General features: G+C 43.6%; 4 protein-coding genes across 4 annotated transcripts; 3 read left to right on the forward strand and 1 right to left on the reverse strand.

Moving 5' to 3' along the window:
* Positions 1–3,013: 3,013 nt before the first annotated feature.
* On the forward strand, positions 3,014–9,422 carry LMOD3 (leiomodin 3). Its single transcript, XM_084269414.1, has 3 exons — positions 3,014–3,460; positions 5,282–6,670; positions 8,892–9,422. Exons 1-3 carry the CDS (start codon positions 3,170–3,172, stop codon positions 8,916–8,918), a joined length of 1,707 nt encoding a protein of 568 aa, XP_084125540.1. The 5' UTR covers positions 3,014–3,169; the 3' UTR covers positions 8,919–9,422.
* Positions 9,423–11,248: 1,826 nt separating this feature from the next.
* On the reverse strand, positions 11,249–21,199 carry ARL6IP5 (ARF like GTPase 6 interacting protein 5). Its single transcript, XM_084269415.1, has 3 exons — positions 20,933–21,199; positions 13,261–13,478; positions 11,249–12,932 (listed from the first exon to the last, which is right to left on the reverse strand). Exons 1-3 carry the CDS (start codon positions 21,106–21,108, stop codon positions 12,760–12,762), a joined length of 567 nt encoding a protein of 188 aa, XP_084125541.1. The 5' UTR covers positions 21,109–21,199; the 3' UTR covers positions 11,249–12,759.
* A 1,171-nt stretch (positions 21,200–22,370) lies between these two features.
* UBA3 (ubiquitin like modifier activating enzyme 3) lies at positions 22,371–36,517 on the forward strand. Its single transcript, XM_084269490.1, has 18 exons — positions 22,371–22,381; positions 22,528–22,569; positions 25,451–25,571; positions 26,520–26,600; positions 28,957–29,039; positions 29,585–29,665; positions 30,308–30,351; positions 30,627–30,691; positions 31,523–31,678; positions 31,807–31,909; positions 32,379–32,492; positions 33,343–33,396; positions 33,814–33,850; positions 33,930–34,011; positions 34,494–34,594; positions 34,697–34,760; positions 34,855–34,909; positions 35,785–36,517. Exons 3-18 carry the CDS (start codon positions 25,452–25,454, stop codon positions 35,871–35,873), a joined length of 1,329 nt encoding a protein of 442 aa, XP_084125616.1. The 5' UTR covers positions 22,371–22,381; positions 22,528–22,569; position 25,451; the 3' UTR covers positions 35,874–36,517.
* Positions 36,518–36,929: 412 nt separating this feature from the next.
* On the forward strand, positions 36,930–53,093 carry TMF1 (TATA element modulatory factor 1). The gene is made up of 17 exons (XM_084269488.1): positions 36,930–37,140; positions 39,604–40,844; positions 42,672–42,775; positions 43,582–43,708; positions 44,682–44,787; positions 45,407–45,549; positions 46,124–46,290; positions 46,459–46,615; positions 47,090–47,182; positions 47,744–47,900; positions 48,434–48,626; positions 48,934–49,003; positions 49,091–49,183; positions 49,959–50,069; positions 51,219–51,365; positions 51,833–51,958; positions 52,692–53,093. Exons 1-17 carry the CDS (start codon positions 36,999–37,001, stop codon positions 52,833–52,835), a joined length of 3,321 nt encoding a protein of 1,106 aa, XP_084125614.1. The 5' UTR covers positions 36,930–36,998; the 3' UTR covers positions 52,836–53,093.
* Positions 53,094–58,063: the final 4,970 nt, after the last annotated feature.

The following is a 58,063-nucleotide window of genomic DNA, read 5'->3' on the forward strand; positions in this document are numbered from 1 at the left end:
AATTGCTCTCCAGCATTTGGCATCAGCATGTGTGTCCTATCAGTTAACTTAAAAATAGTAGACTGTTTAGGGGCTCGTAGCATGGTTTGATGGCCTGTGTTGCACCCAATGGTGACGCAGGGGGTCGGCCCCTCTTGGTGTGAGTTAAAACCTTGCTGGTCCTTCTGCTTTCAAGAGACACAGGCTGGAATTTTTGAAGAAAAAAGCACAAATGAGGAAAACCAAGGAGGTGAAACGATCCTGCATGAGAGCCTGCTGGGTTTCACGTGAGAGCCCATCCCTGTGTGAGTACCTGCCTTGGAGACAGCAAGCACCCAGTGTGAACTGTTCATTACCAGGGCAGAGCTTGTTTTCCATTGTTTTGCTCCTAATGTGCTTTTACTTGACACTTGTTAGGTACCTGCTTAGTATGAATTTTTGAGCTGCTGCCCATAGGGATTGCTGGGGGTGCCTCTTGTCTTCTGCTCCTGCTTTGAGTAGAGCTGCTGGCACCACTCTCTGCTGTCTGGTAACACACCGTGTAGCAGCTTATTAGTTGGGAGATTCCTGAGCAAGTGTCAAATTGGCATGAAAATAACAAGTGCTACTGATGGAAGTGGCTTTCCTGTCTTAATGAAGGTTGAGGAATGAGTGATTATGTTTTAAACCCTCAAGGGGAATATCCGCAAGCATTATCTGGAGGAAGGGAGTTTTTCCTTGGAAAAGACTTCTAGATTTGGCCATGAGTGAGTTCCCCAGCCTGGAGGGTGTCGTTTGTTGCCTTACCGTGCTGTTTCCAATGCACCAAAACACGAAGCAACGTGTTAGAAAAGGAAGTGAACCCTGTACTCGAGGTAATTTATGGAGGAGACCTAAAGTAGGCAAAATGTGATACCCATCTTAGAAAGCTGTGGGATTAGCACCCGTGTCACCAGGAGAGGTGTCACCAGGCAGCCCTTTGCTCTGCATGTGATGGAGAAGTCATTTAGCTCAGAAGTATAATGTTTCCTCATCACAGTACCTACAACTGATATATTTCTACTTAGAAGAAAACTTACTTTTCAAATACCTGCTGGTGTCCTCAGCATCCCTGTCTTCCTTCTTGAGAGGACTTTGTGGGTTTGACCCTACTTCACTTAGCAGATCTGACAAGACCATGGCCCAAGATGGCCTGGCTGAAGATCATGGAAATATAAGAAGGTGGCCAGGGGCTTTATTTACAGTCAAGAAATTAGCAAGCGATAAGTAACCACTGAATAGACAGCTTCTGTGACCCAAACAGCATCGTTTGGGAGAGTAACATACCAGCTACCCAAGAGCGGTGATTTATTTGATAACATCAGGAAACCATTTATGGTCTCTATTATGGACAGCACCCGCTTGGGGTTAAAACTGCTAGACCAGAGAGATTGATGTGTGGGTCTGCTGCTGTGCTTGCTGCTCTGTTATATAAAATAAGGGTGTTCCCTGAAATACTGAAGGGGCAAACGGAGCCGTTACGTTCCCGACTTGGATTTTTGAGTGGGGTTTTGGTTGGGGGTTTTTTTTAACCTTTACTGTTTATTATTTTATCTTCCCTGCTGTGTGGCAGCATCAATTAAATGAGGCCCTTGGGTTTATGGCTTTTTGATAGAGGTTACCAGGGCTTTGAACACCACGTTCCTTGGTACAAAACACAGCAGAGAGAGACCATCACCATGCAGAGACTATGTTGCTGCTGACAGACTCCAGCAGAGCATGGTTGAGATTGCAGTAAGAAATATGGTTTAAAAATTGGCAGGGCTTGTTATTGCAGCCCCTTTGCCTATGGTTTCTTTCTTATGAAAGACACATTCATGGTTGTAAGGTGAGGATTTGATTCTACACCCTCTGCCAAGAGCATCTGAGCCTCTGATGGGTAATTTTCCTGATCATAAGAACAGTCTGAACTGTGGTGTACTCATATTGGGCTGAAGTGGAAAAATCACTTGCCCATGCTACTCTGCCTTTACACAGCAGCCATGAGTGCTCTGATGCTGGCTTTTTGGTTTGCCACATGTGTTTAGAAGTCTGTAAAACACTCTAATCAAAGGAGGAGGTACTTCCTAGCTGGAGTGGACACAATGCAGAAAAGGACTTCAGGTAAGCTATGAAGTAAGAGCTGATGTAGCTCTTACTAAGTAAGAGAAGTAAGTTCTCATAGTAAGAGAAGTAAGTCTTTGTAGTTGCTTACTCATTCTATTTAAAAAAGAAGAAAAAAGGTAAAAAGTAGGAAAAGGCCGACCCTGAGTTGAACTGTAGGCCAAGATCTGTTGACAGTGCAAGGAAGGCCCATGGTCGTATCAGGCCAGTCAAGAAACAAGGTACCAGCACTGCCCTGGGCACCCTGGCTGGCTGGGAGCCTGGCATGGGTGTGCTCTGGGAAATGTGCTGGGGAGATCTCCCTGTGGGACCATTCAGGCTGCTTCACGGGGTTGTCCCCATCCCCGCATGGACCCCTGTCCCCAAGCACAGGGGGTGTGTTGTACTGGTTGCCTGGCTTTTTCCATCCTGGTGGATTTTACCTTAACCAGGATCTGGTGTTTGGGAGAGCTCATCAACAGTGTGATGACTGCACTCCCACCAACACCACCCACGATGTTCAGCCAGGCTTCAGACCTGGATAAAGGCAGCAAAGAGCCTGCAGTCACCAGCCATTTGGGATATCTGAGGCGTTACAGACACTGAAACCTCGTGCTGCTTCTTCCTGTGGTGCAGAACTTCACCCACACGCCTCGCAGGTACCATTCATGTCACTCCATCTCCCTGTAGCAGTTCACACTTGGGGTGCAGCACTGGAAGGGGTAGCGTCCCAGGAACCCTCTAGAAAATGGCCATCTCCTGCCTTACTCAATGGGGGATGCACCAGCTGCACTGAAATGTCAGAAGAGTTTGCACAGCTGACAGGTTGCTGAAAATGGACCATGGCAGCATTGCCATAAATTCTCTTTATCCAGCCAAGTGCAGCTTAATATAGACTTAGCTGCACAGTCTGTCTCCCACACTGAGACCCAGAGCTGCCACAGCTCATGACCAAAACATGAAGCTGTCTGTTTAACCGAATGAACTGCTGCTACTGGGAGGGGAAAAAAAACCCTACAACCCAACCCTTCAAACTTTATCTTTCTCTTTAGGCTTAGAAAGTAATTGAAGAAAGAGAGAAAGAAGGAACATGTCTGAACTCAGCCAAAACTCTGATGAAGAAGTGTGTCCTGAGGACATCGACGAAGATGAGATCCTGGCAAACTTGTCCCCTGAGGAGCTAAAGGAGCTGCAGAGTGAGATGGAAGTCATGGCCCCAGACCCCGAAGTCCCAACTGGGATGATCCAGAGGGATCAGACGGAGAAACCACCCACGGGGAGCTTTGACCACAGGTCCCTGGTTGACTACCTGTACTGGCAGAAGGCATCCAGGCGCATGCTCGAGGATGAGAGAGTCCCCGTCACCCTCTTGCCCTCTGAGGTAACAAGCAAAAAAATCACAGATATTTATTGTGCATCTGCTGTGGGATCTGTGTATAGCTTTAGTGCTTTAACCTACCTCTGCTCCCACCCCTTACGTGTGGTATGGTAGAACCAAATCTAAATTGATTCCTAAAAGCCTCAGCAATGGCAGGGTCCAGCTGGGACTGGTATCAGGGTTTGTAATTCTTTAATTGCTTTTCCTAAATATTTAGGGGTTTTTTTTTAATATAAGAGAAACCCTAATTCTATTTCAGTAAACTGATTCCCTAAGAAACTGACACAAGAGCAGTTTGGAGCATGTAACTCAAACCTGGTTTGTATGCGTACAGAACACCACTGTATCGCTTCCTCCGTACAAAGCTACCTTAATCATGTGTATTAGCTAATTAATTGACAGAATTTCATGTCATGCTGGGCAAAACCCCAAGCCACTGTATTTTAACAATGTGAAGCATTCGCTAACAACCCAGTGTGCAAGCTCCATGAGCCAGCCCAACCCTTTCCAGTACAACGCTTGAATCTATTCTACGATCTTTATGACTTTGAAATAAAGCAAAGGTCATACTTAGATATCTTTCAGGATGAGGGGCACACTTAAAAATAGGCTAATAGAATGGAAACTTGGCCAGATGAAACTCATCCATACCTGAACCCAAGTCCATTTGAGGTAACTGGGTTTTTTTAATTTATTTTCTGAAAACCACTAGTGTGTTTCTAATGTGCAGCAGCGTGGTGGATCGTGTGCTTCCCAGGGCAAGTTTCATGGGCTGCCTCTGGAGATGGGGGAGAAATCTGTTGGGTTTTTCCCTCATGCAACATTCCTACCCTCAAAATAAATCAGGAATCTGAGGGTAGAGGTACCTGCTGCAGTCACAAGTGGTCAAGCAAACCCTGTGCTTAAACCCTTTGCTACCACAGCAAATAGCAACCCCAGCCCCGAGGGCAGAAGTGACTTTGTGACCACGTTGTCTGACTGTGGGTGAAGCACAAGCCGTGCCCCTGCCCTGCCTGAGCTAGTGGAAATCTTTTAGCAAAATATCTTGATCTTTGTTAGTGCTTTCCAAGCGTTTCCCAGTGATGGAGTGTCCACTGCTAAAAAAAAACGATTCTTGAAAAAGAAACCTCAGCTAGGAGGGTCTCTGGAGGTGGTGGGAGTTTGCAAGTGATTCTATTTTGATGCTAGGAGCCCCGCTGCCTTGCAGCAGCTGTGTGCAGAGCCCATTTTCCTATCTCCAGACTCAAAATAAAATAGTGTTAATATTTTGCTTTATCTTCAGTGATGTGTTTCCCCAGCTGTGATGCTCTGGCAGGTACCAGAGCAGGCGGCTTTGTTGTGCTTTGTTGTCTCACATGCTGGGGCACTCCACTGTGCCCTCTTCATGCCCCTGGGGCCAGGCAAACAGCACTTAACACTGATTTCCGATGTTTTGTGGTGTAGGAAAGAAACTCCCTCTCGTCAAGGAAACAAAATTACACAAACTCCAGAGACAGACTCTGGATCAGAGACTGTTAGCCCCCAGAAGGGTTCAAGGACTACCTTAACCTCACATTAAATATGTACAGGATTTAATTGTCAGAATTTAATTTAACAGGGAAAGATGAGAAGCTGGTTTGCAGCCACTGTAAGAACAATCGTTCCTGTGTTCCCAAGAAAGCCAGCACAGCCCTGGCGTAGAGGCAGTGACACTTTTAAAGACTATTCTCTAATGTATGGGTGTGGAGGTACCTAAATCCAGCTGCTACGTGTTTACTTGAGCAGAAAGTTAATGTAACAAAGCTGCATTCAATTATTTCAGCTGTGGGGTTTTGTCTTCTTCAGAGGAATGCTGTGCAGGAGACGGAAGGAAAGGCCGGTGGCAGCGGCGAGGCAGCCGGTGGGAGAGTGCCAGGAGCAGAGGGAAAAGAGAGACATTACCAAAATGAGCATTTGTCCAACTCAGGAACACAATTCGGGGAGACAAAGAAAAACGGAAACATTAAAGGGGAAGAGGAAGACGAAGAAGAAACAGAGGAGGAAGAGGAAGATGATGATGATGATGATGATGAAGAGGAGGATGAAGAGGAAGATGAGGCTGAAGTAGAAACAAAGGAGGCTAACACCAGTGAGACCCGTCACAGTGATCAGACAAGTAAGAAACCAGGTACAGAGTCAGAAGAAATCACAGAGAAGCCAAATGAAAGTGAGAAGAAAATATCAAAACTAAACATCCCCAAAAAGTTAGCGCTGGATACCAGCTTCATGAAGCTAAGTGCCAGGCCCTCAGGAAATCAAACCAATTTAGAAGAGAGCTTGGAGAAAGTCCGGAAAAACAACCCAGACATGAAGGAGCTCAACCTGAACAACATCGAAAACGTCCCCAAAGAAATGCTGGTAGACTTTGTCAATGCCATGAAAAAGAACAAGAACATAAAAACCTTCAGCTTGGCCAACGTGGGGGCTGATGACAACGTGGCCTTCGCGCTGGCCAACATGCTGCGGGAGAACAGGAGCATCACCACGCTGAACATCGACTCCAACTTCATCTCTGGCAAAGGCATCGTTGCCATCATGAGGTGCCTGCAGTACAACGAGACGCTGACGGAGCTGCGCTTTCACAACCAGCGCAGCATGCTGGGCCAGCAGGCAGAAATGGAGATCGCCAGGCTGCTGAAAGCCAACGCCACTCTCCTGAAGTTGGGGTATCACTTCGAACTGCCGGGGCCCAGGATAGTGGTGACCAACCTGCTCAGCAGAAACCTGGACAAGCAGAGGCAAAAGAGGCAAGAGGAGCAAAGGCAGCAGCAAATGAAAGAGCAGAGGGAGTTGATAGCGATGCTGGAAAATGGACTTGGGTTGCCTCCTGGGATGTGGGAAATGCTGGGGGGACCCTTACCCCAGCCGAGGACGCATGAACCTCCACAAGCCCCAAAACCACCTGCCCCCGCAGCCATGTCTCTGAGCAAAAGGCAAGAGAGCACAAGGCAGCCATCCCCTGAGCAGTCATGCAGGGAGAAGCCCGTCAGCTTCAGGGTGATCAAGCTGAAGAAGACTCAGCGCAAACCTTCCGTGCCGGAGTATGTGGAACCCACTGAGAAAACTAACCTCAGAGATGTCATCAAAACACTTAAACCAGTTCCCAGGAGAAGGCCACCTCCCCTTGTTGAAATAACCCCAAGAGATCAGCTGCTTAACGACATCCGTCAGAGTAACGTCGCTTATCTTAAACCGGTAAGTACTTGGCGCGTTCACCCAGTGCGGTCCAGAGGCTGCTCGAGCATCCCTGTCTCCCTGCCTGCATCCATGCTGGTGGAAGAAAGGAAATTCACTCAGGAGGCAAAACAGCCTGCAGAAACTCCATGTTGGCATACTAGTAATAGCAGATTAGTGATGATAGGCAATTGCTGTTGTTAAATGCTTTGGGAGATCATAGAATCATAGAATGGTCTGGGTTGGAAGGGACCCCAAGGATCACAGAGCTCCAACCCCCCTGCCACAGGCAGGGACACCAACCTCCAGACCTGGATCTACACAAGGTTGCCCAGGGCCCCATCTAACCTGGCCTTGAGCACACCCAGGGACGGGGCATCCACCACCTCTCTGGGTAGCCTGTTCCAGCACCTCACCACTCTCTCTGTAAAGAGCTTCCCCCTAATATCTAATCTAAACCTTCCCTCCTTTAGCTTTAGTCCATCCCCCCTTGTCCTGCCATTATCTGCCCTTTTAAAAAGTTGATTCCCCTCCTCTTTGTCTGCTCTCTTCAGGGACTGGGAGGCTGCAATGAGGTCCCCCTGCAGCCTTCTCTTCTCTAGGCTGACCAAGCCCAGCTCCCTCAGTCTCTCTTTGTAGAGATATGATTTGTCCTCAGTGCCCCACAAACCCCACGCTTCTCTTTCCAGCAGCCCTGTTTTTCTTTAACTCTCACTTTAGCCAAGAAAGCGCTATCTCTTGGCCCGTTTGATGGTGGGTAAATGGAAACACTGGCCCAGGGTCGTGTAAGAAACAGCACCAAGGCAGGAACTGCCACACTCCCTTGTCCCTGTGATGGGTGCTTAAGCTCCCCCACAGTGAGTAACCATGATCCACCAGCGCTGGCGTAAACCTGCCGGAGAGGAGGGTCTGTGGTACAGCCGTGGTCTGGGACTGCCTTCGGCTTTCATGTGAGGGGGAAGTCCCAAGCTGCGATAACTGTCTCTTGGTGATGCTCTTACTTGGGTACTGAATTCACAGGCCACTTCTCAAATTGCTGGCTACCAGATTTAACCTTTTGCTGTGCTGAAATGTATTTCTTTGCATTGTATCATTTTTTCAAGAAACACTAAAAACTGAGTGATCTATTTGTAGCTGGTGATGTTGATGCATCTGTTTGTTTTGCTAAGGCTAGAGGGAGAGGACAGAAAATCCTTTGCAATTAAAAATAGTCAAGTAGTGTTTTGTAGTTCACATTTTGGTTTAATGTTGCTGTTTTTTACACAGTGGGGCACATCCTGCTTTCATTTATACCTGCCCAGAAATAATTATTCCCTCAGTAATTTCAGAAAAAGTAGTTTGTGCTGAAATTTTGGCAGGGGCAGGTCCTGCAGTGACTGTTCTGTGCCCAAAACCGAGTTCCAGGGCTGTGGTTTCCAGTGGCTGTGTGGCTGCAGCCAGACCCTCTCCTCGGGGCACTTCTGGCCTTTCTGGCCCTATCTAGGTTTTGCATTTCAGCCCCATGTCTAAGGCTCAAGATCTGCTCTTGTAAAAGTCACGGTTTGTGCCTGTGACAGCAGCTTGGTCTGTCACTGCCACCACATCTGCTTCCTCCCAGGAAGATGGAGGCTGATGGTGCTGATGCTCTGCCAGGCACAGCCCTCACTGTGCACAGTGGTGATTAAGAAACTCATGTGCTGCTGGGTTCCAGGGAGCAGTAGCGAAGTCCAGTCATTCTCCTCCCCCAAAATCCTTGGGAGATTTTTATAAATGAAGGCTGTGGGGTGATCAGCTCATGTTCCCGTGGTCAGAGCCCAGGGAAGGGTGGGACAATGGACACGTGTTGGTGTTATGGAGTTGTTTAGGGGGTTTTTTGGTCCTCTGTCATTGGGTCAAAGAGCTTGGATTTGGGGCATTAGGGTTTTATTCTCACTTGCCTATGTGATCATGGTAACTCCTTATTTGCCTCAATATCCTCAGCTTCATCCCTAAAATTGGGTGTTACTGCTGGAGCTGAGCTGCGTTTGTTCAGTGCGTGCTGGGACTCATTGCCTGCAAATGGATTTCCTGGGCATAAAGAATTGCAAACAGCAAGTGGGGAGTTAAAAAACAAAAGAAATTCCCAAGCAGAGCTCTTTATAGAGTCCCCAGCTGCTGTATGTTTGAGCTTTTTACTGTTTCTGAGGTTTTATATAAAACTAAAGGGGTTTGGGAAATAAGACTGAGACGTTTCCTCCTCCTAATACTTGCTGTCCTTGTCCAGGTGCCGTTGCCAAAGCAGCTGGAATGAGAGACCAGACTGACCTGAAGAAAACAACTAGGAATATAAAGACTGTTGAAGTTTTGCTTACAACTGTTTCAGCAGATGTTTTCTGCAGAACCCAGGTGGTACACACGACTCTTTGGGAACAAAGCCTGCGATGCACGCTTTCAAAGTGCGGTGACAACGGCTGGCATGGGAAAAGTCAGAGCGAAGTGTTTCCATCAGGTATCAAACAATCCCGGTGCCATCTGCCTGCCAAGTGGATTTTCAGGCACTGGGTTGTTGTGGGAGTATTTTCTCAGAGGCATACATAACCTTGCCTTTCTAGTTCGTCAGCAAACTATTTTGCTTCCACGTTGTCCTCCTGCTGCCAGATTCTGCAAGGAACATGCTGTGCTTTATCTTATCTTTCTTTTCAAACACACGGTCCTTTATTATTCTCTTGTCCATGAGAAATGTATTTGGTTTCCATGTACACAGCTTCATTTTTTAGGCTAAGGAAACAGAAATGAAATAAAGCTCTCTCCATCAGAGGTGTGCAGCGCTTCCCTGGCTAACGAGACGCTGACGGAACGGGACACAGTCTGGTTGGTGTTGTATCTGATCAGCATGTAAGAGATGATGCCACGTTCTGCCTTGAGAGCTGCAAAGCTTCACTCCCCATGGTTCAGCTCTGTCTATGGTGTAACCCTTAAGGACAGTCACCGTGGAGGGCCCTGAAATGCCTTTTCAGGTCTCTCGGCGCTGCTCTGCAGTGGTAGGAGGCTGAGTCTTACCCTCTTTTTGCCAAGAGTTTAAGAAACTCATCATTCCTCCTGGTATGGGGTGTGAATAGTGTGTCTCAGCCCTAGCAGGGGTGGATATGAAGGGGTTAAACCTGCCTATGTACAACTTAGTTGTCCCCTTTTTTAGTTTTTCCCTGTGACTTTTTATCTCCTCCCCTTTTTCAACCACATGAGATTTATTTTTGCCTTTCCTCATAAGGCAGCTCCAGGTAAGTAACACTCCTGTGGCAGACATCCACAGGAGACCAGTTGGTTCTGGCTGGTGTGTTTGACAGCAAGCCATGTAAAGGTCTAAGGCACAGAGAAAAACCACGGCCCTTCCTTTGCCAATACACAGCTCCTCATGCTCCTGTGGCTGCCCCACGTGCTCACAAGGCACAGCTTTGCAGCTCCTGGCAGGGTTTCCTTCAGGTGAGTCTCTCCTTGCTCCAGCTTCTAACTCTTAGCAGCCTTTCCCTGGCAGCTAAATCCCACTCCCACTCTGCTCCCCTCCCCACACTTTTTGTAACAGTAGCATCAGCAATGTCCAGGACCCCTCTGAGCCCAAGGTAGTCTCCACCATCCTTAGGTCAAGGTTTCATTTGTCCTTGCCCCTTTTTGTATTTATCACCTGCTGTCTTTTAAATTTCCATTTTCCAGACTTGTAAAGCTCATTCTCAGCTGTGTCTGCTACTGTACCACTGCAGACCTGGGAAACCTGGCTGAGGTACTGCCTAAGACAGAGCAAGCAGCTTTTGAGTATCATGTAAAGGGGAGGGGAAGAGCTGTTTCTGTAGGGTAGAGACAGAAAAAAAGGAAGTTGTGTTTTTCTGGCACACCTCTCTTTGTAAAGGGCAGGAAGGAGGAAAGAGGAGGAACTTGGGACTTTTAACTAAGTCCTCACATGGAGCATGGCAGCAAGTACAAAAAGCAGCTACCCCAGGAAGCTCTTGCAGCATGCTGCTCTGCCTCCAGGCTTCAAGGCCAGCCCTGTGCAGTGAAGCCTTCAGCAGTTAGGATAGGGACTGACAGAGGAAAATAGTGCTTTACACTCTACAAGTCAGGCAGCCAGGCACAAACTGGTGCCCTACATGTACTACCCAGGTCCAGCAGAGCCTGTGAAGCCCTGCTCTGATCCACGTCCTCCCCGAGCAGCCTCTTGAGAGATCACAGGAGGGAGGAGGCAGCCAGATACAGAGACCACAGTCTGACTGAAGCAGTCAGCTTCCTAGTGCTGCTGAAGGTACAGATACCAGTAATCTTAGAAGCAGAAATCCCTCCCAGGTAGTTAAAAGAAATTTAAAATCCTGGTTAAGAAGAGCAGAGTTATGTAAGAGGCTGAAACAGCATGAACAAATGCTTAATTACTCCACCTCTGCAGAGAAGCTTTTGTAAGGATGAAGAGCAAGGCTATACCATTTCTGCAGCTCAGCCATCACTCATCCATCAACAACACTGATACAGGTACAGAGAATTCAAAGCCAGCAGCCCATCACGAGCATGGCACAAGCTGCAGTGTGACAGGTGTCCCAACAGAGACAAGCTCAGTTTTCCAACCTCTTTTCCCACCCTGAAATAAATGCACTTTGGTAATCACCATTAGAATTTATTTTTCTTCATAACTGTGCAGTTTTTTAAAATTCTACAGTAATGATGAAGTCATAGGCTATCAGGTTCTTAAAGAGTGGAAACAGTTCAAAAAAACAAAGACCATGCACTACAGGTGAGGAACAGGCCATTGACTCTTCAGCTGGAATATACAGACGTTTTCAATAAATACTGATCACTTTAACACTTAAATGGAATGACGTGTTCAGATTCCTACACAGTTCACTATGAAACAGCATGGTAAGTTACATAAAAGCTTCAACTTTATGGATCATTGCTTGATTGTTATATTAATTACTTCATTAGAAAAGAGAAATGCAAGAATATTTGAAACGGAGTGTCACCTGGACAACTTTCCCCCCCTGCTATTGTTGGTAAGCTCCTGTTATCATGATAATTCCATCAGATCTGGCAGTTAAGTTAAAATATATATATAAAAGAACCCCCCCACACCATTTCTAGGAGTTGTTACAGGCAAATATTTTCATGAATTTGGAATGGGTTTTCAAAAACTCTATCTTGACGTTTATTGCTTCTACTTGTAAACCTGAAATCCAGTTTATTCTGTTGAAGAGTGTCAGAAGTACAGAGTAGGTGAGATACACGTGCTACTTCTGTCTTTGTGTTCTGGTTAAGAAGAAGGAAGATGAGCCACGTTTGAGAACACCCATATAGCTTCATCTACAGAACAGCCTCTACAGACTAAAGCAGAACAAGGCAAGTCCTAAAGTAGCAGTACTTTAAAACTTTTCTCCCCTCCCATGCTTGGCCATAGTTTAGCCAGTATGCAGTTAAGTCTGACTCTCCTGAGAGGAGTGGTTTCTACAGACCAAGGTTGCAAGTATGCATTTTAGTGGAACTGAGAGTCGCAGTGCCATATGTGTTCTCCATGATTAGATTTATTCAGACTGGTTCTTGGCTGCTAAAGAAGAAATGAGAGGTGAGAACAGGAACCCAGATTTGTTACAAGTATTGAAGTCCTTGCCTGTGAAGCAAGCAACGTGGTCTCAATATGGACCACTCAAGTGAGAGACTTGGACCTGCAAGAGAGACCTTCTTTTGATGCATTCCAGCTCACCTTGAACATTGCCAGCCTGAAGGTGCTACCCAGCAAACACCATGAAAATACCACCTTGCTGAACTCAAATGAAAGGGGTGTTAACTCTTACTAATAGACAAATTTGCTACAAGACAGTTTGACTGCATTTCATTGGTTTCCATCTCTTCCTCCTCTACCCCCCCAGAAGAAGAGACAAACGCTTTTAAGTTAGTATGTATTTGTGTAAACACCAGAACATTTTGCTATACAATAGAAAAAAAGTTGCTGCTCTTATGTTCTTAGAGGAGCCCCAAAGACCTTGGAACATCTGTCTCCTGCAACTATTACTCTGTACCACGTGCATTTCCTATTTTGAACACAAACTGAAAGCAAGCTTGAACAATAGTAAATAGCAACTACACTCCTGCAACAGGTAAAAACGCCACGTTGCAGCTGCTTACTCCTTCACTTTAGATATGTAGTCAGCCAGTTTGTTGATACTATCCTCTTGCTGTTCTAGAGCATCCAGTATGATGCCCATCGGGGTCTTCTTCAAGCCTATTCCTTCCATCTTGTTCTCCAGCTTGTTCTTTATGTTCCGGAGCCTCAGAGAAGCATGGATGAACATCACTGCATGACAAACACACTTATTAGTTGTTAATGCTCAAGGGATGCATAGTTCTTGCAGCATTCATCTTAAGACACGCTCCAAAGCCATGACATCACTGGAAGAAGATGAAGTCTCAGTGACCACTTAGGTAGCCACAGGTACTCATTTAGTAACATTAAATATGGTTTGTGCTGTTTTGAGTGACCTCCACCTCTATTTTGTTTCATGATCATTTGAAATAGAGACAGTACAGGCAACAGCCAACTTAGACTTTGCAGGCTTATTTGAGAAAGCTCAAGTCACACAGCACACTCCCCTAGCCCCCCAGACAAGGAGAAAAATACTTACAGAGGAGAGGCAGCGTGATCCCAAACATGAACACCATGACATCTCCCAGGTAGGAGATCAAGAAGTAGCTAGACAGCATGATGACCACTACAAATGTGGTTGGGTACTGCTTCTTCAGCCTGCGGAGTATATCCTTGTTGTGTGACACCCACACAAACCCCATGAAGACCAGCACCACCACAGTACCGCCAATCAGCATGTTCAGGGGACTCAGAAACCTGGAGAAAAGGGGGAGGAAAGGAAAGAAAGAAAATGTCCCACTTCAGTGCCTTCATCACTGATGTTCATATAGCAAATCTCTAGCTCACTGGTAACTCGGTACTAGGGAGGTAAGGCATAATAAATCAGTTATTTTTGTCTTGATGTTCTCTTTCTGAGCATAGCTCAGGTTAATGAGAGTTTCTGCAGCACCTCATCAATAGAAATACATCCTGGCAGGACCCCTCCTATCCGTGCTATCAACACAATCACTTGTTATCAGACCCAGAGTTAGCAAATCCTGAGAACAGAGAGAGCCAACAACCAGTTATCCAAGGGGTTGATCTCTTCCCTACCCCTGACTAAAGCCAGGCTCAGCCTAAGCCTTCAGATGAACAAGCTTTTCATATTATGCTGTCTAGATCTGCAGCATGGGAAAGGTAGGGCAACACTGAGTAAAGGAAGCTTTCTTATTCTTGAATAAACTATCTTACTGGTTTACTCCCAAAGTTTTACTAACTTGCAGAAGGAGCTTACTGCCACCAGTACAACAGATGGGAGTCCAGTCCCAAGCAAGCACACCTGAGAGTCAAAAGGAACTGGAATATGGGATAAAGGTCTTGCAGGAAGAAGAGCCAGGCCTGGCGAGAGGGTCACTTCCAGGTTTGTGTTCTATTATTGTTATTGGAGTTACCAAGCAAACCAAGCCATTGAGTAGATCGACTCTGGACTATAAACAGCAAGTCCCTTTTTGGGACCAGGGCAACAGCATCACCTGCTCAAACCACTTTCCCAAGCATTTAAAGCCTGCAGAGAGTCAAGCTTTCAGCAGTAACTTTGCTTTGCTTGTTTCTGTACTCGCATGAAGTCCAGGCTCTGTTATATGTCACTTAGATAGTAACAAGCTATAGGATTCTATGTGTCCTCTGGTTTACTTGTACGTGCACTGATCTAATTACACAGTAGCTGAGGGCTCAGAGGTGCTACAACCGTGACAGCAGAACAACACTGCCCCAGTAAAGCCAGATGTAATCAAGATTTCCTCTTCTAGACTTTGCAGTCGGTCTTCCTGTTCCAAAGCTAACAGGCATGATGACTCACCAGTCCACCCCACTGCTGAGGGGCACGCTATGGTTTGTGGTCTGTGTTTCAGATCCGGCACAGGCAGAAGAAATCTGTTGTTGGACTGGCATGCCAAGCCTCTACCTGCAGCACCAAGGAGCATTTTCCTAGAGAAGGAAGGACCCCCAAGGATTGTTTTAGAGCAGACTGGCTCTTAATTCTTTAAGTTCGTTGTGCCAATGGGAGGCAGGACAACTGGATGGAAAGAGATTAAAATTCAGACTAGTTCCCCACCTGCTTCTGCTACTCAGGCTGAAAAGCCAAGAGGGCTTTTTGGAAGTGGTGATAGGGCAGGCTTGCTTGTTGAATCTGAGTCACTCCCTGCAGCCAGACAGATTATTTTTAGCTCCAAATTGTCAATCTTAAGTTTCCAGGCTGGAAAAAGTGAATAGCATTGCTCTGGAAAGAAATCGTTTTCATCTGTGCTCCTTTGCAGCAGGAAAGGGGTGACTCATGACTGGACCACACCAGTGCCTGGTTTATATACATACTAGTGGACATACAAGATTCTTAAATTAGAAGTCACCTCCACATCACAGCTAGCTTGGAACAGAATTGAACAAGTTTACTCAGCTCACAGCAATCCATTTTTTTATTCCCCAAAATCTATGAATAAGGTCATCCTGGAAGCAAGCAAGGGCTAGGGAGAGTTCCCCTCTACGTTTTCCATGTGTCTGGTAAGTATTCTTAAAGCTTTACCTTGCCTACTCTTCCCTCTGCTCTCAGAAACCTGTGAAGAGCATTCGCTCCATATTTATAAGGAAGAGACCAAAGCCTTCCTTCCCTGCTCTCTACCGTGTTCTGATGTTACAGGGTTCTGTGTAACTGACTGGCTAAGAGGGATGTGAAGGAGAAAAGAAAAGAGGAAAGAAAGAATGCTTGAAAAGATCCCACTTTCCTGGGGAGAGTTATTTGAATTACATGTTTTCTCAAGTGGGCTGCATTCCAACGCGTACAAGGAAACAGTGAACATAAGTATCAAGTGAAGTCATTCAGAGCCTCAGAACAGATGGGGATAGCAGTTGCCACTAAAAACTGGTATTTGAATTATCAGCCATGTGTCCACAGACTTCAATAGCGTTGATTACAGTACCAGCTAGGGTGTCATTTGCCCAGCTCCCCTTTGCTGCTTGACTCGCCCACAGAGTAATTCATAGCACCAAGATTCTCCTAGAAAACTGCATATTGAAGCTTCTTCTCCAGCAATGGCATTGTTCAGCAGGGCAGCCCTCCATTATCTGGTTTTGCTCAGCTCTGTTAGCACACTGCTCTTGATAAGACAATAGCTGAAGAGTAAAAAGGAAGACACATGGACACATTTTAGAACACCAGTGTTTGAGCAGATGAGAACTGTGTAATGGTGCTGGGAGTCACCTTATAGTTGAACCACCACCATCTGTATTGGCCTTATTTATACAGGGATCAGAACACAATATGCCAAACTCCTGCTCAGGCCAAGGGGACTGGAAGTCTTTCAAAGCTGCAGAGACAAGGTAGGTGACCAGCCATTAAGTATGTTACAAGGTACTTTGTAAATATTATTCCCTTTAGGGCAGGTTTATGAGACCCCTCAAATACCTAAACATGTAATGCACACAAGTATTAGCATGGCAATGGTGTGGTAACTCGAGTTTACACTGCTCAGATGACTTATGGGAAGAAAAAAAATAATCTTTTGAGGTTGGAGAGGAAAACCACTCACTTTCACAACCCTGGAAGGAATCAGTATGACAGAACTAATGATCCCAGAGCACTCTAGCTTGATGATCTGCATTGGTCTCTGTGGCAGACAGGATACAACCCTGGTAAGATGCTGTGAACTCCAGGACATCTGGGACAAAGTGGCAAGGGAAAGCTGTCACCTAGATCCAGTTTTAACAGTGTTGCAGAGCCACTTGTAATTGCACCCCTCCTGTCCTTCAGAGACTGAGCTGCTCTCAGCTTCTGCTTCAGTACAAAGTAAAGAGGGAAATTAAAGGAAAAGAAACATCCCATCTGGCTGCAGAGACACAGGCACTGTCCTGTCCCAAGTAGCTCTGTGGGATGCTTTGTATTTGTGGAAGTAGTATCAGGAGACAGAAGAGACAGAGTAGCTGGGGGGTGCCCTTGTGTGGGAAGAAGTACTGGTAGCTTCCTTCAGCCAATAAAACCAGATTGAAATGATTTTTTCCCCCATGGATTCCTCTTTTTAAACTCCTCCCTGTAGACATTGCAAGACAGGTTAAGTTTCACATATAGATATAGGAAAGCCCAAAAAGCTCTGCTTTCAGCAACTTACATCATCTATTAGTGAGGTTATTTCACACCTGCACACTTGTGCAGAGACTTGTCAGGAGCAGTGAGCAGTTACATGGCTATAGCATAGGGGAAAAAATAGCTAGGCAAGAGGCATCCTTTGTATAAGACAAAAAGCCTCCAGCAGCATGAGCCCAGAAATAGGACAAGCCACATAAAAAGCAAAAGCAGCTAGCTTCATCCTTAAATCATCTCTATTTTAGATGATTGTCTGAGGGAGATTATTCAGCAGTTGCTGTTACATCTGTTTCTTTTACATGTGACCAAACAGGTCTGGATAGAGGCACAACATCATTTTACAGAGAGCAGGTCAGTTAGGCCATTACATCAAATAGGCATCAAAGGACTTTTAGCTCCACCATGTTCCAAGTGGTGGGCAGGTGAGAGCACTTAACTGCATCCTTCCCCATTTATATTAACTCAATATCAGAGTTCTGCTCCTTCTCTCCCAGTATGTCCAGCTTCAGGGAGGTTCTACAGCTCTAACTAGAGGTGGCATGTCTAACTACATATAGTATGCTGTCCCAGGGGACAGCCCTCAGCATCCACAGAGGCAGCACTGCTTCTCCACTTGCTGTTGCTCACTTGCATTGCTTTAAGAACAGGAGACAGATTCCTTTCTGCAGAACTGCCAGACTGTTACAAAGTGATGTACTAATATTATTATGCACCATATGTTTTAGAGCCATGTGTGTTGTTCACTCATTCTTAATCTTTCATTAGGCATTAGAGAAACTAAGCATTTTGCTGCTCTGGAGCCTTTGTTTTGGCAGGGAAATGACTGGAAGTATGTGAGATAAGGTAGAGGTCTGGGGTAGGCAAAGGAAAAAGGTACACACATGGATTGCTAGGGGTTGTGCAGATGGACAGTGGAAGTTTTAGAGAAGAAGTGGCAAAGGAAAGAGACATCAAACCTCAGGCTGCTGGGAAGACATTATGTCAGAAGAGGATGCAGATTCTTAGAAGCAGCACTCTGAAATCTTCAGCCAGATTTAGAAACTGATTTTTAACAAGTACATGGCAACAAAAGCCTAGAAGAAATTACTTCAATTTAAGTAGTTAAGTTTGAGCTGCAAGACAGAGAAGCCTTGTTGGAGTAGGTGAAACCACAGACAAATGCCACTTATTAACCAGACTGATTGTTTGAGGGAGAGTTGCAAGCTGTTGTGGGAGGCACTGATTTTAATAAATATCTGTACAGCATTCACAATGACAGGGCCCTGGCTCAGGGTAAGGACAGGCAGGGCAGTTCCCATACAACTGGGAGAAAGGGCACAATCTGATTTAGCAAAGATCATGGGCCTTACCAGCAGTGCATTGCAACTGTGTCGTAGGAAAAGAGCACACCACCACACACAAACCCTACTCCTGGTTAATTCTTAAGTGAATTTACAGGACAGGTGGAAGAGACAAGGCTGCTATCACCAGCCTGTATTACCAGAGTAGCATAATTCAGTAGGCTTAGTTTCTTCTTCATGAATATATTAATTTCTAACTTAGTTCTATAGGCTGTAAGTAAAGTTTACATGATTGCAAAGCACAGAGCATTATTTACATGTAACAGTAGCTATCAGAGAAGGCAAATGAAGGGGGAAATGCAGGGAAGTGATGCAGTAGAGTGCTGGGTTTAGGAATCCCACTATACTCACAGGAAGGTTGTTCCCCAACTTGCAGGGAAATGGTAAAAGACTGGAGAGGTCAACTTTGTTGTATGAGAGCTGAAGCTGTGGCAATAAGCACTGTGCTTTCAATATCAAGAAAGCTCTAGGCTACAATTTCCACATCAGCTCAGCACCCCACAGCTACCAAGTACTACAGCAGCTGAAAAGCTCATCTCTGCATTACAAGTCTGTCTATATAATTAGATGGTTTGGAACAGGTAGAGTTGGTCGTGGGCTATGTTTAGCTTTGATCACAGAAGACCACTGCATCGGTCAGCAGTTTCAGTAATCCTGCCCCCAGGCCTGAAGTTCCTAAAAAGCCGTGATTCATCTTGTATCACTCAGGGCTTCCCACCCATTACAAAAGGGAGCGCAAGACAACAGCTTAGTCATCAATTTAAGTCTATCAGGAGAACTTTCTTTACACTGATTCCAAAGAGGCAGTCTGGCCAAGCAAAAAACCTTTTTACTGTAAGAAAGGGATAGTTTTTAATCTAATGAGTATTGTCCTGTTTCTTATAGACTGCTTTTCCCATCCCTGTTACTTCAGTGTTAAAAGGGTCAGATTTGCCATATACAAAAGGCTTTAAGACATGTCATTATAAAAAAAATAATTCAACATCAATATCCCACTCCAAGTATTCTTCATCTATAAGTTTTCAACTCAGAGGGTTACCAGTCAATATTAAGATCAGAAGTGCAATTCTGATATGCATCTCCATCTCACGTGGCTCTATTCCTCCAACACTGCTAAGTGGAAGATACATCACCCTTGGTCTGAAGAAGAAATCAAAGTTTAAAAAGAGGAAGGAATTTAGGCAACTAACTAAAGGTGCTGCCATCCCAGATTTATACACTGGGATATCAAAACTGTTTACGTTTTCCCCTTTACATTTTACCCACCTGTTTGGAGAAAAGAGCTGTCTCCTCCCCATTTTCAGGGCCCCTGCGATTTACTTGTTATTTAGAGCTGGCTACAGTGTTGCACTGCTAAACAAGGGTAGATGAACACAGTTTACACCAGGCTAATGTAAGAACAGCAAGGCCATAGAAGTCCCATTTTGCCAGTCAACTAGTCCACAAAACTGACTGCAACATATCCCTACCAAAATGAAGGAGGAAGGCTATGCTACTATGCCAAACATTTAACCTTCATATGTATCAAGGAAAAGCAAGGTTCTCAGCCCCTCCTTTTACAGAGAGCAGGCCAAAACTCCCTGCAACCCAGAGACTCTTCACCAAGTTGGACACTGGTCCAACAGATTCAGAAGCCCTAATAAGATGCAGGCTGCTTAGCAAAAAGAAAAGTTAGGGGAAGAATTTTAAGCCTCTGCAACGCACAAGATAAGATATATACATGTCAGCCAGAACCACTCTGGCCTTGTGGCTGGGCTATTCTCCAATTTAAGCATTTGCACATTGTTTGTTGTGAAGAGTGGAGTGTTCCAGTTTCCATATTAAAAGCTTAATCATCAGCCTCCGCTGTGCATCTTGCTTAAGAGCTTGCTGACCAAAGACCTTAGAGCAATACTTGAAGAGTCACATAAGCTTTGACTCAAAAAGATTATTATAAGGCTATTTCCCAACTCGCTTCAGGACAGGTGGGGCTGACAGAACATTGTACCAGTAGATGGTCCTGCTTTGGAGGTCTCAATCCCACCCAGAAAAAACAAATCCAATGAACGGGTACCTTATTTATTTTATATTAAAGCTTTTCAGTATGAGCTAGCTCACAAATAAGGCTTGCTCTTCTCCCTGAACATTGGCTTAAAACTGTAACAGAGAGCAGAATGAATCTCTTTTTTCATGAAAGTGAAGTTTATGTCAGTTTGAGCAGTCACAGTGGACAGATTTAGCAAGGAGGAGCAGCTCCTTGCACAGGATGCAGCTCAGTTTTTCAGGGAGCAGCAACATCCGTCAGACAAACCCACGGCTGCTTTCTGCCAGGCATGTAGTGCCCTGCAACGAGCTGGGTGCCAGAAGCCCTCTCCCTTGGGCAAAGGGAAAGATCAGAGGGAGCCCTCAGATCTGTCAGACCCCCACCAATCAAATAATAAATCCTAAACCCGACGCGCCCAACCTAACGAGAGCCTCTCGGCAAGGGAGGCTGTGACAAGGCCTTAATTTTGTAAAGTATCATCGGTGAGAGCAGGGGAAGCAGAGGAAGGGAAGGCAGATCCCCTGCTGCTGCTGCTGCTACCCGACGTCTCACAGCACCCGGATGCCGGGACCGAGCCCGCCAGCCCGTGGCACCGGGCCGAGGCGCAGGGCGGGCCGGCCGGAGAAGGGGGGGGGTCACTCCCGAGCCCGCCAGCCCGGAGCCCGCCGCTCCCACCCTCCCGGCCCCTTCCCCGGCCGCCGCCGCCGCCGGGAGGGAGCGAGGCCCACGCACTGACCCCACGATGGAGACGACGGCAGCGGCCACCATCAGGTAGTTGGTCTGGTAGTAGAGCAGGTTGCTGACCACCCGGTTGTTCCATTTCGAGATGTCCTTGAAGTCGGGCCGGGCGAAGCGGTCCGAGCCGGGGAAGAAATCGTCCCAGGCCCGCAGCGGCGCCACCTGCACCTCCATGGCTGCCGCCCCCCACCCCGCAGCCGCGCAGGCCTAAGAGCGCCGCGGCACCGCCCCGGGGCGGCTCCGGCAGAGCCCGGCCCCGGCCGCTTCTCGACGTGGGGATCAGACGCTGCTGGAAGAGCGCAGAGCCGAGCGGCCGCGGAAGCGGTGGGCGCGTCACACCGCACCGCTCTCCGCAGGCCCGGGCAATGGCGCCTCGCTGCTGCTGTCAGCGGTGTAATGGCTCTTCAGCCAAACATGACGTGCCACATGCAGGTGGAGAACCCAGTTCGCGGCCGCTGTGGCACAGGCAGCTGGGGGCTGAGCGTGAAGGGGGCCACAAAGCGGCTGCCCCAGCCCAGGAGGCAGCAGAGGGGCGTCAAGCCGTTGTGGGGAGGCCCTGCTAACCAGGGTGGCTTTGGAGGGGAAGGCCAGGGCCAGCAGCCATGGTGGTTCGGGCCCCAGCAGTCCCCGGGACTGCGGTTGCTCTTTCAGTGCTTCCACGAGCAAACACTGCCCATGTGAGCACTGCGCAATGCCTGGGTCTGCTGTGCTGTCACGCCAGGAGGTCAAGTCCTTCTCAAAATGGGAGCCGGCAGCAAGCCAAGGGCGACAACAGTGATGGGGGCTGGCAGCCACTTTGCACGGCTCCATCCATGAAGGACTCTGATCCCTGAAGCTGAGGGATCCGAGCCTGATGCGCACCCCTCGCAAGACCTGCTTGCCTGCTCCTGGGCTCACGCACGGAGGAGCTGTTAGGTGGGCTCCCGGGACAGCCCATGGACACGGCCTGGCGGCCACGGTACCAAACCCATCTGAAAACACCGCTGAGGCGGAGGGGCTGCCCGGCTGGCGGGCAGAGCCCAACCTCAGGCTGGTCCCACTTCCACGCCGTGTCTCCGCTCTTCCCGCGGGTTTGCAAGCACCGCGATCGCCACACGCCCCGCTCCCGAGGATGCCGTCCGAGCCTCCCGGGAAGCAGCAGGGAGGCGGGTGCAGGGAGAGCCCCCGGCTGCCCGGAGGGAGGGAGCCTAAGTCCCCTCCACGGGCTGAAGCTACCCCGCGAGGGTCGGGGCGCCCCGGTCTCTAGTTAAGGGCTCGGGAGCAAGGCGGGGCCAGCCCCCTCCCCGCCTGGCCGTCACGGAAATGAGCGCTTCGGGCCTTGCCGGGCAGCCCCCCTGTTCTCTCTCCTCGACTCTATAGGTCTGCGACCGTGGCGGCGCTCTGGCAAGGCACCGCCCAGCGAGGCGTCGCGGGGCCTTGTGGGAAGCAGAGGGAAATATGGCGGATGGTGAGGAACCGTAAGTGCCCTGTATGTCTGTGCTCGGCCGCCCCTTCTCCCGCTTCCCGGGGACGGGTGGGCCCCGGGGTCCCTTCTCCCTCCTCCCCGGTCTCTGTAGCGCGATACTGACCCTTCTTTTATTCTCTCTCTTTTAGGGAGAAGAAAAGAAGGAGGCTAGAGGAGCTGCTGGCGGATGGGTTAGTGCGGGGCTGCGGGCGAGCGGGCTCCCGGCCCGGGGCAGGGGCAGGCAGCGCTTGCTGAGGGGCGGCTGGTAGGTCAGGGCGAGCCGCAGCCCCGCAGGAGAGGTGTGGGCTGGGAGGAGGCTGCGGGTTAGCTCAGGGCTTGCGGGGCCCGCGGGAGAGACGCTGGTAGGGGCGACCGACCGTGTGTGAGCGGCCCGGGGCCCGTCAGGCGGGGAGGGGTGGGATGGGAGGAGGGAGCCGAAGGGCAGAGGCGTTAGGTGGGTCAGCGTTAAGAAGGGGGAACGCCGAAGGGCGCTTGAGCAGCAAGGACTGGGGATGAGGAATCTCCTGGGGAGAGGACCAAGGGGCTCACCCGGAGTGGGGATGGGAATTGCGGGCTTGGAGCTTGGCATGAGTAAAGGCTGGTGTGCTGGAGAGCTTTGTGACAGGAGTGGAAAAAGCTGCATTGCCGGTCAGGGACCTGGGGAGGGCCTCTAGGCTAGAAGCAGGTGACTAAATTTTGGCTGAAAATTAAAAATTCAGGCTGCAGAACAATTTCCTTTGCTTATTAAAACCCTAAATTCTATGCATCTCTAAACGGGCTTGAAAGCTAATGCTCCGAAATCTTTAACCTCATCTGCTTCCATCCCCTAACTATTCCCTTCTGCTTGTGTCCCTCATCCCAGAGATCACAGAGCAGACCTGCCTGAGCAGTGAACTTGCAGGCAGTGCATGTGTGTGTTGGGGTGAGGGTCACAAATTCTTGGGCATGTTGGATTTGGGGGGGTGCATGCCATGTACTTTAAAAGCATGGAGCTTGGTAGGTGTGAAAGTGGCAGGGAAAAGTCTGAGCCTAAAGCAATGTACAGACTGTGGTGCTCTGATATTTTAAGCAAGATTTAACATTAGGGTAATTCGATTAAGTAAATATGGATTTTGTTAAACTGGTAATACAGATATCCAGTAATGCTGTAACAAGAGAAAAATAAACACTTAATAAACTTGTCTCTGAATTTGAACATAAAATCTCAGGTTGAGTTACTGATGTTTTTTAGATCTCCACAGTGTCCAACCCTGTAAAAATTAAACTGCACTGTAATCACAAAAGTGAAACTGGATCTTCCCATTTTATCACTTATGAAGGAAAATACACATCTAACCAGAAAATGGATGCTGATGCTTAAAGGCTGTTTATATGGACTAAACAGAAGGATTTGAAAAAGTTGTTCTTAATGCCACCAAGCATAGCTTCTGCACCTGTTTCCAGAAAAGTTAAAAATTATAACAAACCACAGAAGCAATTGTGATGTGTATTGACCCATTTTATTTGCTTAAGTTAGTGCTTAATGCACATCCAGAAAATGATTATACAGCAGACAAGCCCAGGGTTCAGTGTTGGGAGTGTTGTGTTTATTCACAGTCTTTCACATTTATTGAAATATGTTTATTTTCACCTTATTGTGAAAACTGGGAGAGGTACAAATGCTCAAGTCAGGAGAGCCTTATAAATTCAAACAATTTTTTTAGATCTTACTCAACTGCTAATATAGTAAGTTCACTTACCTAAAGGCAGCAGTTGACCAGGAGCGAGTTCACTCTGCAATCAAACTATAGGTAAATTGTAATGTATTTATTCCTGCACTTCAGTGTTTATCCTGTTACAAAATTATTGCCTATAAGTTAAAATTAATATGGACATACTGTGTTGTCCTTTGGAATTCTGTGAGGAAGAAGGCATTCACTGCCAAGATGTTTTCACTGCATTTTCCTTTAGAGATCTACCAGGAAGCAATGACAGATTCTAAACGCTACCCAACAGCAGTTATTAATACAAGTGGGTTTTGTATTACTTCCTAAGAGGAAGCAAATACCACTCCTTATCAATGATTATGCAATCTTTCATACTCAGGATTGGCAAGGTTCTTTTATTGAAGCTTAGTTTTGTATTAAAATAGAACTCCATTGCTGATATATACTGAGTGGCACTCCTGTTTCCAAAGGGAAGTGTGCTGTGTTAAGGAAGGGCTTGTTCTGTGTAGGCAGTGCTCTTATGTTAGAAAAGTCCTTCAGTGAGCTAATTTTGAGCCATTTCAATAAGTCTCTTACAAGTTTAAAGTTATGTACTATTAAAAGTGACCTCCAGAAGGAGGGAAAAAAGGGTACTGGAGTATTTGATGTGAATTTCTATCTCAAAAAACTTAAAAAAGGTAACTGCAAACATTTGTTCTTTGCAGTCAGATTGTTACTGCTGACAGGCTCAGGAGACCACTGAGAAATGGGGCTGTTCTAAATTACATACTACTAATTGAGGGTGACAAGCATTCAAGATTTGTAACTTTTTTGACACTGTAAATAAGTTACTCTGAAGATTCAGAGGAGGTGCTGTTGGCACACGTTGCTGTTGCTTATCCAGTGCCTCACGGTTGTGGCTGCGTAACAATCATTCTAAATGTGATTTATGAACTTAAATAATCTGTCAAAGAAGGATGCAAGACTGGACTGATAAAAAGCACCCTCAGTCTAAAGGAACAACCTCTTTTTTTTTCCTGTGTCCTGTTTAAATATGAGGAAAACAAAAGCAAAAAGATAAGACCCTTTTTTCACTTCAGGTCAACTTCTACTAGTAACAGCTAAATCAGTGGGATTAATTGAAATGCCTGAGTTTTCCCTCCTTCTCTGAATATTTCTATTATTGCTTTCTAGTTCCACAAATAAAAACCCACTCATGCAAATATTCATGCACATAAGTTACATGTGTAAAGAATCTGCAAATGCATTTGTATGAATGGTTAATAATTTAGGTCTAATTTTAAATACAGACATATAGAAAAAATAATTGTAGAGGTGTGGCTTTTTCTCTATGATTTTGCAGCTGAATTTACTGTGTTCTGTGCAGAATGGCTGTTGATGGTGGGTGTGGGGACACTGGAGACTGGGAAGGTCGCTGGAACCATGTAAAGAAGTTCCTCGAGCGATCTGGACCGTTCACACATCCCGATTTCGAGCCAGGCACTCAAGTGAGAAACACTTCCTTTAAATAAAGACTCTGTAGAGTGTGTTGCAAACTCGTGTGGACAGTTGCCATGATTGACCACCAGCAGTGTATAAATACTAAAGCTGCATGAAAAGCTTGTATTTTGGTCAGCTGAACATTATGATTCTAGAAGAATGAACTGTATTATTTTGTAAGTTTGTGTGTCTAAATTGTACGTGGTCAGCTACAAGCTGGCTGTCATCAGATGCAGAAATATATAGCAACGTATGATTTATGCTCTGCCTTTTCAGTTCCACGTGAAAAATAGCAATATTTGTTTAAGTAATAAGATACAGGAAGGAATTTCTTCTACTTAAGGAATTAAGATTAATATGAATACTTAGAGAATTGGGAAATATGTTTAGTAGAGAAAAGCAAAAAAAAAAATTGTTTCTTCTGCTTTCCATTTTGTTTCAGAGCTTATAACTGAATGTATTTTATTGTTCCCTTTTTAACCTACTGTTCCATTATTTGCTAGTTTGAGGTTGGGGACTAATAGAACAGTTCACTGAAAACAGTTGCATAGTTAAAAACATCAATTCTTTTTGGCCAGCAACATTGTCTGTCTGTTTAGATTTACTTTGTATTATTTCTCAGTAAAATATTTTGAGAAAGAGAACATTATCACCTTGAACCAAGTAATAATAAAGGTGGACCTTGTTTTTTTTTTCCTGGTCAAAATTAATATAAAGAGAATACTGATATTAATAAAGGTCTTGCTTTTCTCTAACTTGGTGTGTAGGAGCTGCATGGACTCAACAGGTGACTGAAGTCTGATACGTCCTTGCTCCTGCAAGCACAAAGTGTTTTGTTTGAAATTTATAAGGCACTGAAAATTTATAGTAACACATTTATAAGGGTTATGAAGCTAAGGACAAGTTATACCTTTTCTCATTTAGTGTATTAATTTTTTGTTTTGTATTTTCCACAGGCTCTTGATTTTTTGTTAAGCACATGTAAAGTACTAGTTATTGGAGCAGGAGGATTAGGATGTGAACTCCTGAAAAACCTGGTAATTACTCTGTTTTTACCCTTTACTTAGAGTCCTTTTTTTTTGCCTTGAGGAAATTATCTTTTCTGCTTTGCTAATTTGGCATTTTGATTGTATATAGCTACTAAATTTCTAAGTTCTAATCAAAATGTATAAAATACATGATGATACAGGCAATAAGCTTGAAGAATTCACTTTAATAGGCTTGAAAGGCAGTCATCAAGTAAGTTGCATGTTACTTATTTAGTGATCTCAAAACTTGTTATGAGGGACAACATGGTGCTGTTTATGAAGTGTAGACAAAATTTCACTGGCAGCCTTAGATGGTCTGATGTTTGTAAAGTTCCCTAATTACCAGATCTAGGGAAATGAAGTGAACTTTAGAGCAGGTCAGCTCATACTGATACAAAGAAGCGGTTTGGAAATGTATCTTTGCAGATGAAAAGCCATACTTTAAACTGCCGTAAGTAGCTAGCACAAAGCTTAGTATTAACAGTCAAAGGTTAATTTAATTTTGGTTCATTTTACAACTTTGGATTAATTCAAAGTGAGGTTATAATTGCTACAGTTATTTATATTATTTCATAGTGAAATTAGCAGTGCCAGAATTACCGTGTCTGTGGTGACCTTGATGTCTGTGGAAACTGTTTGGCCTTCCCAAGTGGTGGCTCTCAGGTTTTCCAGCATCTGTTCTGCTGAATTCAGCCAGTGTAATGGCAGCTTTATTTAGTCAGCCCAACGTGCACAGTCCTGTACGGAAATGGCTGGGGAGGAGTAGGTAAGAGTGTAAGGACAGGGAGGAATATTACAGTATTTGCCTGGGGTACAGGTTACCAAAAGGCATTCTGGAATTTTTTTGATAGGGTCCTAGTTTATAATGCTGTTTTTCACTGCATGTTCTGCAAAAGAATTCTGAAGTGTTTAAAACGCATTACCCAATAAACATCTGTGAACTTAATTACCCTATTAATGTGTGGTTTATCCTCACAAATGCTGATATTTATCATAGTGTATCGCTGTTACCATCCTGTTGGAGTTTGTTGGTTTAGACTAATACTGTACTTTTCCATGTTCCTATTCAATAATAAGAATTTCTGTCCTTACAGATTCCATGGCAAATGTGGGGATTGATATAACAACTTATTATGAAAGAACTTCTTCCCCTCATTTATATCAACACCTATACATTAGTATACTATACTAAAGAATTTATGTACACCTGTTTCAGTAGTTCCAAGGATTATCTCCAAACTTGAGATGCTCAATAAATCAGTAGCCCCTTTTAAAGCCAAGCATTTCAGATCCATTAACTTAGGGGTTTTACAGTTCTAGCAGTTGTGTATACTTTTCTTCTGCTTGCTGGTTTGTTACTGCAATGCTTAAGCTGCTTGTCTTACAGAAATTAATTTCTGTTCTAAAAGAATTTAACCCTGTTCTTTTGTTTAATCAGTTTCCCAATACAGCATTTCCAATACATATTTTGCATGGGATGGCTCTGCCCAGAAAATGTAAAATAGAAAGTTTGAAAGTCAATATATATAACAAGGCTGAGCATTAAAGGAAAAAAGATAGGGGTCAGAACTCACTTCAGAGTGTCACAACACATTTCCTTCCCCTAAACTTAGTGTTCTACAGTGTTTACTTCCCCTTAGCCACAATTCATGTTGTTTCTTTGTGTGTGACTGATCATATTACTTCATCAGACCCACAATACAGATTTAAGACAATTTAAAGTTATTTGTTTAATCTAGGGATGACCTGCATATAAACAGAGGTTGGGCAGAACTTCTGTCAGAGTTTCAGCGTGTTCCAGCACTGAATGTAGTGAGGAACACTGGCTTATTTTGAACTGTGGTTTGAGGGCAGATATGACAGGTTCATTTATGTCAACTCTGAAAATGGTGACTGTTCAAAAACCTTTTTAGATTCAGATTTTAGAGGAATTAAATTTTGTTTTTCTCTTCCTGCCAAGCACAGAACCGCTTATGATATTTCTTTGAACTTGGTGGGTTTTTTCCCCCAATGAACACTTTGATTTACTCCCATTGTGAGGGACAACTTCAAATTCCCCTTTATAGATCAGCCTACTGTTGGCTTCCCTGTATTATGATTAGGTAGGCTGAAGTGATACTGCATTCAATAGAACATTGTCTTTGACCATTGAAATGTTACTAATTCCATCTGTCTAAATATCAGGATGAGCAAGGCAACAAAGAACGTTCTTTTGACAAAGAATGGCCACATGCCTCTGCGCAGGGAGTGAAGAGCAAATACTTTTGTTCCTCCAAAGGTTGCTTTTTTGACACATGCAGTGATTTTTGGAGCACTTGAAGCATTTAATTTCCCATTAAATGAAGTTGACTCTCTTATTTTACAGGCTCTGTCCGGGTTTAGGCAGATCCATGTTATTGACATGGATACTATAGATGTTTCTAATCTTAACCGGCAGTTTCTGTTTCGGTAAGTGGTGTTTTCACCATGCAACTTTCTTTTGGTTTTTGTTTTTGTTTTCTTTTCCTTTGATGTACCTAAGCAAAATATGTGAATATGATCATTATTTTGAATAAGATGTCATTAAAGATTACAGAACCTTCACATCACAGTATTACTCGTGATGTTGTGATTCCTCCTTGTCGTGAGATCCGTGGTGTGGTAGTTTGACCATGAGGAAAATTTAACAAACATTCAAATACACCTAATGACTAATGGAAAAGGTGACACCAAAGAATAATGTGCACAGAGTGAGATACTGGTTTTTCTGGTAACCTTTTCTTCCAAGCAAAATGAAAAATGGCTGGAGGGTTTTTTTTCTGTGTTTCGTTCTCATATTTAGGCAACTCTGGGGCTCTCATAGCTGATGCTTTACAGGGATGCCTTAATATTACCCACATCAATAAATTGTCCTACAGTGACAGTTAGTCTCTTAATTCAGTATTGCAGTGCATAGAGTCTGGAAAGATTGAATCTGCTAAAGTAATGCATTTGAAACTGGTTTTTTTCCCCAGACCGAAGGATGTTGGGCGACCCAAAGCAGAAGTTGCAGCAGAATTCCTGAACAGCCGCATTCCCAACTGTGCTGTCGTACCGTATCCTTTTATAGAGGAGTAGTAGCCCTGAAGGCTTCAGAAAACCTAGAAAACTCTGTAGGTGGTAAGGCTATCTAAAGTATTTTGCTGCCACCCTCTCTTTTTCATGCAGTAAAGAACAGATTCATTCAGCTGGTGATCCAAGAATTCTTTCTCAGTGGCATTAGCATACCGGAAATGCACATGGGGAAAGATGGGCCAAGCTTTGAGGGACTATTTTATATGTTTCCAGAGAGTCTTTTTATTCAAATGTGATATTCTAATTTGCACTGAGTTATTAGAATTATGTGTTTATTCAACAAAGTGTTTTGAATAGATACCAGTGGGATATGTTAGCTTATAAACCTAGAGCAGTACTGCTGGTACAGGACTCTGAGAGTGCATGTTTTAAGCTTCCTAAGTAGTTTGCCTGCCAGGCTTTCTCCTCTGTGTGACTGTTGAGTTGTGTCCCTTATTTGTTTTGTGAGATGCTACAGCTTCAGATGTGGGAATTGTGAATCTTTCAATCACCTAGTTTTTCCATAAAATGAGATAAAAAATTAAATTAATACACTATATAATGTTTTGGCTTTAGGTTAGCAAATAGAAAACAGTAAACTTTGTTACTTTATAAATACATTCCTTTACTGGGCTTACATTCAGGTATTTTAAAAAGATTCAAGACATGGATGAAAGCTTCTATCGACGTAAGTAGTATTTGTTTGCCTGCCAAACACCCACTTACTTGATGCTTACTGCTTTACCTGCTAGCTAGATTGCTTATTATTTTAGGCTTCTAGAATATACTGCAATTAGAAGCAGCAAATTAAGAAAGCTTAAATCCATCTGTTATGTAGGTAATCTAGGGGAGATAGTTAAATCGCAGTCTGTTCCTCTGGAAAAGTAATGGACAGGATACTTTGCTTGTCTTAGGAAGTGTGCACTAGTATGGACTTCAAATAATGTTGTTTTTTATCCCTAGAGTTTCATATTATTGTTTGTGGGCTGGACTCAATAATTGCGAGAAGATGGATAAATGGCATGCTGGTAAAGTCTTCAGTCTTTCTAAAGCTTGGTTACTTCCTGAGTAGTGAAAACTGAAATTGAATGGGTTTGTGTAGAATGAGGCATTAAAATTGAATGAAGGCTCTTGAGACTCAGAGCTTTATCTATTTCTGTTTTCTTTTTTCTTCTTTGTGAGCAGGATAAAATGCATGCTCTCTTACCTGCCTTTATTCTTGAGGAGTGTTAGCCATTATTTGTGCAGTGCCCTGCAGGGGTAATTTCAAAGTTAAATTACACTGTTTGTGGCCTTGTGCAGGCAGCTTTTGAAAATTTTAAGAGGGGATCTTCCACATCCTCTCTGAATGATCCTGTTGTGACCTTTTTTTCATTAGACAAATACTACTTAGACTGCTGCAACTTGTAAATGTCACCTTTTGGAGCTCTGCTGCTACAAAGTAGTAGAAAGCTGATTGTTGAACTAGATATTTTTACCATTTTGTTTATAAAATAATGATCTTGAGTGTTTACAAGTATTTAAAAAGACCCCAACAAACAAACAAACAACCCAAGAATCAACCCCCCACATCCTTCAAATCAACCAACCATTTGTTTTGTTATGCTAAAAGGAAACAATAGCATTTATTAGAGGGGTAAGGGGAGGAGGAGGTAGAGGGTGAAAGTGACATGTCCTGTTTTATGTACTGTGAACCCTTAAGAATATATGCTGTATGTTAAGCAATCTCATGGTGTGCCATTAAGAATAAATTTTCTAAGATTTTTCTTTTCTTCTTGCAACTTGTTAAAAAAAAAAAGCAAAACAAGCAAAAGCCACAAAAAAACCAACAATCCTTCCCTCCCCCCTTTATTTGTTAGATGTCCTTTTTACATTATGAGGATGGTGTACTGGATCCAAGTTCCATCATACCTTTAATAGATGGAGGGACAGAAGGTTTTAAAGGAAACGTTCGCGTGATTATTCCTGGTATGACAGCATGTGTTGAATGCACGCTTGAGCTTTATCCACCACAGGTAATTGCAACCAGTGATATTTCCCTTTTATTTTTTTTTTTATTCCTCTGATCTGCTTGTTTCTTTTCTTACTGCTGTACATAACACCTGACATGCCTTCTTCTGGTTTTCTTCCTGGCCCACACCAGGTCAATTTTCCCATGTGTACCATTGCCTCTATGCCCAGACTACCGGAGCATTGTATCGAGTATGTCAGGATACTGCAGTGGCCAAAGGAACAACCTTTTGGAGGTAATTAATATATTGACATTTCTCCTTTAATTTGCATTGAGTTAGGTAGACAAAGCTACTTTTAATAAGACAGTCTTACCTTTTAACCTTGTGTGCTTTGTTGTTGTACTGAATCTAAGCCTGTTCAGAGCCAGGGATGGATTTTTCTCTTCTCAGACCCCCTCTCCACTTGCATATTTGTTTGTGTGTTTCATTCATACTGCAGTGTCTTTCCTGACTGAAGTGTAACATGCCACAGCTCTGTAAGTCTGTGAAGTTAAGATAGTTTGTATATAGAATGTGCTAGAACTTAATAATTGTAGAAATTATATTTTTATTATTTAAGTCATGTTGTGGTAGCTTAATGGGGGGTGTCTTTGTTTTAACCCAATATTAAACAAATGGATTTTCTTCAGACAAAAAAAACACTGAATTTCTGAAGACCTTGTTTTATAACCATAACTTATCTGTAAGATCTTCTTTCCTGCAGAAGGTGTTGCACTGGATGGAGATGACCCTGAACATATACAGTGGATTTACCAGAAGTCTTTAGAAAGAGCATCACAATTTAATATTAAAGGTGTTACCTACAGACTCACCCAAGGTAAGAGAATGACATTTACCAAGTTTGTGGCATTTGCAATTGGGCTGGATTGGCATTCTTTGTATCTGTTGTGACTGAGTTGGCAGCTCTGCTGAGAAAGAAATCTTTTCTCTCTTAACATCTTAAAACAGAAACAAGCAGCTTGTTTCCTGTGCCAGCACAAATATTTTTATGATGAGTCAGATGTTTAGGCATTCACAATGAATCAGAGGAACTTATCTGGGACAAAACTGAACATTCTTTTTGCCATTTTATTTTTAACCTGGAGCAGCTCCCCAGTTTACATTACACTGTGATCACTTCTGCTGGGTCAAAGAGTAAGAACAAAAGAACGTGGTTATCTCTTTTAGCAACAGCAGCACTTTTTGTCAGTTTAGGCTGGTTAAGGCTATAGCATGTGTTCTTTACTGCTGCATATGCCTCTGTTCACGTGCAATTACAGCATGCTGCCACTCATTCAACCAGCATTTTAAACATGAACCAAATAGAAAAAGAAGTGGAGAATCTCCAGAATTTATTGTAACTTTGGTCTGTTTATTGACTTGTAGTACTGAGAATGCATTTGGAATGGTGCACTTGAACCTGAGCATGTACCTTTCCATCAGAAATGGGTAAACTGATTCCTTGTTGATTTCTGTCAGATTCAACCTCATGTATTGCAGACAGTGCTTTTCTTTGCAGCAGTTTAGAGCAACTTCTCTAGTGGTATTTTTGATATAGATAAATGTGAATTCCAGTTGTGAAATGTAATTATGTACATGCAAATAGCTGCAGAGTTTTCAGTAAGTATTAGAATTGTCTCTCAGTAGTTTCTTGGAAAGAAACAAAGTTGAATGTTTTGTTTTTACAGGGGTGGTTAAACGAATTATCCCAGCAGTAGCTTCTACAAACGCAGTGATTGCAGGTATGCTGAAAGAACTCATTTCACTTCTGCTTTACAGACTTCAGAGTTTTGTAAGGCATCCGTTTGGAACTGAGAACTTGGGGACGATAAGAGTAATTTTTAAATGGGTCAGATTTACAGTCTTGTTTCTGTTTTCCATAGAGAAACTGCACGTAACTCTATAAACGTCTGTGGGTGTGAGCAAAAGCAATTGAGACTGGGGGGGGGGGGGAAGTAATTGGAAAACACAGCATAGAGGCTTACCAGTCTTAAATTAGTACCAAATCCATGTTGCAGCTATTAGCTGCCTGCATATGTTTATTCTTCTCTTTATAAATTGTTATACTTGATTACTTTTGTTATCACTACAAAACTGTTCAGCTCTGTGCACCAGTGTCTGCATGTGAAGAAACTGAGGTGGTGTTTTTCTCGTTACAGCTGTTTGCGCCGCTGAAGTTTTTAAAATAGCCACCAGGTATTTAACTTCTGATTAATGACTTCCATGGTTTCTGACTTAATGACCTGTATTAACACTGCCGTATTTGTCATTGTAGCGCTTACATTCCACTTAACAACTACTTGGTGTTTAATGATGTGGATGGATTATACACATACACCTTTGAAGCTGAAAGGAAGGTTAGTGCCATTAAAGGCTTGCAGGGTTGTCTTGATACTATGGAACTAAAGCAGTTTGTGTGTCTGTCAGAAACCAAGTATCAAATCTCTAGGCCCCCAGTGCTAAATAATACTATTACTGAAGTTTTAAAAGCAGAAACTACAATGTTACTGGTCTGCTACTTCTACAGAGCATTGTTTTCAGCATGTAGGATTTGTTTTCTCTGTTGTTTTTTTTATTAACTTGAGTGATTTTGTAGTCTTAGTGATTTGTATCAGATGAAATTTGTAGTTCATAAATACTTTGCTGTAGGGAGCCAGAGGAACAGTGACTGAATTCACGAGGAATTGGGTTTTATTATTGATATTTGCAACGGTATTGATGCTTGTAGAGCTAAAACTTTTTAAAAGCCTAACAAACACACAAATAGTTTTGAGACTATTAGCAGCCTTTTAAAAATTGTATTTAACATAACCTGCATTCTTGTGGTACTTTATTGTAGGAAAACTGTCCAGCCTGCAGCCAGCTTCCCCAAAACATAGAGATTTCCCCATCAGCTAAATTACAGGAGATCTTGGATTACTTGACAAACAATGCTTCATTGTAAGTGTGCAGCTATTCTGATTTATTTGACAATTTTGGGTATCTTACTATTTCAAAAAGATATTTGTGATTGACTGTTTTTTTTATTTATCTTCTATATAGGCAAATGAAATCTCCTGCAATCACAGCAACTATGTATGGGGGAAATAAAACACTTTATTTACAGGTAATCTGAATGTACATAATTGTCTTTAATAATCTTTATTTATTTAAATTTACTTTCCTGATTTAAAGGAAATGTTTTGACTTTTTTTTTTTAGACAGTAGCATCAATTGAAGAACGAACAAGGCCAAATCTTTCCAAGACACTAAAAGGTATCGTGCAATTGTCACATGCAGATTTTCAGGATACCCCTCTAAGCAAACAGCCAAATCACTTTCATGCTTCAGCAAGTTTGGTTTTACTTTGCACTGCGCAATAGAATGTGCATCATTATCCTTTGAGGTGCAAAATTCCTTTCTCAGGTTGCTCATGGATGAGCTTCAAATTACTTAAATATGAAGTATGGGCACATGCAGAGGAAAATGTTGTAACAAAGCAGCTGATAACTGATGTACTTCAGTAGCGTTATATATTTCTTCACAAAGTCTGTTAGTTTCCTGTGTGAATTAGATGAATGTTAGCTTAGCTGGTGAGCTGATTGCAGCTCCACCTGGAGTATTGTATCCAGTTCTAGGCTCCCTGGTATAAAAAAAGACAGGGATCTCCTGGAAAGAGTCCAACAGAGGGCTCCGAAGATGATTAAGGGCCTGGAGCATCTCCCCTACGAGGAAAGGCTGAATGAACTGAGGCTGTTCAGCCGTGAGAAAAGAAGACTGAGAGGAGACCTGGTTAATGTTTATAAATACCTGAAGTGTATTTACACTTCAAATGTAGTGTAGGGAAATGGCCACCCTCTTCTTAGTGGTCTGTGGAGACAGAACAAGGGGCAACGGCTTCAATTTGGAACATAGGAAGTTTCAATATGCAAAAGAACTCTTTCACAGTGAGGGTGGCAGAGCACTGAGACAGACTGCCCAGGGAGGTTGTGGAGTCTTCTCTGGAGATGTTCAAGAGCCGTCTGAACGAGGTCCCTTCCAACCCTTGCAATACTGTGATTCTGCGATTTATGGTTTGTGAGAATGACACTCATAACTTAATTTTTTAAATTAAACCAAATGGATTTATTGTACTTTTCATTCTGTTTCAGAACTGGGGCTTGTGGATGGCCAGGAACTCGCAGTTGCTGATGTTACTACACCACAGACTATGCTGTTCAAGCTTCACTTTACGACCTAATTTATTCGTATGTAAACTGCATATAAAGTGAGAAGTAATCTGTACCCACCTTGTAAAACAACCGTACTGTGAGGCTGCTGAAGCAGCCTGAAGTGTTCATGCTAGTACTAGCGTTGTTTGAGGTTATGAAATACAAATGAATCACCATTATTTCAGCACTGTATGTAGAAGCCAATATTTGGTGGATTATATTTGTATAAATGCTTATTACTGTACAGAACTCTGATGAATAGGGAAACGCTTTTTCCCTGGGGTTTTTTGTTGTCAAAATGTTAGTGCTAATACCCTTTCAGACGCATGGGAATTCTAAGGTGGCCAAAAGTCCTGTTTTCAGCACCTGTGTGTGCAGAGCAAAGCGCCTTTGAAGGGAACCGCCGCTCTCCGGTGTTGATTCGTACCACCCCTGCCCCCTAAAGCCAGGGCTGGGTGATGAAATTGAGCATTTTCCTCTGATTTGGTATTGATTTGATCGTTTTTATGGCTGGTGTTAAGTGTGGAAGAGATGGCTTTATTTACAAGCAACTGGGAAAGGACAAGACGATCACCTGTCCGTGGAAACATGGGCCACGTCTCCTCGCCACAGCCTCACAGGATTATGTTCACGTATCATTGGTGCTGTTAAGGTATTTATTAATAAAAATCATAAAGACACTTTAGTCTGTGGCTTGTTGTGCACTCGGGAGCGGTATTGACCGCGATTAAAACACTCAGGGCGCCCTTTGGCTGCTCTAGTCAGGGACCTTTAACGGAAGCGGTGCCATGACAGCTGCCGAGGCGGGAAGGGGGGCTAGATCGCCCCTCCGCCATGACAGCTGCCGAGGCGGAAGGGGGGCTGGATCGCCCCTCCGCCATGACAGCTACCGAGGCGGAAGGCCTTGCTCCGCCTCTCGTGACGTAGAAGGGGTTGGTGAGCGGCTGCGCGCCGGCCTCTTTGCGACGTGGAGCGCGGCGGCGCGCAGGCGCGGGGCCACCCTCCCTCCCCTCAGCGCGGAGCCGAGCCCGAGGCCGCCGGCTCCGCCGCCGCCGCCGGGGAGCGGGCTCGGGCTCGGAGGGCGGGTCGCTCCCCGTCCGCCTCAGTGCCTGTCCCGGTGCCGCCGCCTCCTGCGGGACCGGGCAGCGCGGAGGATGAGCTGGTTCAACGCCTCGCAGCTCTCCAGCTTCGCCAAGCAGGCGCTGTCGCAGGCCCAGAAGTCTATCGACCGTGTGCTGGACATCCAGGCCGAGGAGAGCCCCTGGCCCGACGCCGTCATCCCCGACTACGGTGACGGTAAGTTTAGGCGGCGGTGGGCAGCGCTTGCTGTGCCCCCAACCCCTCAGTGAGGCAGGCTGAGCCGCCTCGCCTCCCGGCCCCCCCCACGGCCCTGGCGGCGGGGTGGGCCGGGGCCGCACCTTCCCCCTCACCCTCTTCCTCCTCTGCCCCCCTCCTGTCTCCCCCGCGATCTGGGGCCGGGGGTTACACTTGTGGGGGTTCAACCGCCCCTCCCGGGCCAAAGCCCGGCCCGCGGCGCCTGTGGTCCCTCCCCCCTCGCAGGGAGCCAACGCCGACGAACAGCTGAGGAAGCCTCAGCATCACTCGCCGTACCCTGTTGTGTCACCAGTGTCGTGCTCTTACGTGCGGTAGCGCTGCGCTTCACATCCGTGTCTTGCGGAGTTGTTTGTTTGCTTTCCGAGGGACTAATGGGTGATAAAATCCGTTCAGTTACTAAAAAGGTGGAAGCTCTGTGCTTTGAGGCATGCATCCTCTCCCTCTGTGACAGGACGAGCAGAAACCCAAAGTCAGGTCTGCATAAACCAGGAGAAGTTTCCACTGTGGCCTTAAGGTCGCGGTCGTGAACAGCTGCTGAAAGGAATGTGTTGGTGGAAAAGCTGTCACGGCTGGGCTATGAGGAAGCGTCCTGTGGTGTGCTAATGTGGGACTGGAATGAATGATTGGCCCTAAATTATTGTTTTGAAACTAAAGAGCAAAAAGGAGTCTTTTTTACCTGTAAATAATAAATACCTTAAAGATAAGAACATGTAAAGAAAAGGATGGAAAGCTTAAGTCATCCCCAATCAGTGCCCTTGCTGTGCCTGCATCTAGAACTGGTTGTGTTTGTAGGAGGAGGATATTGCCAGGTGTACCCAGAGCACAGTTAGGTTTCTGAAAATCGAGAGCTGTAACAACTGAAAGTGTTTTCTAGGTTATTTCCCTGCCTAGCAAAGTGCAAGGGCTGTTTTGCATATCTTCCTCCCCTTTGTAGGAGCAAGGACTCAGCAGTTGCTTAATCTAGCCTGGTCTTAAATTACAGGAATTGTTTGTAGAAGGTGTCTTGTGCTTAGTTTCTTAAAACTTTAACCTTGTTCAAACTGCTTTTAAACTTAACTTGTATCATTTATAGTTCTGTAATTCGTAAGGAAAGCAGCAGAGACCAGCCTACACCTGTTTTTCAGGGAAAACAAATGCGTTTTTAAAAGAAGTCATAATACTTTTGGAATGTTACAGTTCGTTCCAGGGCTTGGGGAAGCTATTAAATTGTGGACAAGGTAATAGGAAATCAGATGTTTGTAGTATTTTTGGCAGTGAGAACAGCAATTATCTCAGTTTCAGGTCTTCAGGCCAGTAGGTATCAACAGCTTCTAAAAGTGGTAGTCTACTTTAAACGTGATAATTCAATGGGTTTTAATAGGTATTGTTGTATAAAGTAAACTTGGTTTCAGGTAGTCTGAAATAAGTTATGTTATCCAGATGATGTTTGCAAGTACAAAATAAAATTTGATACTTTTTTAAAATTTCCTTGCTTGGGATGCTGCTGAAATTTGATGCTGAAATTCTTACTGTCTTTGCTGTTGAGAAGTCCTGGGAAACCTGCAAGAAATAGAATAATGGGAGGTATTGACTTTGGTTTAGGGCAACTTCTGAAATAATCAGTTCAGTGTTGCTCCAGAGGAGAAGCAAGCTGTCAGCTGGGCTGCTGCCAATGTGTGTTGTCAGCTTCCTGGTGTTGCTTGGTGTGTGTGGATGAAATGTGAAGCCTCTCAAAAAGTGAAAGTGCAAGAAACCTTACAGTGTAAATTCTATAAATATTTAAAGCTTCCTCCCCCCTGTCTTCTGTAATGGTGTGTGAAGTGTTTGTGTACTACTGGAAGATAACTTTTAAGACCCAGTAATTGTTTCCTCCTTTTGCAATCTGCATAATTCTTTATTTTTAATCTACAGTTTTTCAGGTTATAGCCTCCTCTTGCCATAAGAAGCAGGAGGCCACATTCTCTTCCACTTATGCCCTTTGCAAAGGAAACTATTGCTTTTTGTGCCCAAATAGGCTTCAGACATGTCCTTAGAGCTTTCAGAGTGCTGTGTGGGCTTCTTCCCCCTTCCCAGGCACGTTATTGCTGGTGTAATTTGTGCAATGGTTTCTTTCTGCCTTTGCTGAAGTTACTGTTTAACAGGGAGGGAGCAGGTTGGTTCCATTCAGGAACTCCGACTTTCTAGAGGTGTCTGTGTCCACCTTAAGTCTTAAAATTACTTTGTGTGTCTCAGAAGCTTCTTTTGCTTTGTCTAAAACATGGTTCAAGGCTTTGTTAGGAAGTAGCAATGAAATCGATGCAGTTTATGAACATGTATAATACTCATTTTAAGTTGTATGACATTGAAAACATTTCATCTGAGCTGTTGCATCTAAGACGACAAAGTCTGAAAAGTATTAAACTTTAAATTTTCTTGACCTCTCTTGTCTTTTTTTTACTGTTTTAGGAACAAATTCTCTCATAAGTGGAGGATGGGATACATCTTCCTGGGGCTTAAGTTCAAATACAGAACCACAGAATCAGCCGATATCACCAACAGCAATCACTAAGCCAGTGAGGAGGACGGTTGTAGATGAATCTGAGAACTTCTTCAGTGCCTTTCTCTCTCCAACAGATGTTCAGAGTATACAGAAAAATTCAGTGGTGTCCAAACCTCCATCCAAATCACAGCGACCCAAAGAGGAGGTGAAAAGCACTTTAAAGGAGTCTCAGCACCCTGGTCAGCTGGAAGTACCGGTGACAACAGAGGCAGAAGTGAAAGACTCCTCTGTGGCTGGCCTTGGGGACTTGAAAAACCTTGATGTTCCTAAGGAGACGTTAGAAGAGAGCTCTGTGCTTGAATCTGATGCCAAGTGTGAAGAAAGCACGAACGAAGTTACTGACAAAAAGGTGTCTGGTCTAAATTTGGAAGTACCTGAAGATGCTGCTAATGAAAAATCCAGCGTAGGAGGGGATGGAGCTGGGGGCGCAGCGGATGGCGCTGCGCAGCCTCTTAGTGCTGGCACAAAAGACATGGGCTTGGAAACCAAGGAGCGAAAGACTGAGGACAGGCAAAGCAACACCCCTTCACCTCCAGTTAGCACTTTTTCCTCGGGGACATCCACAACTAGTGATATTGAAGTTCTGGACCATGAAAGTGTAATAAGTGAGAGCTCAGTAAGTTCAAGACAAGAAGCTACAGATTCCAAATCCAGCCTTCATCTAATGCAGACATCGTTTCAGCTTTTATCTACTTCTGCCTGTGCAGATTATAACCGTTTAGATGACTTCCAAAAAATGACTGAGAGCTGCTGCTCCTCTGATGCTTTTGAAAGAATTGATTCATTTAGTGTACAGTCTTTAGATAGCAGAAGTGTCAGTGAAATAAATTCAGATGATGAGTTATCAGGTCGGGCTTCTGCTTCAGCATCTGTCGCTGTCAGTCCTTCTGCACCAAAGACAGAAACAGTTGATGCCCTGAAAAATACATCTGAAAACTTGAATGACACTCCTGTTTTACATGCTGAGGAAGCTGAGATGGAAGAGAGTGGGAGAAGTGCAACTCCTGTTAATTCTGAGCAGCCAGATGTTTTGGTAACTACTGTGCAAACTGTTGAAGAACAGATTGTGAAAGAGGAGACTGAGCCACAGCAAGATGCTGTTGAAAACTTGTTAGAAGAGGACACTGAAAAGCAAGAGCTTAAAAAGGTAACTGTAAAATGTTTTTTTTTGCAAACTCACCTTTTTAATTGAAATTGAACAGTTGAAATTCCTGTTGTTGTCGTATATAGGTATTAGCTTCACCTCATTTGAATGAATGAATTGATGCTGAACTACCTTACCTTGTAGAAAACTGTCTTTCATCTTCCACAGTGGAAGAATACTGGTGAAATTTCTGGACATTTAGTTTGGGGTTTCACCTAATCCATCTAATTATCATTATGAATTGTGAGTAGTGCTAGCAAACAGAAATCCTTGATAAGTCAAATGTATCATCTTAATTCTTCAGTGGTGGTTTGGGTTTGTTTTTTTTCTTTGGAGAGTGGGGGGGTTTCTTGAGGTGTTTTGACTTGAATTATGGAACTACAAGTCTTTAGTATTTCAGCAATAATCAAGGTAATATTTTGCAAGCATTTTTTCTCCAGACTAACAAATTGCCAAAATTTGAGTACATTGCAGGAGCATTATGCACATTCTTTGAGGACAGCAATAGATAGTGTAAATAAATCCCTTTTACTAGATAGATTAATGTTTGTTTTTAGCAGCAGTAATATTTTGTTTTTAAAAGAATGTACACTAGGCTTTTTAATCAAGAAGATAAGCATATTTATAAATAGTGAATAGACTGAAAGGAATTTTGTATGGCAGCTTTAGCTAGATGGGATGACTAGAAACATGACACAGTAGGCTCCTCAAGTGTAGAGGGCTAAGCTGGAGCTTTGAAGCACTATGTCTTGCCTGGTTCTGCCAGTATACTGTATGCACTTTTTCCCATTTCTTTGGTCACTTTCCTGTTACTGTATTCTTGTTTTTAATTTCTCAGCTCCTTTGACATGTCTCTTGCTCTGTTTCTTTGCATTTTGCTCTGTTCATAGTCTGTGTGCCTAATATGTGGCATAAATGGGCCCTACTCCTGCCCTTGTCCTCTCAGCACATCGGCAGCACTGATGCTGTTTCTGGTAGTAGTAAGGGGAAAGAAATTGCTTCATAAAACCCCAGTGCAATGTGTGTTTTAAGGAAAGAATTTGTGTGTGTGTAAAGTGTGTGGAATGTCAATGTAAATTCCTTAGGGAACTCCGAAGCTGTGGGCTGTTATCCCTAAGTTTTCCTACCTTACATGGTTATACATTGTGGGAAATACTGATAACACAGCTAATTTTGTCTTTCATTTGGCCATTTTGAGCTACACTTAGAGAATCTGTTTCATTTATTTGTGTTTGTACAGTTGCATGTATGCTTGTGTAATTTCTCTCTATTTAGCTTTACAAAATTTGCTATTAATAAGTGATTTTGGTGATGTAAGCTAAGAGCTCTTGACCCTGCTTGAAAGTTTTCTTCCCTCATCTGATGCTGTTTTGCTGCTTTGTACTAACATTTCACAGCAGAGACCTTCTGATGTGAATTATTCTGTAAAGGGTGGTATAAAGAGCACTGGGAGTCTTAATGGTTAGTGTTAGATATATATGTATATGCACACAAAAAGTTTTGTAGGTTATCAGCTCCATTTAAAAACTTCATTTGCAATTAAATGTAACTGATGATTTTGTTGAGGAGCTCAGAGTTGAGCCACATGTGCTTACTTAGTTTCTACAGTTGTAGAAGACAGGTGACTTGTGTTTAGATATTGCTTAATTCTAAATTTATGTGGTGGAAACATGGTAATTTTCACTGACTTTTAATTCCTAGAAACATTGTCGAGTTCAGCTTCAAATAGTGTTGGGAGGGATTGGAGGATGGGGGAGAAGGGGACGCCTGCCCTTTTTGTGTTTTAATTGTCCCATTCATCTGATCTTTATCTGTAAAAACATCATCCAGATGATTGATTCATTAACTGAGAAACTGGAGAAGAGGGAAATACAGCTACTAAGTACTAGCAAAGAAAAGGCACGCCTGGAAGAAGCTTATGATAACCTGAAAGAGTAAGTATGAAAACACACACAGAACTGGGTGTAACTTTAACTTTACTGTGATAGGATCAGTAGACAATATCATAAACCAAATGGCTCTATAACTAGAGCAAAGGTTGCAAGGGATGTGCAGTGTTTGGAAAAGGTGGAAATAACAATTACATGTTTGTGAGGATATTTTTTTAAAGACATGTTATTTGTTGGGTCCAGAATCTCTTTTGGAAAGAGGCTAGTGTAAGACTTTTTGATAAGCAAGCAGTGGGAATGACAGATCTGTAGAGCCAGACTGAGTTTATTAATAAAGATCTTTGATTTAAGACTGGATTCAGCTTTTAAGGGACACTGACTCTTCCAATGCAGATGGATGAACCTGAGTTACGAAGTAATTTGCTGACTAAAATGTAGGCAGTGAAAGTGTGGTGGAAGGGCTGGTTTAGGGAAAAAACTGAATTCATTATTTAATTCAGTTAAAATTAATGGCGGGGGGGGGAGAGGGATAAAAGTTGGATTTGCCAGTTTACTGATCAAATATCAAGTTCAAAATTTGCAGATAATATGTGAAGGTGTTACTTAATGACTAAATTGATCTTAATTAAAAAATACATTTAATCATTTGCCCTGTATATGTTACAGAATGTACTTAATCAGAACTTGATTAAGGGGCAAAATTTTTAAGGTAAATCAAGCATTTCATTGTTTATTATTAAAGATCTTTGATTAGTACTTGTAATATGGAAGTGTGTTTAAGACAACCTGATGCCAACTGCTTGGAGTGTCACGTAACTGCAACTGTTCTGAAATGTTAATTTTAAATGCAGTGAAATGTTTAGAATGAAAGAAGAGAGCAGTAGCCTTTCATCTCTTAAAGAGGAGTTTGCTCAGCGAATTGCAGATGCTGAAAAGAAGCTCCAGCTAGCCTGCAAAGAGAGGGATGCAGCTAAAAAGGTAATTTTGCTTTTCAGTGAGATTAATGTTCATTATTTTAGAACACAAATAAATTTCTTGATTGTTAAAAATTAGGCTAGGAAATAGCATGAGAGTGACAGGTGCTATCTCATGGTATTAGTAGCTAGCATAAGCTGATTGTAGCCTCCCAGGCTGCTTGTTATTTCCTTGTGTTGACACATGTATTTTTGCATCCATGTTGTGAACCAAGTTAGGGAACTCATTTAAGTTAAAGTTAGTCTGGTTTGGGGAGGAAAAAAATAGGTTTAACGACTGTTCTCATTTACCTTGTACCATATATGTATTTGTATTGGTGTGAGGGAGAGGAATGGCTTGAGGATGTGGGCAAGAGGCCAAGAATGGGAATGGCTTCTTTAGAGGATTAACTGGTAGGAAAATTAAGGCCTGATGATGGATTGGTCTGGAATGAGCAAAGAAATTTGCAGCAACAAAGTTTACGGAGTTTAAATGTTCTATTTAACCTCCTATCACAGCATTACATTTCTGTAGCTTATTGCTGGGCTGCAAAAGGTAAACTCAAACATGTAAATTGGGGGGGGGGAAGACAAAAGACATCATAGTTGTTTCCTCACTGTCTGTGTCACTGTGTTAGCACAGTATTAAGCTGAAATAGAAAAATCACCTGATAACTGGTGTGTGAATATAACAGTTTGCTTTTACTGTATGACAAAAGTTTGTAGCAAGTAAAATGGAAGGAGGAGTTGGAACAAATTGTACAGAGAATTTATGGAGTCTCAATCCTTGGTGGTTTTTAAAACTTGATGGAATAAGGCTCTGAGCAAGCTGATTTGATCAGATAATCTCCAGAGTCCCCTTCCAACCTAAATTGTTTTCAAAGCAAAGCCTGTTGAGAGGAAGGGTTGAAATTAAAGGTGGTCAGTGTAACTTACAGTGTGATTTTTTTTCCCAAAATAGATTTTAATGAATAATTGTATTTTATCCTATTATTTAGGAAGTAAAGACTGTTAAAGAAGAATTGGCTACTAGACTTAATACCAATGAAACTGCTGAGTTACTGAAAGAGAAAGAAGAGCAAATCAAAGGATTAATGGAGGAAGGTCAGAATTATTTGTTTACAGTAAAAATTTGTAGAATCATTTGAAATATGCTGCCTTCACGTATGAATCTTCTTTATGTGGGGTAAATACATCATTTAAAGCACATTAGATGTTTGAACATTTGAACCATTTAGTTAATAGCAGAGAGCAGCAGGAGGGGTGAGTCACATACAGATGGCCAGAGGAGGACTTTCTGCAGTATACATGGAGAGGTGCTGAGGTAGGACCAGTGAGCAGCACAACATGCCGTGCTCTGCTCAGCAGAAATCTAACTAGGGTGTTGTTCAAGGCATTTCTACAGTGTCTCCCTTACTACTTTGTAATTTTGGAATTAAAACAAAAAAGTCCATCTTATTTTTTCATGGTATGATGAGCTCAATTGCTTTTCTTCCAAAGCCTTTCAGTGCCTATCCTATCTCACTGTAGCTTAGTATGTAGCAAGGTCATCTCATAATAAGGTAGATTTAAAACTTGAGAATTTGCACAAAATAAAGAGGGTAACATTTCCATACATATTTGATTATTATTTTCACAAGACTGAAGAGCAGGGGAAGTTGTGAACAGAGTTCATAGAATAACAGCAATGTGATCATCAGTTTTATGTTCGTTCTCTTTGCAGGAGAAAAGCTCTCCAAACAGCAGCTGCACAATTCCAACATTATTAAGAAATTAAGAGCCAAAGAGAAAGAGAGAGAGAATATTAATGCAAAACAGAACAAAAAGATTAAGGAATTGGAAGAGGAGTTGCAGCATTTAAAACAGGTGAGAGATTTGTGACGACTTCTTTTTTTAAAACTTTTTATATTAGCTGTGGAGTAGACTTTTGGAGAGGTCCTAAATAGACTGATTTTTTTATTATTATTATTTGTTGGGGGACTTCTCTATTTCATAGTATTGGAGCACTGAGATGTGATTTTGGTGTCTGCTCTCAGACACTTTGTGGGAATGTGTCTTTCCAGCTGCTTGTTTGTACTTGCAGTGCTCATTATCAACCAAATCCAGCACACTCAATTTAGCTGGAAAACCTACACCAGCAAGGGCAGGCTTGGATTTTGCTTTTGTTGTTGTGGGGTTTTTTCTTTTCTTTTCTTGGTTAGTGATTGAATCAAAACCTTACAAACAGCACACCCAGTACAAGCCAGTATGTGACACTGAGGAGCCCCATCTCTGGGGAAACAAAACCTTTCTCTTTTGTTGAAGTATTAGATTGGTTTAGTCCCTTTGTGTACCTTCATCCTGTATCGGTCACTACAGTTGCCATTGTCCTCAGATAGCATTGCCAACCTAGTCTGTGTACTGGGATTAGTCTTGTGCTTCTTGTTTGCACTCTTCACAGGTGCTTGATGGCAAGGAAGAGCTTGAGAAACAACACCGAGACAGCATTAAACAACTGAACGGTGTCGTAGAGCGACAAGAAAAGGATCTTGCTAAACTTCAGGCAGAAGTGGAAGACCTTGAAGAACGGAACAGAAGTGTTCAGGCAGCACTTGACAGTGCATACAAGTAAGCAGATATTCATGGGCCTGTCTTCAACCCTATGTTCAGCCTCTGTGTCTATTTCTTATATAGTCACACTTCACAAGCACTGTACAACAATATCATTTGCAAAGTCACTGTTGGTCTTGCATGAACTGTAAAAAGCCTTGGTGTTCTTATTCCCCCCTCCACAAGGGAACTTGCAGATCTTCATAAAGCTAATGCTACAAAGGACAGTGAGGCAGAAGAAGCAGCCCTAAGTCGGGAAATGAAGGCAAAGGAAGAGCTTGGGTTAGCTCTGGAGAAGGCTCAGGATGAGGCGCGACAGCAGCAAGAAGCTTTGGCAATTCAGGTGGGTCTGAAATGCTCTGAATAAAACTTTTTAATTCAAAAAATAAATGTACTCAGATGGTGTGTGCATCCAGTATAATGAATCAGATGCAGTATAAGGTTGAACTAATTTTTGTGTACTTAGCAAATGTCCAGTGGATTTATTTCCTGTGAACTTGTTCAGTCTGTAATGGTAGCTGTGCTAAGCTTAAAAAATATATTTTATAACATATTTTCAGCTTTACTTATCTGTTTAAAGAGACTTGTTCAGCTTTGTTTACTTTGCAGTGCTCTTACCATAATGCAAAGTTCAAGAAATTAAGTTGGACAACATTTTTAGTGATGGGTAAATAGGTGTAACTACTTGTACACATGCAAAACTTACACCGTTAGCTTGTAAAGAGACATACCATACACAAGGTATAGGACTGTAACAGTGAGTAGGTGGCACTGTAACTTTTGGCAAGAGATAAGAGATGGTGTCCTGTTTGTTTAGGTGGCAGATCTGAGGCTGGCACTGCAACGTGCAGAACAGCAGGCAGCAAGAAAAGAAGACTATTTACGCCAGGAAATCACTGAACTGCAACAGGTACTGGAGCAGATAGATTATGTGACCTTGAATCTGCAAGGAGGTCTTTTAAAAAGTGCAAAGGAAATGCTAACATGACATTAATAGCCTGAAAAATGAGGCTTTGCTTTCCTGGTTACCCTGCAGTACTTGGCCAGTGTAGAACAGCAATGAAAATATTAACAGAAAAAAATTTTAATTGCTTATTGAAAATAAAAATCTTAATTTTGATGCATTTTACATGTAATGCTAGCCTTTTAGAACAGGGTGCAACTGTTAAGTTTGTAGTAGTCCTTTAAAATTGCTAGCAAATGTGTTTAAACACTCTAGCTGCTTAAGAATACTTCTTGGGAAGATAAATATGTTGTTACCAAAGTGTTTCAAGTGACGTCCAGAAGGCTTGTGAAATGTAAATCTCTGGGCTGTTTTTGTCATCATGTATGGAAGCTTCTGTCTTGAAATTCCACACTACACTCCCAAGTCTGAAAATAAGAATTTTGGAATGTAATGAAATTGCTAAAGTTTTTATTTTGATCCATCATATGATTGTAAAACTTGATTTTATTCAATTTGTGATCTCAGAGGCTCCAAGAAGCAGAGAGCCGGAACCAAGAACTCAGTCAGAGTGTCACATCAGCTACACGGCCACTTCTCCGGCAGATAGAGAACCTGCAAGCCACACTGGGAGCACAAACCTCTGCCTGGGAAAAATTGGAAAAAAACCTTTCTGACAGACTTGGTAAGATGCTTTTAGCTTTTCCTGAACAGTGAGGCTCTTGATGAAGGTGTGAGATGGCTGAAGGTAAACGGAAAGGCCTTGATAAGTGCCTAAGGCATAGGTGGGGGATCAAGGAGAGATGATTTTCTGTAAGGAACTGGTATGTGGGATATTCTGCAAAGGTTCTTGGACAGGTGGTTCACTGATTCTCTTTAAAACATAGTGTAACATAAGATTATAAGATAAAGGTGTTAAAAGTGTACATGTTCTGATGTTATGTAAAGGAAGGGTAGACACTGAGACACTGGAAGTAGACCAGCACTTCCAGTTGTCCAGTCTGGTGCTTAGATTCTGTAATGCAGAGGTTTATTTTTACTTGCCTAACTGCATAGGTAGTGTGACATACATTTGTTGATAAAGTAGTATTCTGTTATTTTATATTAAAAAGGCATTAAATTCCCAAAGGTGAACTTAATGAGCTTAAATAATTGGCCCATGTTATAGGTGTTTGATCAAAAAACTTAAATTCAATGCTTTTCTTTACTTAATATTAGGTGAGTCTCAAACTCTTCTAGCAGCAGCTGCTGAGAGAGAACGAGCTGCCACAGAAGAACTTCTTTCTCATAAAATTCAGATGTCTTCTACTGAATCTCAAAACAGTCTTTTAAGGCAAGAAAATACACGCCTTCAGGCTCAGTTAGAAGTGGAGAGAAACAGATTGAAGAAAGTGGAAAATGAAAACAGTAGGTGTGTTGCATCTTTGGTTAACAGTGTCTCTTTAAAGGGCAGTGAAATAGAATAACCTATCTAAACCATCTGCAGCAGATCTCTGCAAGTTGGGAACCGTCACTCATTCCAGTGTTGATATGACTGCAAAATGATGGCAGCTGTTGATAAAGTTGTCCAGCTGTGAGGGATATTTTGGGTTGTGCTGAAGACTGATACATTTTCATGTTTTAAAGCCATGAAGTTGTGTTGTTTTAAAAGTATGTGAATCTAAAATAAATGCAAAATACTTAATTACTGACTTTACCTCTTTCTTCCCTCACTGTAGATATGAGGTTGAACTGGAAGGGCTCAAAGATGAGTATGCAAAAACCTTGGAAGATGCAAAGAAAGAAAAGGTACTGCCTACTTCAGCTCTAAGCTTGTCATTGTTGAAGTCTGAGCTAGCAGGAGTCTGACAACCCAACCTGTATTTATTTTTGTAGACGTTTCTAGCTACGCAGTTAGAAATGGAGAAGATGAAAGTTGAACAGGAAAGGAAGAAAGCAATTTTTGTGCAAGAAGCTGCAAAGGAGAAGGTACCAAAACCTGACTTGAATGTGGCTTTTTCTTTATCCTGACTGACTCTTATTTCCAGTGAAATAAGTGCTTGTGTGATACACACTGAAATGTCCAGAGTATTTAACCTGAGAAAAGAGAAAATGTGGATAAAGTTTTGTTTAATCTTCTGATTTTTTTTAATGATATTGAATTCTGTATTCTGAAGGCACTTGTTGTCTTTGCTTAGACTACTAGCATCGCTTCCACTGAATTCCAGTTCTGTGTTCCCATGACTGTGTGTAATGTACTGCATGCTTTCCAGCTGAAGTCATAAATCAGAACAGTTCTCAAGAGTCAGTACCTTTGTTACTGCTAATTAGTAGTTAATACTCAAGTAAAACTGTTTCTATTTTTGGCTTCTTAGTTCTAAAATCTAAGTACTCTATCCTTCAGAGGCTAGTGTACTTTCAGGTGCTGCCTGTAAAAAGAGGTCAGTCTGGAAGGTACGTCAGTGAGGTACTTACATGTGAGAAATCTCACAATTGAATTCACACAATTTATTTAGAAAATAAAGCAAAAAACAAACAAAAAAAGTGTTAATGTGCATTCTAGAAAGACACATCTGGGTTGATATCCTGTGATATCTTTGGGCATACAAAGCTGCCTCTCGATCTCCTTTGGCTGCTTGAAAGACGTTGGTGGAAGTGGGCAGTAGTGCTTTACAGAATCTGCCTTTCACCCTCTTGTGAACTTCTTCCTTTACCTGACTGGTGATGTCCTCTGGGGTTTTGTTTGTTGTTTGGTTTTTTTAAGGATCGGAAGCCCTTTACAGTTGAAACGGTTTCAAGTACTCCAACTATGTCACGCTCCAGTTCCATAAGTGGAGTTGACATGGCAGGTCTTCAGACATCTTTCCTCTCACAGGTATTGTGTATCACTTACATTGGGGTTTGGTTTTTTTTTTTGGACAGACTGCTTTTTTCTCTTCAAGAACTTTTTTAATGTAGAAAATGACTTTTCAAGAGTGTATTGGCCTTAGACAAGGTAATTCCTATGCAGAAATATCTAAAGTCTGCTTAGATGATGTCTGGTATTGTAAACCATCTGAGAAATACTGTGTAAAACTAAAACTTTTATTGTATAGTAGTATATTCATGTATTGGTACTGAGTTCACAAGTCTGATTCATGTAGAAGAATTGAATTACATTAGTAGGGGTCAAATTAATGGATGTAATTTTTACTAGCCATCCAGGTTTAGGGCACAACCCTGCTCCCTAGGCAGTGGCATTGACTGTTGTAGTTTGTGCAAAGTGCTGCTTTCTGTGTCCTGGATTCAGCTAGGATACAGTCAGTTCTCATTCTCATGGCTGGCACAGTGCTGTGTTTGGGAGTTAGGGTGGGAGCTGTGCTCATAACACACTGATGGGTTTAGTGGTAGCCAGGCAGTCAAGGACTTGTCAGCTTTTCATGCTGCCCTGCTAACATGAAGGAGGAAGGCATGCAGGAACCTGGGAGGGGACACAGCCAGGACAGGTGACCCGAACTGGGCAAAGGGATATTCCATACCATGATGTCATGCTCAGCATAAAGGGCGGCTGGTGGGGAAGGGGTGCATAGCTTCAGGATGGTTCTGAACTGCAGTCTGAGTTGTGTGGTTCAGTGAAAACTGCCTTTCTGTATCACTAGCTTTGTATATTGTTATATCTTCCTCCCTTTGCTGTCCCAGTATCTATCATTATCCCAACCCACAAGGTTTGCCTTTGTCTTTCCATCCCTCCTTTTTTCTGGGAATTGGGGAAGCAAGCAAGGCTAAACCACACCTATGGACAGGGTTATCGATGTCCAAGTTAAATGACAGTTGTATGGATGAGATGAGAACTTGCCATGAAGGAGCTATCTCCAAATTGTACCTTTTCACCTTAAGCTTTTTTAAAAAGACAAAACTTCAAGGGTTGAGATGCTTGTTTAGCATAATTTTAAATCTTAAATGAAATAATATATTGGGAGGGGGAAGATTCCAAAAGAGTGCACTTTTTGTTTAATTTTAAGCTTCTCTAACATTTTGCTTGTAGGATGATCCTCATGATCACTCATTTGGACCAATAGCTCCTAGTGGGAGCAATCTTTATGATGCTATAAGGATGGGAGCAGGATCAAGCATAATTGAAAACCTTCAGTCACAGCTAAAACTAAGAGAAGGAGAGATTTCCCATCTACAGGTACTGTAGCTAAACTGGTACAATGAAACACAGTGTTTATAAGTGTAAATACTAATGCAATGAATAGTATATTCAAATTTTACATTCAATATAACATAAAGGCAAGCTGTTTTATCTTCAGAGAGCCTGGTCCCTCTCCTCACAGTAGTGTGTGCTTGCTTTTCCCCTCTTACAACAATTCTATCTACCAGGATAGCCCCTGGAGGTATGAGGGAAGAGTAAAAGAAGGATTTGTTGCTTCCTTTCTTGTCTTGTTCAGTTTCTGGATAGGTCCTTGCCTTGTTAAAAAAACCCCAAACCAACCATTGATCGGATTTAAGAAGAAAGTGGGAGTGTCCAGGGTGTGCTTGTTTCATAGTCTGGCTTAAGAAAAAGTCTTAATTGTCATACAAAAATACTTCAATAGCATATTTTAGAAATACAGGAAATCCTTCCCTGCTCCTAATTGTTAAAAGTGTTTACCTTAGCTGGAAATTGGAAACCTTGAGAAAACTCGATCGATAATGGCAGAAGAACTGGTTAAATTAACAAATCAAAATGATGAACTTGAAGAAAAAGTGAAGGAAATACCAAAATTACGTGCACAGTTAAAGGTAAGAGCATTTCTGTTGTAATCTGAAAATGTGTACTCCACGACACTTCAAAATGCAGTTAGAAAGACACACTGTGCATAAAATCACGTGCTCACCCAGGGAGAGACCTTCTTCCTTTTCATTTAAGACACTTGGCTGGAGGTAGGCTTTTTTGAGGAGGTGCTCTGATAAATAGTGTGGACTTAGAAGAGTTTGCAGATATTGACTGAGTGTGCAGTAGTGATACAAGTAATAGGAGAAGTACTCTGATCTTCTGAATGTTTGAGGTCTTAAATGGAAATACTAGAAATCATTTTGGAAATTATAGTTGTTCAAATGCAGAATGTTAAATTTCCTAATGAAACATTTCACAAACTGTGGCTATTGCTTTAGTAAAACTTAGTGTAGTTTGCTAACTGTCTTCTAATACTTTTAGCAGTTAAACTTCAAGGTGCCTCAGTACATCCTCTGAAGTCAGCACTAATTCTTTCCAGTCAAGGATCTTTGTCTTTGGAATATCTTCCTTTTATATCTAGAGGATAAGCCTAGCCATATTCAGAGAGCCAAAGCAGAAAGTATTTTTGAAGAGTTTACTATGTGCTTCATTGTAAAGTAGTTATACTTTGATATGATAACGCTATTTTATAATTTAATTATTACCTATTTTCCCTGACAGTGTAAAATCCTACTCCTAGCAGCAGCTTTTTTTTTAAAGTTGAAGAAAGGTCAAATAACAAACTACGTGTCCTTGCAGGATTTGGATCAAAGATACAATACAATTCTTCAGATGTATGGAGAGAAAGCAGAGGAAGCTGAAGAGCTCCGCCTGGATCTCGAAGATGTGAAAAACATGTACAAGACTCAGATTGATGAACTTTTGAAACAAAGACAAAATTAATTCCTGCTGAAACTCTTTAACACTATACCATAACAGATTGTAAAGATAATTGTTTATGTAAATGCAGAATTTAAATGTAAAAAATAACTGTATTATAGAAAGTGTGACTATATAATAGAGTTCATATGTTGACAAAAATCAATGCTTTGTGTCTTGTACTGTCTGCAGTTAAATTATTTGTGCAATATATAATTTTTTTCTCAGTCATCCATTTATTTACATTTTTGCTAAACAGTGGACCATTTTACTTCTGAACAGTAGCAGAAATTATGATTGTGACCTTGTGAGACCAGCACTGGAAGGCATGAGTTTTACTATGGCAGTCCTGAATTCAGAAAGTCTGTATATTTGTGAAAATGACATTAGTCTTTTTTAAGTGTTCTTAATGTGAGTTCTTCTAAAAATCTCACCAGTAAATTTTTAATAACAAAGAAGCAGCAGCTGCTTATCTAAAGCATAATTGGTATTTTTATGATAGGAAAATCTCCTATTTGTACTTGCAACATTTGGACATGTTAGGGTAATTCTCTCTTCATAAATCAGATTAGTCTGACTGTTTACACTAAGTCCTCTAAGCAGAGTCTAAGACTTTATAAATTCCAGCTTCACCTTGCATATTGCTTGTATTGCCTTATAAGCTGTCTAGAGACAACAGCTCTGCTTGTAACTAAATGTATTTAACACCAGAAATCTGAACTATTCTATATTTGTTCTAAGATGTTTTTAACAGTAGCTAAAACAGTTCAGAAGAATGCAGGAAAATTATTTTTTGAAATGCTGCTGCTCTCATGGTTCCTTGGAAAGGGATATATATATATATATAAGTAGCAAGATTTAGACTTTTTGCATAACTACTGTGACTTAATATAGTTTTCAAGCAAGTCTCCAGTGGCTGCAAAGTATTTCTCATGCCATTCCTTAAGCAAGGTATTGGTCAAACAGCATCCACGTGGCATGACGTTGAGCTGCATTTTCAGTAATGCCAGAGGAAATATTTGCATTGGACCCTTGGGAATGCTGAGAATCGGGGTAAGAAGTCTTCCTCTCTGCATTCCAGACAGCAAATATTTTGCTACATCTCAGAACTGTAGCTGAGACACTCGTATGAAATGCTCAGCATTTGAAATCCTTTGCTTTTTAGACCATTGCCTCTTGAGTGAGAGGGTTTCTTCCCATCTGTGTGCTGTAGTTTGTGTTAGAGAGCTCTGTTCCTGAGTGGTATTCAGCAGCCTGGGAGAGACAAAGGATGTGAATGGTGAGAAACTGCTTCTGCAGAAAAGCCTCTCAGAAAAACAACTCTTCTATGGGTGTGAGGGGTTTATTCCTCAGGGGGAGAATGGTTAGTCACTGAAGTTACACAGGCAAGGGTATGTTCATGGGAAAAAATAGTGCAGTTTGAGATTCAGATTCTGAGGATTTCAATGAAGTCATAGAGCAAGAACACTAAAACTTGTCTTAACTCCCCACCTCTCTTAGAAACTTTAATAAGACTTCTTTTTCCTGCAGGGAGATAGGAATTAACTGCCATCTTCCTGCCTTAGTTTCAAACAAGCCCACAAAAAAGCTCCTTGAAACCTAACTGCTTTTGCTGGGTGTTAGAATTACAAATATTAGTAGTTCAGCTTTTTCTTAAAACAAACTTTTTATGATGGTCAAGGGTGATAAGAGCTGAACAGAATTTATCTGCTACAGCCAATCAATAAATTGCTGATTTTTCACTATTATTATGGTCTTGGTAGACAAATGCAGTGCTCTTAAAAATTCCTTTGAACTTTTATTTGTGCCTGTTGCTGCCAGTTCTGAAGATTGGTATTTCCTGTGTGATGTGTGAGTCTGCTCCTTAGGGGCTGACAGAGGTGTGCAGTATTGAGAATGCCTCACTCTCCATTGGGATTTCAGGAAGAGGTAAATGGGAAACTTCAACATACAGTAGCAATAACTGTTCTAGATCTAAAAGCATTTGTCAGAGTATTAGATTTTTAAATTTTACAAAAGTAGATGTAAATACTTGTACTGACTATTTTTGGATTCTTTGTTCCCATTTAGTGCAACCTTTATTATCACCTGAGAATCAGAAGGCCTACTGTGTCTTAATCATCGAAGCCTTAGAAAACAAAGCGGCTTTTGGAAGGTAGCAGACTTACAAGTATTCTGTTTTGATCATTTTTTTTAACATGTAAATCTCAGATGCTTGTTTTGAAGAAGCATTAGGATGAATGCCAGCTCAGGCACCTTAACTTCATTGCTATTACCGAGCTTGCCTAGAAATGAAGAGAACAGAAAGGCTCAGGTCTGAATGCCAATGTCCACTTCTGTTTAAATCTGTTGTATGAGAATAGTCCTTCTGGAAGCAGCTAATTTACACCTCTCTTTCACCACATACACAAATATGAAGAACTGCTCTTTGAAGGCTTACTCAAAGCTCTCTGTTCAGAGGGGGCTTATTTCCTACTGCATGGAAAGTGCAGGGAGGGTCTCCATGGATGTAGCTGGGCTTGGAGGGGACCGTGGAATGGTACTGGCTTCTCTGGGCATCATGTCGCTTCCTTTAGGAGCACAGGAGATGTTAAAATTTGTACCTATCTCTACATGAGAGAGGGTTCTCTTTTCTTTTTCCTGCTACTAGTTTGTTGCAGTTTATGTGGGTATGTTTTACTAAGGGCTATAATGATCCTGAATACGATACGGAATCGGAACCCTTGGCTTCTAGTTGTACAATGTGTATAAACTGTACAAAGCAGGGGTTGGGGGAAAATAAAACTTTGTGCTAAGAGCGTGGCCTGGTTCTCTTGGAGAAAAAGGTGCCCTTTTTCAGAACCCTAATGGTTTTGGGGTGGGGGGGTAGGGACGTGGTGCTACTAAAGGAAAATGTTGCTGAAGTTATAATATTAAATGAAGTTTGAATTTAGAGTTAGGGATACTACACCGGTTAAAACTTGAGGGGGGGGGGGGGGAAGAGGTCATGGGTGTTTGGGTTCGAGAGGCTGCTTTGTTTGTCAGTTCACTGCAGTAATGGGATTAAAGGTAATGTGGAGTTTAGACTCATTTCCTTTATTCAGCTAGCACGGCTTTCTGCTTCAGCGGCGTCCCTCTCGTTTCCCCGGCTTCAGTGCCGGGCTGGGCGTTTGTCACCGCGGCTGTCCCCTGTTCCCACCTGGAAACGAGGGGAGAAGAGCTCTTTTCCTGCGGTGCCGGGATTCAGAGCGCTCGGCTGTTCGTGCCTACCGGACGGAGCTGAACTGAGAGACTCCGGGGGCTGCCGATAAAAGCGGCGCGGAGCCGCGCCGTGCGCCTGCCCGGCAGCTCCTGCGAGGCAGGGGAGGCATTAACCTCTCCGTGGAAAGGAGGTTTCAGAAGGCGGCGGGGGCTGTCTCGCCGTGTGAAAGCCGGGGCTGCCGCGGGGGGAGGCCGCCTCAGACAATGGGGTGCCAGGGGGCTGCGCTTCCTGCTGAGCGGCGGCAGGAAAAGGCCTTTTTCCTCCACACCCTGAGAACGCCGTTCCCGGTGCGAGACGGCGGCAGCGCTTGATTTCCGGCAGCAGAAGGAAGACGCGCCGCCAGCCTCCGCTACCGCACTGCTTTGCCTTCGCGGGCCGGGCCGGGCTGGGCCGGGCCGGCGGTGCCGCCCCCGGGCAGGTGCCGCACGGGCCAGCGCCGAGTGGCCGCGGCGTCCTCCGCCTCGGCCCAGGCGACGCTGGCGGGCACCGGCACGGCCCCACCTGACAGCCGCCGGGCTGGGGCGCCGAGAAGCAGCGGCGGAGGCCGACTGGCGCCCCTCGCCCGGTTTCCGGCGAGCGGCTCCGCCGGCCCGGCCCGGCCGGGCTCCTCCTTCCTTCCCCGCCCGCCCCCGGCGGCTCGGCGACGCTCCCACCGCCTCAGGTGGGGCGGGCCCCGGCGGCGGCTGCCCTCAGGCCGCGGTTGCTGCCCGCTGTGGGTGACGGGACGGGGTGTGGCGGTGCCGCCCTCCCCGCTCCGCTCCCCGCGGGTGTGAAGGAGGGGCGCGGCGGCGGCGGGCGCAGCCCTCTCACGGCGTCCGCCTTTTTCCCCCGCGGAGCCTGGTGCGGCCGGGCCGTGCGCGCCCCACCCCGAGGAGCCGGCAGCTGCCGCGGCATGAGGCTTAAGGCCGTCCGCGAGCGCGTAACGGGAGGAGCGGCCGGTCCCATGGGCCGTGGGGGTTCCTGGGACCGACGGGTCTGAGGTGAGGTGCGGCACGGTGCCCACCGCGGGCTCGGGGCGCGGGTGAGCGCCGCCGGGGGATGGCCCGGCCGGGGCTGGATGGGGCAGCGGCGCCTCACGGGGCTCGCCGCGGGCCTGGCACCGGGTCCGGCGTGGGCCAGGGGCTGCGTCTGGCTCTGCGTCCGGTAGGGACTTGGTGCGAGCGGAGCCTGGCACCGGGTGTCGGGCACCTTCGCCGGGTGACTCCTCGCAGCCGGGGCCCAGGGGACGGGGGAGGAACAACGCCGGTTTTGGGCACTACAGCGTTGGGTTTGAGCTGGGCATGTGGTGCGGTGTGATCCTCCGGGATGCCCCCGCGCCCCGGGGCGTGTGCCATGGGGAAAGGGAAGCGCTTTCTTGCGGGGATCCCAGTACCCAGACGGGTGAGAAACGCTCCCGTGCTGTCAGAGGGTTCCCCTGGCTGCTGTGACCGTTTCTCACTCTCAGGACTGTTCCGAGGAACCTCCTTTTGCAGGACACGCTTAACCCGGCTTTCCTCCCTCCCCCCCAGCGCCAGGTTTGTGCACTCGGGCAATCCGAAGCGGTTCTCCTGAAGCCAAACAGGTAAAACTACTCATACTGTAGGATTGCTGCTGAAGGCTCCAGACACAAGCAACCACACACATTTCTGGCAATTTATAATGCCAAAAAAGGTGGTTTAGATGCAGGCCATCTGTGTGGGGTTGGGTTTTGGTTGGTTTTTTTCCTTCTCAGGAAGTTTAATGGTTCAAAGCAGGGGTGTTTGCTGAGGAGGTTGTATTACCATAAAGGTATTCATCTGCTTTAGAGTATTTAGATATGTGTGGGCCTGAGGTTAATTTTAAGCATATAACTCAGTATTCAGAGCTTCTGTAGCATGATGTTAACTACTGAAAACAAGCATCTGCAGACTTAAGTTTGACTGTTGGTTTGCAACTGCACAGTTTTTCTTCAACTAATGATTTTTCTTTTTCCAAAGTGGAAAATATATTATTTTTATACTTATTTTTCAAGTAAAACTTCTCCTTCTCCCCC

Source organism: Gallinula chloropus (genome assembly GCF_964237585.1).
Source record: "Gallinula chloropus genome assembly, chromosome: 12".
Taxonomy (NCBI): Eukaryota; Metazoa; Chordata; class Aves; order Gruiformes; family Rallidae; genus Gallinula; species Gallinula chloropus.

Excerpts from the sequence above, each read along its gene's own strand:
- LMOD3 (XM_084269414.1), top strand. The coding sequence starts at position 3,170 with ATGTCTGAACTCAGCCAAAACTCTGATGAAGAAGTGTGTCCTGAGGAC. Across the intron at positions 3,461-5,281 it reads TCACCCTCTTGCCCTCTGAG|AGGAATGCTGTGCAGGAGAC; the intron begins GTAACAAGCAAA and ends TGTCTTCTTCAG. Across the intron at positions 6,671-8,891 it reads ACGTCGCTTATCTTAAACCG|GTGCCGTTGCCAAAGCAGCT; the intron begins GTAAGTACTTGG and ends GTCCTTGTCCAG.
- ARL6IP5 (XM_084269415.1), bottom strand. The coding sequence starts at position 21,108 with ATGGAGGTGCAGGTGGCGCCGCTGCGGGCCTGGGACGATTTCTTCCCC. Across the intron at positions 13,479-20,932 it reads GCCGTCGTCTCCATCGTGGG|GTTTCTGAGTCCCCTGAACA; the intron begins GTCAGTGCGTGG and ends CCTTTTCTCCAG. Across the intron at positions 12,933-13,260 it reads GATCACGCTGCCTCTCCTCT|TGATGTTCATCCATGCTTCT; the intron begins GTAAGTATTTTT and ends TTTGTCATGCAG.
- UBA3 (XM_084269490.1), top strand. The coding sequence starts at position 25,452 with ATGGCTGTTGATGGTGGGTGTGGGGACACTGGAGACTGGGAAGGTCGC. Across the intron at positions 31,910-32,378 it reads AAAGGAACAACCTTTTGGAG|AAGGTGTTGCACTGGATGGA; the intron begins GTAATTAATATA and ends TCTTTCCTGCAG. Across the intron at positions 34,012-34,493 it reads CCTTTGAAGCTGAAAGGAAG|GAAAACTGTCCAGCCTGCAG; the intron begins GTTAGTGCCATT and ends ACTTTATTGTAG.
- TMF1 (XM_084269488.1), top strand. The coding sequence starts at position 36,999 with ATGAGCTGGTTCAACGCCTCGCAGCTCTCCAGCTTCGCCAAGCAGGCG. Across the intron at positions 49,004-49,090 it reads AAGATGCAAAGAAAGAAAAG|ACGTTTCTAGCTACGCAGTT; the intron begins GTACTGCCTACT and ends TTATTTTTGTAG. Across the intron at positions 51,959-52,691 it reads AATTACGTGCACAGTTAAAG|GATTTGGATCAAAGATACAA; the intron begins GTAAGAGCATTT and ends GTGTCCTTGCAG.